The sequence below is a fragment of the Oryctolagus cuniculus genome, chromosome 6, assembly GCF_964237555.1.
Source record: "Oryctolagus cuniculus chromosome 6, mOryCun1.1, whole genome shotgun sequence".
Classification (NCBI taxonomy): domain Eukaryota; kingdom Metazoa; phylum Chordata; class Mammalia; order Lagomorpha; family Leporidae; genus Oryctolagus; species Oryctolagus cuniculus.
This window is the reverse complement of record NC_091437.1, coordinates 10,866,370-10,921,535: the sequence shown is the minus strand read 5'-3', so window position 1 is coordinate 10,921,535 and position 55,166 is coordinate 10,866,370. Positions and strand designations below refer to the sequence as shown.

The window sequence follows — 55,166 nt, the reverse complement described above, 5'->3', positions numbered from 1 at the left end:
TAGGAGTTGAGAATTTCACTGGGGTCTCACAGGTGGGTGGCAAGGACACAAGTACGTTAGCTGTCATCTGCCTTTCTGGAGTTCATATTAGAGAGAAGGTGGGTATGCCAGCTCCCTGCTGATGCACTCTGGAGAGCAGAAGGTGATGGCTCAAGTTCTTGTAGCCCTACCATCCATCCACATGGGAGACTCAGTTCGGGTTTCAGGCTCCTAGCTTCTGCCTGGCCCAACCAGATCCATTACCATCATTTGGGAAGTGAACCAGTAGATGAACAATCTCTCTCTCTCTCTCTTTCTCTTTCTCTCTCTCTCTCTCTCTCCTCCTCCTCCTCCTCCTTTCTCTTTCTCTTTCTTTCTCTTCCTCTTCCTCTTCCTCTTCCTCTTTCCCTCTCCCCCCCACACTGCTTTTCAAATAAATAAATAAACCTTAAAAAAAAAACTTAAGAAAGTGGATGTGAGGCAGAGTTAGGAATGGATCCCAGGCTCTCTGATATGGAATGTGGGTATCCCAAGCAGAGGTAGGACCTGCTTATCCCTGACATCATCCTTTGAGTATTTTATTTTACCCAGTGGAAAGTATATCATTAACTTAATTTTTAAAATAATGTATTTGATACCAAAACTAGAATTAGATGCCTTAGATTAAAAAGAAATTATGTGATGCATCTGGGGATACACTATTACTAAGTCTCCCCAGTGGTGAGGATATGGCAGTGCAAAAGAGGATAGGAAGGCAGGTGTTATGGCACAGCGGGATAAGCCAACACTGTGACACCAGCATCCCATGTCAGATTGCAAGTTCCAGACATGGCTATTCCACTTCTGGTCAAGCTTCCTGCTGATGCACCTGGGAAATCAGAGGGTGGTGGTCCAAATACTTGGATCCTTGAAACCCATGTGGGAGGCCTGGATGGAGTTCCTATGACTCTGTTATCTCAGTCCATAAAAAGTTTTTCATTGAATTATTTATGATACCAAGGAGATGGTATCATGGTATTTTAGGTTGTACTGGGTACAACCTAAAGAAGTCATTTCTAAGAATAGAGATCAAGCCCGTTGAAGTCTAGGCTTATGAGAAGCAACATCAGGAAGAACTGGAACTCAGGAATGACGCAGGAGATAGAAGAGAAAGAAGTAACCGCATGTGGTTCCTTGGATGGGCTAATGACCGGGTGCGTTATTAACTCAGTTCTCTAATTTTAGAAGAAGGGAAAATAGTCTTGCAGCAAAGTGACACTGATCCACGTTAGGGCTGGAAATAAGAGTAAGTGTTCTTGCTGTGCTTGTTTTCTGTCACTGCTATCGCAGTTGACCACAAACTTTGTGGCTTAAAAACCAATCTGAAGATACAGACGTGTTACAGATTTGGAGATAAGAAGTCCAATACAGGTGTGAAGGCCTGAGGTCAAGATGTGGCCAGGGCTGGTCCTGCCTGGTGGCTCTCGAGTAGAATCTGTGTTGGTCCATCCCAGATTCCAAAGGCTGCCTACAGAATCGGCTCCTGCTCAGTCGTCTCTGAAGGTGTCACTCCAGCATCCAGTATCCTTGCAACACCTTCACTCTGACTGGCACCATCTCTGCTGTCAGTCATGAAGGCCCCTGTGAGTACATTGTCCTCACCCAGACCACCTAGGGCAATCTTCCCAGTTCAAAATCTTTGAGTTAATCCCATCGCAGAAGTGTCTTTTGCCATATTTAATAACATGCTTGCAGGATTTGGGGGAGAAAAGTGCGTATTTTCATCCCACAAAATTTAAAAAAATTAGAGAATTGAATTATAGCAAAAGATAGTAATCTGAGAAAAGAAATCCGACATTAAACAAAAACAGTCGGAAAATGCATACAACCATATGAAAATATTAAAAAAGCAAATTAAATATTTTCAATTAAATGTAACCAGAGGATGGACTGGTGCTGTGACTCAGTAGGTTAATCCTCCGCCTGCAGCGCTGGCATCCCATATGGGCACCTGTTCATGTCCTGGCTCCTCTTCTCCCAATCCATCTCTCTGCTGTGACCTGGGAAAGCAGTGGAAGTTGGCTCAAGCACTTGGGCCCCTTCCCCCAAAGTGGGAGAGTTGGAAGAAGCTCCCGACTCCTAGCTCCAGATGGGCTCAGCTTTGGCCATTGTGGTCGTTTGGGGAGTGAACCAGTGGATGGAAGAACTTTGTCTCTGTCTCTCCCTCTCACTGTATATAACTCTACCTCTCAAATAAGTCAATAAAATCTGTTCAACAAAAATGTAACTAGAGGAATAGAATAAATAAACCAGAACTGTAGGATGATAAAAAAAATTGATTCAAAGAAATAATAGTGGAAAGTTTGGATGAGAAAAATAAAGGTTCTGTAAAAGTTAATAATATAATAAATAAGTTAATTAGAAGAAAATATAAGCATTAAATCTTAAAATACCTTGGCTTAAATATCTTAAATATGTATGACTTTGAGTATGTTTGGGCTTCCAGGACTTCAAGCACCAGTCTCCATCATTGTTCCCAGAGTGTTTCTTACTTATATGTCTTCCTGCATGCCCCAGGAGTCTCTAAATTTCTGTGGTAACACTACATGTTTCTCCTCTTTATTTGCTTTTGACACTAAAGGCACCATGCACACAAGAAAACTGCTGATACATTCGATTTCTTAAAAAATTCAGGCTCTTTGCTTAAGACTCTGTGATGAAGATGAACAATAAGCCACTAACTGGGGAGAAGTAACTGCATATTGCCTCTTTGAAAAATAAATCACATCCAGGACATATGAAGGACTCTAAGCAATAATAAAACTGGAACTTTATAATGAGCAAAACCTTTAAACAGCTCCTTCATAAAAGAAGATAGACAAGTGACAAGCAAATGGAAAGGTGTTGGTAAATGCAAATTAAAACCACCATGACATCCCATAGCATAGCTATTAAAACAGCTTAAAAAAAGTCAGTAAACACCTTTCTTATTAAATGCTAATGAAATGCAAGGAAACTGAATTTCTCATTCATTCATGGGAATACAATGCTTTGGCTCCTATGGAAGTCAGTCTGTGGTTTCTTTCCTTTTTAAAATTTTTTATTAATATAAAGAGAATAGATTTCATGTATTTCATATGTAAAATTCCAAAAAGATAACTGTACTTCCTTCCTTCCCTTTTTACCTCCCTCATTCCTCCTCTTTCCTTCTGTTCTTTTGTTCTTTAATTTTTGCAAAAACATGATTTAGTTCACTGTATAGTCACAGGCTTAATGCACCACTAACCATAATTTCAACAAGTAAAAAGTAGAAAAACACCAGTTAAACAGGATAAACAAAGGCTGAAAACAGCAATCAAATCACAAAATGACCACTGAGTTCCTCTATTTTTGTTTGTTTTCTACATTAACTGCCATGAGTCAGAGAAAATACATGGTATTTGTCTTTTGGGGACTGGCTGATCTCCCTAAGCAAAATGATGTTCATTTGCATCTATTTTGTTGCAAAGAAAGGATTCATTCATTTTCATGATATAGTAATATTCCATAGTATGTATATACCACATTTTTTTTTATCCAGTGATTGGCTGATGGACATCTGGATTGATTGCATATCTTAGCTGTTGTTAATTGACCTGCAGTAAACATAGGGGTATAGATAACCCTTTCATATACTGGTTACATTTTGTTTGGGCAGATTCCCAGGAGTGGGATGAATGGGTCATATGGTAGACCTATTTTAAGGTTTCTGAGGAATCTTTATACTGTCTTCCATATTATTTGTTCTAGTTTACATTTCCACCAACAGGGTATTAGGGTACCTTTTCCCCAACATCCTAACCAGCATTTGTTATAATTTTTATTTTAGGATGATAGCCATTCTAACTGGGGTGAGGTAAAACTTTATTGTGGCTTTTATTTTCATTTCCCTGATGGCTAGTAATCCTACATGTTTTTTCATGTGTCTATTGGCCATTTATATGTCATCCTTGAAAAATACCTGTTCAAGTCCTTTGCCTATTTCTTAACTGGATTGTTTGTTTTGTTGCTGTTGAGTTTCTTTAGCTATTTATAGATCTTGGGTATTAATTCTTTATCAGTTGCATAGTGTGCAGATATTTTCTCCCATTCTATTGGTGGCCTCTGCACCTCTGCATTGATAATGAACAGTAACTTAATGACCCAAATGACATGATCTGCCTTCAGTGTGTGACATCTTCGACTTTCTACAGAATGCAGTGGACTGCAGTTCAACAGTGAAAGAAATAAACTAGGAATATATGCAAGGGCTTGGATGTCACACCATGGCGTCATAATTAGTTGAAAAAGCCAATCTAAAAATGTTTTGCAGTTTACGATTTCATATATATAACTTTCTTAAAGTGAATAATTACATGCATGAAGAACAGATAAGAGGTTCCTTGGGGTTGTGGGAGGAGAGGGGGAGGATGACTATAAAAGGCAGCATGGGGACTGCTTTCCAGTCACAGAACATTTCTCTTTTTCCATTGCAATTAGGGAGTGTGCAAATTTATACATGAGGGAACAAAATTTATAATATTAAATATAAAGGCATACAAATGTGTGTGTTCCAGAAATAGAGAAAAGCAAGTAGTAATTATTTAGTTTGTCACAAAATTCTAATCAGTGCTTTGTTTTGATAATGTATTGTAATTATGATGGAGGAAGCTGAGATAATGTGTGCATTCAGTCTCTATGGTCTGTTTTAACAACTTTTTGTGAGTTTATATTTACCTAAACATTAAAGAAAGCAAACCATTTCTAAAAAGCTCAAGTGTCAAATGAGTAACTTAAAAAATGAAAGTCAAAACTTGACATACAATAATCAAACTGCTGAGAAAGGTAAAGAGAGAAATTTCAAATAATGGAAACATATCGAAAAAGCATTCAGGTCAAATACGATATTCTGTGCTTTTACCTGTGTTACTACTTCACTCATACCCACACACATGATGTCTATTTTATCTCCACAGCATATAAATATTGTAGCTAATACCATCACCTCCATTATCAAGATGAGAAAGCTGGTGCAGAAGGCAGTGCAGCTGATGGAGACTTAAGCCCAGCTCCAGTGCAGGACTTAAGCAGGGCTACCGTATAGAAGTCCAGTCGTTTGATGTAGATGTTCATACATTTTCAATGTAACTCCCTAATCAATCAGGGCTACAGAACATCTACTAAGATGAAGCAAATCACTTCCTATGGCAAAAATACAGTCTTGGGATTATGTTGTGCTACTCTCATCTGGAATATATTGTTTCAACTGTTAAAACGGATGAAATTCCCATGTTAAAGGTAACATGCATCTATTAAAGTACATTGGGGGAGCTGGCGCTGTGGCTCACTAGGCTAATCCTCCACCTGCGGCGCCAGCACACCGGGTTCTAGTCCCGGTCGGGGCGCCGGATTCTGTCCCGGTTGCCCCTCTTCCAGGCCAGCTCTCTGCTGTGGCCCGGGAGTGCAGTGGAGGATGGCCCAAGTGCTTGGGCCCTGCCCCCGCATGGGAGACCAGGAGGAAGCACCTGGCTCCTGGCTTCGGATCGGAGCAGCTCACTGGCCACAACAAGGTGGATTAAGCTGCATGACATAAAGTGCAGTATCTGATCTGGAACGTGAGACTGTGAACGCAGTGTTCAATGATGCAGTACCTAGAAGACAGAGACCAGAAGGTAGAGTAGACCTCGGAGTGGGAAGAGAACCACAATATGCTAAACCTTCATTCTGTCGAGAAATCTCCCTACATTCCTGCCAAGTTGTCTTCTGTCCTGATGGCTCTCGGTGTGTAACGTCTGCTTCTCCATGGCGCTAACACATCTCTCTACCTATTGTGTCCTCTCTGCACAAGGCAGCTGTAGAGATATTTTCAGGGTCTCCCGACCCCTGCGTGAGGAGTTGCGTGCAGCAGAGAAAGCCTTGCTCAGAGTGAAGTGATGCTGGTTTCCTTGAGATCCTCTCACCTGCGGATTTTTTCTTCAGAGCTGGCACCACATTTTCACCAGAGCCTATGGGGACTGCTGTAGAGGGTCTGCTCCATCTGTTGTCTGACCAGCCCTGGCTTAATGTGACGCTCAGAATGATTGCTGGGCTCTCAGTGGACTGTAAAGGTATGCAGGACAGCTTCATTTCAGGCCACTGACTGTGAACGGTGCTGTGAAGATGGAAACACAGATGAGTCTCCACTCCAGAAGGAAGGCAGGCTTTGTGGTGACCAGCACTCAACCGTTAGGATTTCACGCATGATTTATGAAACAGGACAGTTTCCAGTTTGCGTTCCATTATGACTTTGGGAGTATGGACGATGAGCCATTCATTTGTGCTGGACAAAGACAAACTCGGATTGATTGTGGCATGAACCTGGCTTTGCCAAGTGTTTGTGGTTTTATCTAAGTTTAACTCCTTTCTGCTGAACAAAATGATGCCGTAACAAAGAGAAAGAATAAGATGTACATGTGCCAGGAAGTAAGTCCCATTAAATGTATCTCACAACACTCCATAGCAAAAGGGCATGCTCTGTACCCCGGCACCAGCTCCCCATTATGCCTGACCTCTGTGAGGAAAGAACTTTCCCTCCCCTAGCATATACTATTGAAATTTTTCCGAGTAAAATGAAAGATACACCACTCATTGTCATGAAGCGGTTGAAGTTCCTTAATCGTCTCCTCCCAGGCATGAGGAAGGTTAAAACACAGAGATTCCGAGAAAAAGCTGTGCTACAGCTGGCTTGCACATCACACCACTGCAGGGACAGCGGCTGCCTCTGCCTTGTCCTGTAGATTTAGATCTGGGTGGCAGTGAGGTAGGGGTGTGGGTGCAAGCTTTCCCTGCTGTGCTGGACTGACACACAGGTTTCTGCTCATGTCCCTTCAGTGAGCGTGGACAGGGCACGCTCTCCTTGCTCTGACTCAGTCACGTGTTTCACCTCCGTGCCTGTGTCATTATGGAAGAAAGCCTTCACTACCATGCTGTGAGCCCTGGGCAGCACCTACGGTGACGGTTCCTGCTGCTGACCCCACCCCCCGAGAACCCTGGCTCCCAGTACTTCGGGGTGCTGTCCTAGCCACAGGCACTCACCTCTGCTGCACTCCACCCACAGCAATTCCACTTCCACTGAGTCTCCCTCTCCCCACTGTGGCGGTGGAGACGACACCCCGCCCTGCGTTGCTGGTTAGACTGTGAGGACACTTGGTTGTCCTTTGTGACAGTCTGCCTTCTTCCCCTTCATGCTGGTGAGGGCAGTGGGTCCCATCCAAGGGTTTGCAGTGACGCTGTAGGTCATGGAGGTGTCAGGTGTGTGTAAGCAAGGTGGGTGCTCTGGCCGTCAGAGAAGATGGGACTGCCTCAGTGGAGTGTGGCTGCTTCGCTGTCTCTTTTTCAGGTGTGCAAGCCATCTGTTTACTTGCGTGAGGGATTGCTCACATGGAAAACTTTTCTTTTTCTGCATCTAAATGTAGATTCTCTGCTTTTCTTTTCTTTCCTCCTCTTGGTTGTCTTTTTCATGTTCATTTTGCTCTTCAGCCAGGCCAAGGCAAGATGAAAAGCACGACAGCTAAAGCTCTCCTCAACCCCGTGCTGCACGTGCCTCTGCAGGACGGTCTGGCTGGGGAAGACTCGGCAGCAGCCCATACACTTGTAGCCACTCTCGGGGGTCACCAGCCACTCGGGCGTCCTGGCCCTGGGACGTCTCTGCAGAGCTAGAAGCCCTGCTGGGCTGTCAGGCTCCTCCTGCTTCTCCTCCACCCCCACCTTCTCTTGTTCTTCCACATCGCAGCCACACTCACTGTCGGTTAAGAGTTCCCATGTAGACACTAAGACAGGGTAGCTTCTGCAGGCATCTTCCCAGTAAAGGTCATTTCTTGTATCCTTTTCTCCCCTGTGGGTGGCTCCAATTCTCCCTCCATATCCCATAAGAGAGCCACTCCTCTTTTCCTTTGGACACGCATGTAGGAAACCTTCATGTCCCTTTGCTTTCTCCTATGTATTTCTGGTGTGCAGGGCTCATTGGCTAAATGGAAATGAGAACAGATATCTCGACAGGGGAAGCCAGTCTACAGTTGCTCCAGATACTGGGGTGGAGGCATCTCAGGTGATTGAAGACACGGAGCTTCTCTCGGGAATTGAGGGATTCCTAGCGGGAAAAAATCCTACATAGGAAAACCATATAAGTTTCTGTGAATTCTGAAGGAAGCAAAGTGACCCTGAGTATATTCCTGCATGTGAAGCAGTGGGATAGGTATGCGTGGGTATGTGATGTTCAGAGTTCTGTATGTGGTAGGTGTCGTGTGAGGTGTGTACTTAGCATCCCTTCTAAGTGGAGAGGGAGTGCTGGTGTGTGTCTGGTCAAGATTGATGTGTGTTTTGGTACATAAATAGTAATGCGTCTGGTTGATAAAAGGGATAGTGTGTGTGTGTGTTCTTTGGTGTGATAGTACATGTGAATGAGTATGGGACTGCTTCATGTTCTGTGTTAGTCTGTGAGATTGTAGGCACAGAGTGTTAGAAGATGTGCATGTGAGCTCTCAGGGCATGGTGCTGCCTCATGGGCTGAAGGCACTGTGGATGCGGTGATACAGGAGGGAGAGAGACTGCCTTTGAGAGTGAATCCTCTTCAGGCAAGAGAAGTTTCCTCTAGTGTGGTCCAGCACTAAAGAGTTAAAACAGGTTATCTGTGAAGATGACATTATTTAACGAGGGGAGAGCTGTACAAGGCTAGCCACAAATAAGAGTGTAAAGGTACACTATGTAGTGCTACTAGAGAACTGGAAACATGGATGGGGAATGATGGGACATGGATTGGAGAGTAAGTTAACTAAAGGAGAAGTTGGGCCATTCTTTGTATGAAGGGGTAAAATCTTGAATGGGTATAGTTACGAGTTTGTGCCAATCTGCATGAATGGTTCTGATCACATTTCCATACGTGTCAGTGTTGTGCATGGCCTCACCCCCGCTGTCCCAGTGCTGCCATGTGGTAACTTTGTGCTGAGGAACAGTGTCCTCTTCCTGGGGGCATGTTCCGTGTGACTTGTCCCTCTACAGGGGCCTCAGTCCTAGTCCATGTGCCCTGAAGTGCTTTTATTTAATTATTTGTGAAGGGAAAATGGGTAAGTTAGAGATTCTGTGGAATGGCTTATCTGCACCTCTTGCCCAAGTTTATTCATTCCCTTTGCATCTGCCTTATCATCTTCACCAAGAAGGTGCTTGCTTGGAGAGGAGACACAGAAGTAGTGTTAGGTAGAAGAACTGAGCCCCGCTGCCTGACTACAGGCTGACACTGCCACACAAGTCTCAGGAGCATCCCCTTGAGACTTCAAGGAATGAAATGACAAAAACCCATGTTGACATATGGCATCATCTGGGCTCCCCATCAATTCCAAAGAAGAGCATGTTGAGTGGATACTTTGTTTCTAGCCTTATGGTCACCCATGGGACTTGTTTTCACAGAAATGAGATGACTTCACAATTCAAAATTCCAAAATAAATGTTATTAAAATTATGTGTATGGTTGATGTTAGTAGGATGGAGCATCTTGTATGAGATATTTTTGGAGATTTGCAGAGAATACTAGGAACTGTCTACCTTACCTAAAATGCAAATGCAGTCATGAAGGCTGATAACTCAACTTTATTATAGAATTTGTTCAAATGAGAGGTTTAGGTAGAAGTGATTTTTAAGGAATTTATTAGTACATTAGATTCTCCGTGTCACAGCAAATGCATGGTAATTACTACAACAATTATGTTAATGTGTATATTATACAAAGAGAACATATTCAGTATATTTTATAGATACAGTTCTAAGAATGGAATGATACTTCCCTCTTCCAACTCTTCCTCCTTTCCTTGATCCACCTTTCCTTCTTTGGGGTACAAGTTTGATATTAATTATCATGTTTATCTACTTGTGTATATACTCATATGTGTACATGAGGGGAGATGGAAGATATATCAAAAGGTAGATGAATTTTGGATTCTTGATCTTCCTATTCACATCCTTTAGGAGCCTTTTACCCATGGTACCTTTCTGTCCATTCTGCTCTTGGGGCCGTTCTTGCCAGAGCTCTGTAGGACCCAAATCTTGTGAGAACTGATGAGTTCTGTGTTTGAGTAAGAGTTTCTGGTAGGACTCTGGAAATGGATTCTGGCTGCTTCTCCCAGCCAAGGTCACACTCCCTTCCTCTCTGGTTCTTGCTTGTTCTCACTGGCCTTGGTCACTGGTGTCACCTTTCTCAGTGTCCAGCATGTGCAAGACCTTGATAATGTTATCCACCTTTCCTCACCACATTCGTGGCATGTCTTGGAACTTTCCAGTTTATGAGTGCATTCTGAGTAGCTTTTTTTTCTTTACAATAGTTTTTGAATTTTACAAATAAACTTTATTCAATCATGGATATAAATATATAATGAAAATCTCATTATTTTTAAATTTCTCTTAATTTTTATTTCCACTGGTAATACCTCTGATTTCATAAATTTTCAAAGTAAAGTGACATTCTAGTTCCATAAAAAAAAAAACTTGTAAATTCATTAAGGCTCATTGTTTGTTTAAAAACCTCGAGTGTATAACCAGACTCAATATCGTCTCTGTCACCAATTTTTCATTCTTCAGCTCACTGGAGCACGTCTGGTGTGTTACTTTGATGTATAGGTAGCAAAATTTAGTTTGTGTTGTACATTTTTATTGAGTTTGTACACTGTGATTAATAAATACAGTCTGATATGTTTACATCTGTGTCTATCTGTCATGTTTTTTGGCCATTTTGTGTGGTGAGTACAAGGGTGAGACCACTATTATATGTGAAGGTACTTTGAGAGTAATGCGTTTGGGTGAAATTGAAGCATAGTTTTGTGCATCTACAAGATTCCATCTTGCATACATTTTGTGATAAGTATGTCATGTGATTTTAACATGTAAGCAGTTTTATAATAGCTGTTTGTTCGTATGAGAGACTGTGGATCTGAACAATGTTTTTGAGATCTTCAGAGAGAAATTTTATAGACTGGCCATGTGAAAGGTGGACAAGAGAATGATTATGTGAAGTCCTGGATTGTGGGATTATGTGAATGGACTAAAGAATTGGCAAGGGGTTACATGATTGTGATATTTTATGCAGAACATAACAGAGTTCTCCAAGAGTAGGATTTTTTTTGCATGAGTTAGGGCATGTGAAGTAATGAAGTTTAGAGAAAATGAGCTTGAGGACTTTGTATGCTGTGAAATGAGGGTGTGAAGATGTAAGGTGTTAGGTTATGAGTTGATGTGTCTGAGCACATAAGGAAGTGGGAAGAGTGATGAAGCACAGGGCTAAGTGTTGACAGAGAAGAACCTGAGAACACATGGTGCCTACTAATAGGGTAAGATGGGCTAGAAGTCACATGGATGTTTTTGAGACAAGGAGGTTGCTTGAGGCAGTCATTTGAGGATCAGTTGCCGGGCACAGGAGCTTTGCCCCCCTGGAGGGAGACATGGAACCATGGATGGTTCACCAGATGCTGCATCCATGCCTGCCTCGTCATCGGGGACCTACCTTTAACTGCACTCAGAGAATTCAACTTCTCAGTTGAGTCTTCCCTTGTATCTCTGACAAGTCTGTCATTTCATTTCTTCTCCATCTTTTTCTAGATAGCCCTGTTCCCGTGCCCTTGAACTTCTGGACACTTGCCCTTTTTAGATTTTCTTTGAATCTTAAGGCTTTTATTTACATACAAAATTCAAAGAATGTCTTCTCAAATTAGAAGTCCTTGTGTTCTTGCTGTATTCTTAGTATGGCCTATATCAGCCTTGTCTCCTATCAGCTGTAGAATGGTACCCAGGATCAGACCTCACAGCTGTGTTTACATCTCCTATGCTGACTTCATGCCCATACATCTAGTTTGGGCATCTCCGATTAAGAGTTTACATTTTGCTCAAAGGAGATGCAACTGAAAGACATTATGTTGAGTGAAATAAGCTGGAAACAAAGACAAATACCACATGTTATCTCAAGTATCTGAGAGCTAAAATTTTTTAAAAATAAAAAAAAAAAACAAAAAATAAATGCCTAAATGTTTCAGTTTTGTTATACATTAATTTTGTCCAGCTTTGTTTTATATCTTTGTCAAACCAATAGTTAAGAATGAAATACTAGGCCCAGCACTGTGGTACAGTAGGTTAATCCTCTGCCTGCGGTGCCGGCATCCCATATGGGCCCGGAAAAAGCTCCTGGCTCCTAGCTTCAGATTGGTGCAGCTCCAGCCATTGCTGCCATTTGGGGAGTGAACCAGTGGATGGAAGAACTTTCTCTCTGTCTTTCCCTCTCACTGTCTGTAACTCTACCTCTCAAATAAATAAATAAATTTTTTTTAAAAAAGATGAAATACTACTATAGTTTGAATACTCTGATTGTTTTGAAATTTACCACATGTGAGTGAAATGGACAGCCTTTCATTTGATTATTCTTTATAGCCTTGCCTATATTCCCACAGAACTATGATCTCTTTTCAAAAGATTTATTTATTTATTTGAAAGGCAGAGTTAGAGAGGTAGAGAAAGAGAGATGTCTTCCATCTGCTGGTTCACTCCCCAGATGGGCACAATGGCTGGAGCTGCGACATCTGAAGACAGGAGCTTCTCCTGGGTCTCCCACACGGGGGCAGGGGTCCCAGGACTTGGGCCATCTTTTACTGCTTCCCCGGGCCATAGCAGAGAGCTGGATCAGAAATGGAGCAGCCAGGACTCACACCGGCACCCATATTGGATGCCGGCACAGCAGGTGGCAGCTTTACCCACTGCGCCACAGTGCTGGCCCCAAGAACTTTGATCTTTTTACTTTTACTTGTTGAACTCTTTATTTAGTGGAGCATTAATCCCATGACTATAATGTAAATTAAAGATATATAATCGCAAAAATTGATAAAGATATAACATGGGAAGAATGGATGTATCATTATATTCTTAGAATTTATCTATGGACTGCATTGAATCTGTTTACTTTGTATGAATAATGCATTAATGTGAAAACTGTGTTGTATTAATTATCATAGACGTACTGTGACCCTGAGAATGTAATGTATTGGTAAATTCCTTTAAAAAATGAAGAAGTACTCCAGAAGCCTTGCCCTTCAATAGAGAATCTCTAAGTGAGATAGACTGTTTACCCTCTTAGAGGAGAGAGATCCTCAGATAAAAAAAAATACCTTTCTCTTCTTTGTAGGAAATATTACCAGGCATTTCTCATCTACTGTATCTTCAAGATTAATTTTGAATGGATGGTAAGCTAAAGATCTGTATCCTACCAGGAATCTGTTCCATGAATCTTGAGTGCTTAGTATGTGCCAGACACTCATGCAGCCCACCGTCTGTGTCCTGGCCAAAGCTCCAAAATATAGAGAAATAGCAATTTTGAGTTTTGTCCAGATGTTGATGGCTAAATGGGCACCATGTGCATATATTGTCTTTATGGAACTGTTGCGGTGTATGTGTGTGTGTGTGTGTGTGTGTGTGTGTGTCTTGAGAGAATACTGTCACATTCTGTTTATTTCATGGTTGTTGTGGGGAATTGAATAATGCTCCCCACCCAGAATTTTCACATCTTAAACCCTAAAGCCTATGAATGCTACCAACTAATGGCCAAGGGAGACAATGCAGATCTTACAATGAAGGGATTTGTGATGGGGAGATTTTCCTATGTTACAAAACTGGGTTCTAAGTGTAATTCTTAGGACACTTAGAAGAGGGAGCAAGAAAGTCACAGGCAGGAGAAGAGCTGTGACAGTGAAAGCAAGATCTTGGAGGTGGGAGACACAGGGGCTCTAAACCAAGCAGTGCAGGAAGCCACTGGAGGCAAGAATATCGTCCTATCGAGGCCTCCAGAAGAATCCAGCCCTCCCAAAACCTTGATTTTTAGCCCATAAGATATATTTTAAGCTTCTGACAACACCACAGAAGGGTAAGAGAGTAAAGACACATTGTTTTATTTTATTTATTTATTTATTTATTTATTTATTTATTTATTTTTTGACAGGCAGAGTGGACAGTGAGAGAGAGGGAGACAAAGAGAAAGGTCTTCTTTTTCCGTTGGTTTACCTCGCAATGGCTGCTGCGGCCAGCGCACCGCGCTGATCCGAAGGCAGGAGCCAGGTGCTTCTCCTGGTCTCCCATGGGGTGCAGGGTCCAAGCACTTGGGCCATCCTCCACTGCACTCCCGGGCCACAGCAGAGAGCTGGCCTGGAAGAGGGGAAACTGGGACAGAATCCGGCGCCCTGACCAGGACTAGAACCTGGTGTACCGGCGCCGCAAGGTGGAGGATTAGGCTAGTGAGCCATGGAACCGGCCAGCCCATAAGATGTATTTTAAGCTTCTGACAACACCACAGAAGGGTAAGAGAGTAAAGACACATTGTTTTATTTTATTTTGTTTATTTATTTTTTTGACGAGTGGACAGTGAGAGAGAGAGACAGAGAGACAGAGAGAAAGGTCTTCTTTTTCCGTTGGTTCACCCCACAATGGCTGCTGCGGCCAGCGCACCGCGCTGATCCGATGGCAGGAGCCAGGTTCTTCTCCTGGTCTCCCATGGGGTGCAGGGCCCAAGGACTTGGGCCGTCCTCTTCTGCACTCCTGGGCCACAGCAGAGAGCTGGACTGGAAGAGGAGCAACCGGGACAGAATCCGGCACCCCGACCGGGACTAGAACCCAGTGTGCCGGCGCCGCAGGCGGAGGATCAGCCTATTGAGCCGCGGCGCCAGCCAATGCACATTTTTTTAGACCACTAAGTTTGTATATTTGATATAGCAGTTAGCAGGAAGTCATTTGTTAGATTTGAATAAAGGCGCTTTGTATCTCATGGCCAGAGCCTACTTTCTTAATTGCCAGCTTTTCTGCGTTCAGAGTTGTGCGTTGCAGTGAACGGCTCCACCCTACTTTAGACAGTAGCAGGAGCTTCAGAAGCTTTAACTTCCAGGCACTGTCTTACATGGTATCGTCATCTAATGCTTTATTCAGTTATGCATTTTCAGCATAGAGTTATTCATTATCATGTTTTGCATTTAGGTCTTCAAACCATAGTTATATTGAATCACACGTTACCATATCTTAGCTCAGAATTTGTTACTAACTGTTACTTCCTCTCTGTATAGTTTAATTTTTCTGAATAATTGTATTTTTGTACATGATTTTCTATTTTATCTTAAATTTATTTATTTATTTTTAAATATTTATTTATTTAATTTGAATGTCAGAGTTATAGAGATAAAGGATGACACAGAGAGAGAGATCTTCCACTAACTTGTTCATCCCACAGATGACTGCTACAGCCAGGGCTGAGCCAGGCTGAAGCCGGGAGCCAGGGACTTCATCGGGGTCTCTTACGTGGGTGGCACTTGGGCCACCTTGCACTGCTTTCCCCAGACCATTAGCAGGGAGCTGGGTTGGAAATGGAGCATCCGGGACATGAACCTGGCACCCTTATAGAATACTGGCTTTGCAGTTACCAGCTTTACCAGCTACACTACAAAGCCAGCCCCATCTGAAATGTGCTCAACTATATTCTTACTGCTTGAAACTGCCCTTTGTCTTTAGCACACAATCCTATCTTTTGTTCATTAGATTGCTGTGTTGCTGTTGAACAGCTAGGTAGCCACAGGTGTGCTCACCCCACCACTGCACTGATCTGCCTAGCTTTGTCCTGCCTCCCCTTACCAGCAAGCATGGGCACGGTCAAGGTGGAATGGCAGGTGTAGTACTCAGAGGATAGCTCTTTAGTCTCATGGACCAGGGTCTTGTCTTCCAAAGAATACCTAGGTTGTGGAGCACATTTGTGTAAGGTTGAGATTCCTGGAAAATGGAACAGAGGTAATTGATTTACAGTTGGAGTTTAATTCATTTGATTTTCCCTCATATAATCTGAATATTGTGCTCTGAGCTCTGAGGACAGACATGTTCCAAAGCTCAGAGGATGTAAAGTCTTGAACTTGCTAGACTCTATGGCACGCCTTTCCACAGAGACATTTTTACTATCTTTGAATGTTGGAGTCTGGATCAGACTTTACCCGTTTGGACTGGATTGCATGCTACTCAATGGTGTCTGTTCTTGATAGTGTGTGAGTTCATGAGGAAACACAATTATCTACTTCCATTATTTTGCCAAAATTTTTCTTTCTAAAAGCTACTCACTTGGAGCCTTGCTGACCATACATTCCAGTTGTTTGTATGCAGGGCCCAGTTCCTTACACAGGGAAAACGGTGACCCTGAGGAATTGGTGAGTGTCCACACGCTGCTAACGGCTTGTGGAGGGAAGGGCTGCTTCCTTTCTGTCCCTCCCAGCACTCCTCCCACGAGCCCACGCGCTTGCCCCCACCACCCCCCACCACCCCCCACCACCCCAGGTTCTGGGGTTCTGAGGTTCTAAGCTGGGCAGGGAGCAGTGCATTTCAGTTCTGTGTGCTTCTCCCTGGATCCTGATTTGAGGCTCCTCATCCTCACCGCATTTCGCTAAGGCTTTTGCCTCAGTTTGCCTCCACTACATTTTTCACATTTCATTCTCTGTCACTTGAAGTCCAGAGCCTCACAGGAAACAACTGATGACATTTTTATTTTTAAGGAATCTAAATATTTATGGTTTTATCATGTCGCTGTTAAATGTCAACCTAGCTCATTACTCTATTTCATGGTTAAGGATTTCAAATCTCTCATAAATAGGCCTTGGCTGTGTATCATATACACATCACATTGAAATGATTTCTGGTTAATACAGGGTGCCTGGTGTCGCTCCCCCACTCACGCAGGAATGACACCGGGCACTGTTCTCTTTCCCCGGCCCTTCCCGGATTTGCTGCCACTCCCCCGCTTTCCCGGAGGAGCGGCACCTGCTAGCTCTCCAACCAACTCTCTCACGGGGGCACGGTTGCGCATGTTGTCTCTCTCCCCCTTTAAAGGGGTTGGGTCAGGAATCAGCTAATTAACGAAGCAGCTGTGTAAGATTTGTTTACTCTCTCTCAGCACCATATGATGGGAGATCAGATGCATAGAGTTAGTCTTAATAGTCTCAGTGGTCTAGTCTAGTCTCGATAGTCTCAGTACTTATTTCGCCATGTTGCGGGAGACAGGCCCTGCTCCCCACACCTGGTGTGTATAACTTAATACCATCTTGGTTCAAATTGAGTTAAGGTTTAATGTGTAATTCACTTGGTGGGTACAAATGTGCATATGGGGTGAGTTTTATTTGGGTGGGAATGGTATTATGATTCATGTCTGACATTTGTCAATGTGTGGCAATCACATGTCCTGTGATCATAGATTTGTGTGTGGTGTTTGTGTGCATTGTTTTGTAATGTGGCTTAGGTGCATAGTGTAACTAGTGGGACTATTCTGAGACTAAATGAATTAATTCATTTATGAGACCTAGGGACACAGAGATCATGAAGATGTGAAAATCAGAGTATATAAGAAAAGAACACATACTTTATCAATGAGGTGAGGTAATGAAGGTAAGGAAACAGAGAAGAGTGTCTAAGATGAATAAGACATGATTGTGTTAGAAAACAAGTATATTAGCATAACTGTTAAGAATCCTATCTCCCACATCAGATACAAAGCTCTGGCTGCTGTTACCAGCTTCCTGGTAATGCAGACCCAGGGAGGTACCTAACAGAACTGGGTTAAGTTCCTGAATCCTAGCTCTGGCCCTGTCAGGCATTGAGAGGGTGGACTAGCCAGTGGGAGTTGTCTGTCTCTGTCTGTGTCTCAGTCTCTTTCTGTCAAATAAATAACAGATAAACTTTAAATTGAAAAAAATAATTTTCTAAAAATTATAACTGTGAAAGATGGACTTCTGAAAGGGTTCAGACAGAAATAAACTCTTGCTTTCACCAAACACAAGTGCGTCAGTATTTCAGAATACACGCCCGAGGATGTTCAAAGAGCAGTTTCGTATGTATCTTCACAATTAAAGCAAGCCAAGTTCCCAGCAAGGTATAGTTAGCAAGGAACTTATTTACATCCCGGCAATGGAATATGCACAGTGATGAGACTGAACAAACTGTAGCCACGTGCAGGGTGGACGAAGTTCACACAGATGATGAGTGAAAGGAGTCAGACACAAAAGCGTGTATTGTGCACTTCTGTTAAAGTATACAGACAGTGAATCTAGAATCACTGAGAAGTCCGCGGGATCACTGCTTTTGTCTGGCAGGAACATGAGTGAACATAGAGATATGTCTGTGAAGATTTTAAAGAAGCGGTATGTGAACATAGGGAGTGGAGATGGGTCTTTATAGGAATATGGGAATTTTGGCACATAGATGAGATCTTGAACAGATATCTATGTACTGTGTTTGAAGTCCATCTCTTGAAAATCCCACTTCTTTTGGCCCATGTTAACCTGTTCGATGCTTTCATAACTTTCTCACAGTGGAATGTCCCCTGTCCCACCTCATGCTGAGTTACTGTTCCTGTTGCTACTACTATACTGGTGATGAAACTACTGTCCTCTTGTTTTTCCTCCTACTCAGTTGTCCACTTACCTCTTTCAGGCCAATTGAGTGCTCTTAGGTACTTTTCTTTTGCAATGTATGGCTTCCACTGCTGCTCACACTAGAGTATGGGAGAGAATTGCTTTGGTTTGGGTGGGGAGCAGCCCGGACTGGACTGAGTTACTGGAATTAAGACTTATTCTATGCATCTGCTCTCCCACAATATGGCGCTGGGAGAGAAGTGAACAGCTTCCGCACAGCTGCCTCCAGTTCAACCAATAAACTGTAGGACTTACTCCTGATTGGAGGAGAGCAGCGTACTCGGCGTGTGGGCAGCCGAGTTAGGATTGGCGGAGGAGGACTATAAAGGAGGAGAGAGACGGCATGCACCAGGAACATCTAAGGGGAACATCTAAGGGGAACATCTAAGGGGAACACCTGTGCAGCCCCCGAGAAGAGCCGGCCGGCGGTGTGCCGCTCCCCTGCGGAAGTGGGGAATGTGGCCAGGGGGAACTGCCCTTCCACGGAGGTGGAAGGGATAGTAGCCAACCCGGGAAGAACCAGCAGCAAACCCGGGGAGGGCTGAGCAGACGAAAGAACAGCGCAGGGTCCTGTGTCGTTCCTCCATGAAGAGGGGGAGCGACAGGTTTGGACCTTCTCTCCCAAAGCTCAGTGTGCTGAAATTTAGCTGCCATTATAAGGCATTAAGAGGATGGAAGCTTAATAGGAAGTACAGGGATGAGAGCCAAGAAAACAGTTAGAGATCATGAAGATGTGCTGGGCCCTTGAGAAGTGAATTTCAGTGCCTTGATAAGAGGGAGGCAGACACAGACACATGCATTTTTGTCAGTCTTTGCCACCTGATGCTCTGCGTCCTCGTGGTCATTGACTACAAAAATTTCTTCACCAGATGAGACCCCCAGTCTTTGCATCTCCAGAAGCATCAATCAGACAGACCTCTTTTCTTTAGAAAGTTTGGCTGCCTCTACAGTTTCATTACAGAAATAAAAAGTTGACTAATGCAAGTATTTTTAGTTTTTATTTTCTGGAATGGATAGACTTGTATGGACTGATAGAATTGTTTTCTCTGTGCTGTGCTTAGATCCTGGCTTCCTGCTGCATACTCTACAAGGATCTGTCTATACATGCACCAAAAAACTTGTATTTAGAGGGGACGCAGGAGAAGCAGTGTGGAGAGGAAGAAGCATCACCATGTCCATGCTGGTCTGAAGTTGGGGTGAGTGTCTTGTTTATGCTACAGAACATCTCTGTATGAATTCAAGTTTCCTGAGAAATTACCTAAAAACAAGAGGTAGAGTTCATATTTGAAATATATGTGTATTTATCCATCCTTAAACACTTTGCCATGCAATTTCATAGACCCCATGGATACACATAGGCTGTGTCCTCATGGGACTATAATCTGCTTCCTACAACTGAAAACTTTAAGTGTAGCATTGATTGATTGATTGAGTCAGTACATGCCATGGGTGACTAGATTTGCCCAGTGTGTGTCATCTGTAGGATGTGCACAGTCTGTTAGCAATTCCCTGTCCACACGTGCACACTACTATATTATATTCATCAACCTTCCTTATAGTTTGTTCTGTGTGATTAACCTAGTGGTAGACATAAACATACGAACTCCTGGCCTCTGCCATGCTTTTTTGTTTCCCAGTTTACAAGGATGTCCGTACTCTGGGGTCTCTTTGAATGCTGCCTGTAGCGAAGTTTTCATTGATCCCAGTGTTAATTATAGCATGGAGGAGACTTGCTGTATTGACCCGCCTTCCCTTCTTATCTAAGTAGGGAGTAGATTCATCAAGTATCACTTTAACAAGTGAAGTCAGGATATGATGTGTTTTTGAGAGGGAAATAATTTGAGCTGGTAGATAGTGTGTAGAACCATGTATTAGATGTTAAGGTTTATTTCTTCCTGGCTAATGCATCTGTTTTATTTTGTGTATGTGGGTGGGTGTGACTGTGTTTCCCATGTTTCATAGTTTATACTTGGTAACATCTTTGATTATGCACTGACTTTATTGAAGTTGAAATTAGGACAGCTTCCCTCTGCAGGCCTGTCTGCAAGGGGGACCATCAGAACATTCAGAGCTTCAATTTTGATTGGAATTTTTATATTCTACTCAAGAATATAAGGCACTGTTTGGATGTAGTTGGCTCTAGTGTGGCCCCTTAACTTCCCTGTGAAGCAGTCCTCTCTCATATGTGTTATTTGTTTATTGATGTAAAATTTATTTATATAAAGGGAATAAATTTTATGTATTTCATATATATGGTTTTAAGAACATAATTGTCCATCGACCCTAACCTTCCTCCCTCCCTCTCTGCCTGTTTACCGTTAAGTACCATAATAGTCATTCCTGTCTAGTTTGTCATTTTTTCCAGACAGATCTTCACCCCATCTCCTCAGTTATTTCTAAATGGTGCTGCATGTGTTTGTGTGTGCCCTGATTTATTTCTTAATTCACACAGGATTTCCACAATTATACCTCCATAACTGAAAACAAAACATTACATTTTTATGTCTCAGTAAATAAATTCTTGACACTTTTGTACTTTTCGCTTGCCAGACATTTTTGGAGTGTCCAGTCCCCTCCTCCTGCCCCTGCCAGTGTTCCTCTGATCTCCAGGCGCCTCCCTTTAATCTTCACTGAAGGGAACAGTGCTCATGGAGAACTTAATACATCATCATCTACTTCTCCAGCGCTTTCAGAAACAAAGGAAATGTTTCATTATTGAGAAACCACTCACTCACTACGTCTGCCACAGAGTAAACCAAAGTGATTTTATTCAGGTAGCTCATACCCGAAACCACACAGATAAGTACCTGGTCATCTACACATTCCTTGGTAATTTCTGTCTTCAGAAGGCCCACGTACACACAGCTTTCCCTGTCTCCCGCCACCTTTACCCCCCACCCTTCCCCTATCTTTATTCCCTTCTTCTGTAACAAGGGATCCTTTCCTCCATTTTTAGAAGGCAGTGAGTGATGATACTACCCCTGGAGGACATACCTCTCGACTTGTTTGCAGGTTGGAGGGAGCATGTGTGTTCCACATGTTTTGTCTTTTGTTTCTACTTCATGGTTCACCTCCTTGGAAAGTTTTTCACATCAGGTACCTTTCTCTCTGCACATCAGTTCCAGAGATTTAGTCAGTGGTGATAAACAGTGTAATTTAAACATTGAAGATCACTACATCACACAGGAGAGCTCTTTTCACCTACCCAATGCTCTAATGCTCAGTACAGCATCAGGTCCTCACTAAACCTCAGCAGCGTTCTCTAGCCTATCAATGATGTCAGTTCATTCTAGGGAGTCAGCAGTCACTCACAGAACAACAGAATTGGTATAGCCATCACCTATAGTGATTTGTTTTTTCAAATAAAAAAAACCATAATTAACTTGAATTTTTACTACTGGTGCTTGATACCAATACTAGAAGATAGAGGACTTCAGTTATACAGAGGAAGTTATTTTATGTGTCTGGATCTTCTATATTATCAAACCCCCTAGTGGTGAGGACATGGCAATGCAAAAGAGAATGAGACCTAGAACAATCTTGTCTCATGAAAAATAGTAAATATTATATCATATTAGTACTATTTAACTTAAATAAAAATATAAGTAAACTGTTTTAAGAGATGTTTATCCTGATTACACATGATAAAATGCATACCTGTAACAACTCATAATGCTCTATAAACACATGAAATTTTTTCTTAAACTTTTATATACAAAATATAACAATACATGGTGTTCTCTGCATATATTTGTTAAATTTTTATATTCAAAAACATTTTTAAATCAGAGATATATTTTAGCATGTAGGTATGATTTTAAGTATCCATACAACTCAAACATTTAGTGACTGTCCCTCGCTATAGAAAGAGTCCCGTGTGTCTTCACGACTTGTTTTCATTCCTCTTCATCACTTCCCACTGGTTTGAGAGAAGATATAACCCATGTCTTTACAATCTGCGGCCCGTGTCAAGAATCCTATGCTTGATATATTACAAAAAAAAGGTTTGCTTTTAACCTTAGCAATTACCATGACCTCGCAGCCTCAGTTTCCTTAGCCATAGTCGACCTCGCCTTTGGGCATTTCCTGACTAACCATGACCACTGATTTATGAGCATATGTATCAGGAAATTCTCACCCTTGTTACCGATCAGAAGAAGTAAAGTGAAAATAAAAATAAATACTTAATTGCATATATTCAATTGGTATAAATTAGATGGTCAGACTTTACCAAATAATTGCAAGGACAGGGATGAGAAGAGGAATCTTCATGTGCTACCATGTCGATTGACTATGTAGCCACATTGCAGAGCAATTGGAGAGCCTTTCTAAAGTGAAATACACATCATAATTGTGTCTCTGTAAGCTACGTCCACAAGGGAGAATTCAGAAGGACAGTATTCATTGCATTATCTATGCCATCAGGGAGCTGGTTCCTAACTCTAGAAGAATGCCTCAGAAAATTATAGTGGGCGTAACCTAGAGAAATCATTTCTAAGAATAGACATCAATCCCATGAAAATGTTTACGTGTGGGAAGGAACATCAGGAAAAACTGGAAATGAGGAATGAAACAGGAGATAGAATTGAAGGAAGTAATCACACATGGTTCCTTGAAAAGGTTAATGACTGAGGGCATTATTAACTCAATTCTCTAATTTTTACACAAGAAGAAAGGAAAATAATCTTGTAACAAAGCAAAACTGATCCACATTAGGACTGGGTTTAAGAGTAGGCATTGTGGGGCTGGCACTGTGGTGTAATGGGTTAACCACTGACCTGTGGCACCAGCATCCCATATGGGCACTGGTTCCAGTCCCAGCTGCTCCACTTCTGATACAGCTTCCTGCTGCTGATGGCCCAGGAAAGCAATAGAGGATGGCTCAAGTGCTTGGGCCCCTGTACCGGCATGGAAGACCTGGAAGAAACTCCTGGCTCCTGGGCCCAGCTGTGCCCATTGTGGCCATTTGGGAAGAAGTCCTCTCTTTCTGTCTCTCCCTCTCTCTATCTGTAACTCTGCCTCTCAAGTAAATAGATCTTTAAAAACAAACAAACATACACAGAGACACACAAGCATTGTTCTCACCCTGCTGGTTTCTTAACACTGTGGTTTGTTTTTGTGGCTTAAAAATAAATCCCAAGATACAAACTTGTTATCTTGTCGATTCAGAGTTTAGAAGTCCAATATGGGTGTGAAGGCCTGAGATCAAGATCCAGCCAGGGCTGGCTGATTCTGTCTGCAGACTCTAGAGAAGAGTCCATTCTTGGTCCTGCCAGCTTCCTGCAGACCTTGGCACCTGCTCACAGCCTTTATCTTGGAGGTTTTCACTGCAGCAGCCACTTCCCTTGCCACACCTTCACTCTGACTGCACCCTCTCTGCTCCCTCTCAGGAAGCCACAGTGGTTACATTGTCCTCACCCAGACCACGTAGGAGAATCCATTTTAGAATCCGTGTCTTACTTCTATCTGTAAAGTGTCTTTTGGCAATGTAGAGACATATTCATGGGTTGTAGAAATTACAAGGTTGACACTTTTGGGAGAAAGCTACATGTTTTTAGCCTACCACTCCCAGACAAGACATCAGAGAGACTTCAACTATACAAAATACAATAATCTGATAGTTGAAATCCCACATAGAGCCAAAGCAATTGGGTAAACAATGGCACACAACTACACAAACATAAACATTTTAAATATAACAAGAGGGATACAGTAGAATTCTTCATATTGTATGATTTAGGCAACTAGACTCAGTAAATCAGAACTACAGAACAATATAAAAATAAGTTTTAAGTAATAAAAACTGAAAATTTAGACTTGATTAAAATAACTTCTGTAAATGTTAATAACAGAACAAATAAGCAAATTAGGAGAGGAGAGAAACATATGAAAGCTTAAAATGTATTAATTGGTTTAAATATATTTGACAAGATAAATGTGAATGAAAGGGACAAAGATCCTGGTAATCATAGGATAATAGATTTTAAAAAGAAATACCAAGTGATGCATCAAATGTAATCATTAATCTTTCATGGTGAAGAAGTTAAAATATAAAGCAGACAATTGTTTAAGAAATAAAACAAAGGTACTGCAAAATGTTCACATAGTGTGGAATTAAAAAGTGTTTGTTTTCAAAAATTTTTGAAATCCATACACTAGTCTTTTCATAATAGACATTTTCCATGAACTTATATTCACAGATATCATAAATTGGGGGCACAAAGGAAGCTTATCTTTTTTAAATATCATTTTTCCCCTTTTAAAAATGTGCTAGCAGTCATGTAAAAAGCTTTCACATATGTGAGGTACAGTATGATATTTTGGATACATGTTTACATTGTGTGATGTCCAATCAGGATAAATACATCTGTATCCTCAAACATTTATCATGACTGTATTTTGGAACATTAAAAAATCCCACTTTATCATTTTCAGGTAGAAAAATATACAGTATAATAACATCTGTATTTATCCTAATATGGTTTTCCATGAACTTTTGAAGCACCTTAATTCCATAGCATGAGAGGAAAATTAAAGTCAAAAATGAAAGTAGTTTAGAGTTTGAGTTTGCAGGAATGAAATGAGGTAGAAACACCTATGGAAATTCATAACCTCCAGTGATATTTTTATTTCAGGGAATAAAATAAATTCTTTAGGCACCCAAGAAGAGGCAGCAAATGATTTTACAAAGCTAAACATGAAGTTGTCCTTTGGCTTCTCTAAAGCAATATCCATTGCTTGAAACTAATGGAATTGTGTCCACAGCTATTGAAAGAAAGAAAGGGTGTTTCTGGAATATTATTTGCAGTCAATTTGATCTTCAGGTATAAAGGCAACTGGCAGACATAGTCAGTTGTGCAACCAGAATTTTTCAGCATGGGGAGAGGAGCACTGTGGCTCAGAGGGATGAGCTGCTGCTTGCAAGTCCCAGTGTTTGAGGACTTAAGTTTAGGTCCCACCTCCACTTATCCAACTTTCTGCTAGTGTGCACCCTGGGAGGCAGAAGCTGATGACTCAAGTTTTTGGCTCCCTGCCACCCACATGGGACGCTGGAGTTTCTGACTCTTGTTCTTGGGCTGGCCTAGCGCTGCCTGTTGTGGGTGTAAAGGGAGTGCCCCAGAGGTGTAATATGTCCCATTTTTTCTCTCTCCCTCTGTTCAAATGAATAAAAATAAAGGTTAAAAAAAGTTTTTCAGGGAATGTTTGCCATAAAAATCTATTCAAAGAGTGACTTAACTCTATAATACAAGCAACTAAAAAGTGAATGGAAATGTCTTGAACAAAAGATGATTACAACCCTTAAAGCCAGAAATCAGTACAGCATTGACAACAAACAGAAGTGAGATAGGTGGGAATGGATTGATCCAGGGTACTATACTGCTTGGGCTTCCAGACATTCCAACACTGGTCTCTGGTGTCCATCATTGTTCCCGGACTCTCTCTTTTACTTATCTGTCTTCCCACACACCCCAGCAGTCTCTAAATTTCCGAGGTAGCTCTGCATGTTTCTCCTCTGTGTTTACTTTTGACATTAAAGGCACAATCCATACGAGGAAACGGCTGATATATTTGGCTTCATAAAAATTTCATTCACTTTGCCCAAGACTCTGTGAAGAGGATGAAGAAACATGCTACCAGTTGGGGAAAATAATTGCATATTACCTATTTGACACGTAATTCATATCTAGGACTTATGAAGGGCTCTCTGTGCAGTAAGGAAACAATGGAATTTAAAATGAGTGAAAACTGTAAATAAATCCTTTATGAAAGATAGACAAGTGAGAAACACAATGGAAAGGCACTGGGAAAATGCACATTAAATCTAAATGACATCACATTGCATAGCTATTAACATGGCTAAAAAAGTGAATAAACACCTCTTCTTTCAAAACTAATGAGAAGTAGGGAAACTGGATTTTTCATTCATTTGGGGGAATATAAAAATGATTTGGCTCCTATAGAAATCAGTCTGCGGTTTTCTTTTTCTTTTTTTTTTTTAAGAAATTAGATGTGCACTTAACATGAGCAGACATTAGAATTCTTAGGCATTCACAGTAGAGAAATGAGGTATATGTATACAAAAAATCCTGTACATTTGTGTCATAGAGTCATAATTTATAATTACCAATAACTTGAAGAAATGACCCACAGGACAGCCAGCCTCTGGGCAGAGACATCAGTCACGTGTTTGACCTTGACTGGGCAGCACCTCGGGTGACGGTTCCTGCTGCTGACCCCACCCCCCTGAGAATCCTGGCTCCCAGTACTTTGGGGTGCTGTCCTAGCCACGGGCACTCACCTCTGCTGCACTCCACCCACAGCAATTCCACTTCCACTGAGTCTCCCTCTCCCCACTGTGGCGGTGGAGACGACACCCTGCCCTGCATTGCTGGTTAGACTGTGAGGACACTTGGTTGTCCTTTGTGACAGTCTGCCTTCTTCCCCTTCATGCTGGCGAGGGCAGTGGGTCCCATCCAAGGGTTTGCAGTGACGCTGTAGGTCGTGGAGGTGTCAGGTGTGTGTAAGCAAGGTGGGTGCTCTGGCCGTCAGAGAAGATGGGACTGCCTCAGTGGAGTGTGGCTGCTTCGCTGTCTCTTTTTTAGGTGTGCAAGCCATCTGTTTACTTGCGTGAGGGATACCTTGTATCGGTACCTCTTCCCATTTTGCCTCCATATGTGATCTTCCTGATTTTATTTCCCCTCTTCTTGGTCTTCTCTTTCATGTTGCTTTTGCTGTTCAGCCAGGCCAAGGCAAGATGAAAAGCACGACAGCTAAAGCCCTCCTCAACCCCGTGCTGCACGTGCCTCTGCAGGACGGTCCGGCTGGGGAAGACTCGGCAGCAGCCCATACACTTGTAGCCACTCTCGGGGGTCACCAGCCACTCGGGTGTCCTGGCCCTGGGACCTCTCTGCAGAGCTAGAAGCCCTGCTGGGCTGTCAGGCTCCTCCTGCTTCTCCTCCACCCCCACCTTCTCTTGTTCTTCCACATCGCAGCCACACTCACTGTCGGTTAAGAGTTCCCATGCTGACATGGTGGGGAGGTTAGTTACGATAGGGATTTTCCCTGGAAAAGTCATTTCTTGTACTTCTTTCTTTCTTTGGAGAGGCACCAGTCCTTTCTGTGCATTTCGTAAGCCAGCCGTCTCTTTTTTGCTTTGAACACGCATGTAGTAAACTTTCATGTCCCTTTCCTTTCTCCGATGTATTTCTGGTGTACAGGGCTCATTGGCTAAATGGTAATGAAAACAGTTACGCTGATATGGGGTAAGAGTCTGCAGGGGCATCTCAGAAGATTGAACGCAATATTCTTGTTGGAGTTTTTGGATTCCTAGGAAAGAAAATTTCTTACATGAGAAAAGTGGCATAAGTTTTGTGAAGTTTGTAGGATTTAAGATGTCTTGAGTCTGTCCCTGTATGTGGGGCATGTAGGACAGAAGTGTATTGATAGGAGATGTTTCACAGTTTTGTGTGTGGTACATGTCATGTGTGGTGTGTACTTTGTATCCCTCATATATGGAGAGTGACTGTGGAGTGTCTGGTAGCAAAGGATGTGTTGTGGTACAAATATGGTGGTGTTTCTAGCTTTGGTAAAATGCTAGGGATGGTGGTGGTGGTAGTAGGGTGTGTGTGTGTGTGTGTATACATGTGTGTGCTGTTTGGTTTCCCAGTGCATGTGAATAAAAACAGTGACTCATGATCTGTGTTAGACTGGGAGACAGAACCGGTGGAGTGTTAGAGGAAGCTCTTGTGCAGCTCTCCGAAGAGCTGAAGGCACTATGGATGCAGTGACGTAGGAAGGAGAGAGTCTGTCTGTGAGAGCGAATTCACTTCAGCTCACAGGAGTTTTCTGAAGCTTGGTCTAGCACTACAGAGTTAGAATATGTTTGAAAGGATGGAAAGTATTCATAGGATTGGTTAGTAAAGGTGTAGTTCCCAAAGGTCGTGTGCAGGAGTGAGTGTGCAACTTTGTACCTGTATCATGCTACTTGAGAATGAGGAGGATGGGCGGGTAGTGAAGGGAGTGTGTGTATGTGTGTGTGTGTGTGTGTGTGTGGGTGGGAGGGAGGGAGAGAGGGAGGAAGAGAGGGAATGAGTTTGTGCCAGCCTATCTGGAAAGTTCTGAACAAGTTTCCATACACATGTCTGCACTGACTACGGCTTCATCCCCAGCCGTCTGAGCGCTCACAGGTGGCCCCTTAGTTCTAGGCTTGTGTCCTGTTCTTAGGGACACATTCCCTGTGTGTCCCTCCCGAAAGGCCTCAGTCCTAGTCCCTCTGCCTTGAAGTACTTTCTTGTTTTGTCGGGGAAAGTAAGTAAGCAGAGGCTGGGCAGAGCAGCTCAGCTGAACCTCTTCGCGTTCACGTTCATACGTTGCCTTTACTCCTGCCTTACCGTCTTCAGCAGCAGCAGGGTTCTTGTCTGGAGAGGAGACACAGGAGAAATACTCTGAAACAGAGGAGCGCTCTCCTGCTGCCTGACTACAGGCTGGGCGTGCTATACTTGTCTCAGGAGCATACACTTGAGACTTCTGGGATTCTGGGGAACCAAATGACAAAAAAAAAAAAAATTGAGATATAGCATCATCTGAGTTCTGTGTCCATTCAAAAGCAGAGCACGTAGAGGGGTGTTTATGAGACAAGGAGGTTGCTGGTGGCAGTCATTAGAGGACGCTTTCAACTCTCTGCTCTTCCTCACTTACCAGGCACAGGGGCTTTGCCCTCCTGTTACAGAAGCAGAAACCTCTGATGGCTCGTTACATGCTGCACTTCAGACCCGCAGAATGCATCCTCTTAGTGTCGGACTGAGTGAGTCTTCCCTACTTCTTTTTATTTTTAATTTTTTATTTAATGAATGCATTTTTTCATACATACAGCTTTAGGAATACAGTTGTTCTTTCCCCCATACTCACCCACCCCAAGTCCCATCCCACCTCCCTCTCCCTCTCCCATCTCCTTCTTCATTATGGTTCATTTTTAGTTTGACTTTATATAGAGGACCAAGTCCATGCTAAGCACAGACTTCAACAATTTGCACCCCCCCACACAACATATAGAGTACAGTTTGGGAACAAAATTTGCAGTCGATTCTCATAGTACAACTCATAAAGGACAGAGGTCCTGTATGGGGACTAAGTGCACAGTGACTTCTATTGTTCCTTTAACAATTAACTCCCTTACTGATGACGTCAGTGATCAGCCGAGGCGACCTACTTCTGATGGAACTCTCGCTTCCTTCATTCTCTGTGCTCTCCTTCCTAACCCTGTTCCCATGCCCTGTACTTCTGCTCACACCCTCTCATAGATTATCCTTGAATCACAACATTTTGATGTGTGGATTATATATGAAGATTGTCTCCCAGCACTCAAACACTGTGTATTTGTTCTATGTTCTGGGCATGGACTATTTATCAGCTTGATCTCCTCTTTGTCAGTCATGGACCAGAGCCCTGGATTGTGTCTCAGACACAGGCTAACATCTCGTATTTTCACTGTGCTCCCCTAAATCTTGTTTAGACATCCCAACCGTGAGTATTCATATACTTGTTGGAGATGCAAGAGAAATATCCTGAAATAAAGATCATTTTCTCTTCTTTACAGGGAACATCACCAGGCTGTGTTAACTGGTTTGCATCACCAGTTGATGTGACATTAAAGAGCTCTCCTACCTGTAATCTATTCACAGAATACTGAGTATTCACTATTTGCCAGACACTCATGCAAACCACAATCTTTGTCTTGGCCAAAACTATGAGCATTTAATAACTTCAGTTCTCTGCCTGTGTTGGTGATTGGTCTTTCTGGTGTCATAAAGACAGCAGTCCATTTAAGACATTTTTGTATTCATTTACCTGACTGTACATCTGTCAAGGTGTTCAGCATATTTTATGATGGTTGTGGAAGGCTGAGTAAGGCTCCCCACCCATGATGTTCCTATTTTAATCCCTACATCCTAGGAATGTTCCCTCAAAGGGAACAAAGGAAGACTTCAAAGATGCTAACACTTGAAGGATTTTGTGATGGGGAGCTCATCCTGTATCACCTATTGGGTCCTAAATGTAATTGCAAGGATACTTAGAAGAGGGAGGCAAAAAGATCAGATGCAGGGGAAGAGAGGTAACAGTGGAAGCAAAATGTTGCAGTTGAGAAACAGAGAGGCTGCAAATTGGAGTGCAAAAAGCCAGTCAAAGCAAGGAACTTTCTCTACTGGAGTCTCCAGAGGAGACAGCCCTACAAACGCCTGGGTTTTAGCCACATATTATATATTTTGAATTTCTGACTCCACAGGAATGTAAGGGAATAAATGCATGCTATTTTAGACCCTTAATTTGTGGGAATTTATAATAGCATCTAATAGGAAACAAATAAATATACTAAATTTGAATTCACATTATTTCTTTCTCATGGTTGGGTGCAACTTTTTAAATTCACCCTCTGAGTTCCGAGTTGGTTTGAGCAAAAGCTTAAGCATAGAATGCTTCAAATTTGCATTACCATCGTCCATGTTATAGTCATCTGATACCTTAATTACATCTATTTTATCAGTTCTGAATTATTGATTATTACTTTGGTATGTAAATCCTCCAAGCCTGTTTATATTCAGTCACATACTACTAATGTCTTAGACTTTGTTCTTGATTGTCATTCGGTTGCAGTTTAATGTTCTGAATATTCCGTTAGTGTTTTTCTATGTTCTTCTTTCCTATTTTTATACATTTATCTTAAATGTCTTTATTTAACCGTATTCTTGTTGATTCTGACTGCTCATTTGCTTTGCTGTGATCACGAGGTTTCTGGGATTGTTTTTGAACAGCTTAGTGGCTACAGGCCTGCTCAGCCTCCCCCTGCACTGATCTACCTGGCCTTGGCTGTCCTCCCTTCCCCTTACCAGCACAAGAATGCTTCTGCAAAGAGGACTGGCAGGTATATTCTGATTCCAAAGATGTCTCTTTTGCCTCGTGGGCCAGGATCTTCTCCTCTAAATATTTTGGAGTACATTTATGTAAGGTTGAGATTCCTGGAAAATGGAACAAAGGTCATTGATATACACTTGGAGTATAATTCGTTTGTTCATCTATCATATATTCTGAAGCTCTTGTTTTGAACTTGCGAACAGACATGGCCCACAAGCTCAGTGGAAGTAAAGGCTCCGTCCTGCTAAAATCCGTGACATGCACATGCCCAGATACACTTGTGTTATCTTTGGCTGTTGGAGTCTGCACTAGGCTTTGCCTGTTTGGACTGGACTGTGTGCTGTCCACTAATGCTGTGTTCCTGGTGGTGTCAGAATTCATGAGGGAACACAACTATCAGCCTCCGTTATTTTGTCAAACTTCTTTTTCTGCAGTCTGTTCACATGGATCCTTGAACGATCTCACTCCAGTTCTTTGTTTCCAGAGCCCAGTTCCATGCATGGCAGTCAACCCTGAGAAAACTGCAGATGTCCATGTAGGGACCTAAGCTTTCAGCCAAAAGATCTGCTTCCTTTCTACCTCGTCTCTGCACTCTCCCCCTGATCTCTCACACTCCCCGCCCCCATCCCCTCTAGATATTATATCTTAACAGTTCTTGTGTCGGCAGGGTGCTGGTACGTTTCAATTCTCTGTGCTTCTCTTTGGTTCCTGCCCTTGAGGCTAACTCATGCCCACCAGCCTTGCCTAAGACTTTTGCCTTGATTTTCCACCACTACATTTTTTGCTTTTACCCTGTGCATCTCACATCTAGACATGCACAACCTCAAATGAAATATTGATATATTTTCTTTCTTTAGAAAGTAAATACTTACGATTTAGTCATGTCAGTGTTTCTGGAAATGTCATGTATCAGTCAGTATTTAACTCTTAAGGTTATGAAGATCGCACATGAATATATCTGCCTTGCAAGCTATGCACACATCACAGTAAAGCAGTTTGTACTGAGTATAATGAGCTTGATGTTTGTAGGTTCATAATAAGTTTGTTCAAATTGCAGTTGAATGTGCAGTTGATTTGGTGGTTAGAAATGTGAATATGGGATGGGTCTTGTTTTGATCAGAATGAAGTTGGAGAATTTTGTCTAATAGTTTGAAATGTGTATGTGTGTTGATGGTATGTCCTATGATTATGGATTTGTGTCATTTGTGTTTTTCCTTATATGGTTTTGCTTGAATGGTGCAATTAGTGAGAGTATTCTTTCTAAAGAAATTGATGTGTTTCTGAAATCTGAGGGAAAAGTGAAAGAACAGTAAGATGCTGGAGAATGGAGATAGGTCTGAATTGAGTTAAGTAATATTACATTCATAGCGGGTATATCATGGGTATTGGCTATGAAATTATTCAGGTGAGCCCTTACACAGAGGTGTCTATTTCATGCCTTGAGGCTTCTGCTGCTTTAGGCCTGTAGTCAGTTGCTAGTATGTTCGTAGCTTCCTGACAGTGCAAATCACCTCTGCAGCCTCATGCTGAGTTACTGTTCCTGGGAGTCTCTGGTGACAGTGCTGTCCTCTCACTCTTTTAAGCTGAACCCGGTTGTGGTGATCTTTGCAGGCTCGCTTGAGTGCTCTTAGGCGCTTCTCCTTTGGTACGTATGACTTCCACTGCTACTTACACTACAAAGTATGGAAGAGAATTGCAATGGTTTGCACGTTGTTCTGTGTCTGTCACAGCTGAGTGGGTTAAACTTTAACTATCATTGTGAGGCAGTAAGCATATGAAATTTAATCCAGCTATGAGGTACAGAAGTGGAGCCTTGGGAAGTGAGGAAGGTTATGTAAAGTCTTTAGGGAGGAGCCCTCATGAATGAAATAGATGGGCTTTAGAGCCTCCTGGTAATGCGCCTGGGAAAGCAGCAAAGGTGGCCCAAGTCCTTGGCTCCTGCATCCACGTGGGAGACCCAGGAAAAGCTCTTGACTCCTGGCTTTGGATTGTCTCAGCTCTGGCCATTGCAGCCATTTGGGAAGTGAACCAGCAGGTGAAAGACCTCTCTCTCTTTCTCCATCTTTACCTCTGTCTGTAACTCTTTAAAGTAAATAGAATAAATCTTAAAAAAAAAGATTGGCTTTAGAAGAAGAGAGAAGTAGACACAGACACATACATCTTTTTGTGTCATTTGGCAACTGCTGCTCTGTTTCACCTTGGGACACTGCCCACAAAGAGGTCGTCACCAGATGTGGCCTTTGGACTTTGCATCTTTAAAAACATCAGTCAAAACAAACCTATTTTTCTTTATTAAGTTATATTCCCTCACAAATTTCATTGTAGTAATAAAGAGCAGACTTTATATAAGCGTTTTGAGTTTGTTTTTTTCCTGGACAAGGAAGATTTGTAGCAAGTGGTAGACAGAAATGTTCACTTTTCTCTGTGCCGTACCTAGATCCTGGCTTGATTTTGTACCCTCTGCCATCTCTCCATACCTGCACCAACAGTCTTGCCTTTAGATGAGACACAGAAACAGTGGGAGGAGGAATAAGATGCAACCCCTTTGTCATCTGAAGTTGGGGTCTGTGTGTTTTGTTTATGCTGTAGAACATCTGTATATAAATTCAGCATTCCTGAGAAATTATAAACAAAGAGATGGGTTTCATACTTCTTATTTGTGTAAATATGTATTTATGCATCCTTAAACAAGCATAATAGTCTGGTATGTGAAAAAGAAAGGCTCTGGTATGTTATGGGATCTGTGAGACACATGGACTCCATCCTCATAATCTGCTTCCTACAACTGAAACTTTTAAATGGAGAGCAATGTAGATATTTGAATCTGCATACATCATGGGTGACTGGATTTGCAGCATGTGTCATTTGCAAACAGTGCAAACACTCTTTGCCATCCCTTGTCCACCTGTGTGTAAACTGTGTTGTATTCATCAACCACCCTTAGAGTTAGTTCTGACCATGTGGTTAAGTCAACGGAAGGGTGACATGTATCCCTTCCAGATATAGACATTAAAACCTCTGTCCCCCACCATGTTTTTTTGTTTTCCAGCTGACTGAAATGTTGACTCTCTAGGGTCCCTTTTAATATTGCCTGTAATGATGACAAAGTTCTCATTAACCACAGCCTATTAATTTATAACAGGTAGGAGACTTGCTGTTTTGACCTGCACATAGGCTCTGATTGCTTCTATAAGAAATATATTCATATTGGACTACTGTTTACTGTGGCCTAATCTCTAACCAGTGAATTTCAGATTTAATATGTTTTTGAGGGATAATTAGAACTCATAGTATGTAGACCTATATATTATATGTAAATATTTGTCTCTCCTGGTTAAATTATCTGTTGTATATGTAGATATGTTTGACTCTGTGTTTTGCATGTCTCATAGTTTATAACCAATATCGTCTTTGAATAAGCACTAATTTATTGACGTTGAAGTAGGGACATCTTCCCTCCCCAGTCTTGTGTACAAGGGACCATCAGAACACAGCCTCATATTCTGCTGGACTTTTCAGATCCTGTTCAGGAATATGAGTCAGTATTTGGATTGTAGATGTTGGCTGCAGTTTGCCCCCCTCCCCTCTCTATGAAGCCATCCTACCTCCTATGAATTACTTTAGTGTTAAGCTGCGTGGCAGCCATCCCTGTCTACTTTTCCATTTTTCCTGAGTGCCTAACCCCATCCCCATCCATCACCATTGCTCCATGTGTTCCATGTTTGTGTCCCATTTTTATTTCTTGCATTCTAACAGAGGTCTCAGATTTATATATTTACAGTCCAAAACTAAACAAGTAGTTTTTATTCCAAAGTAATTAAGTCTCTATGACTTTGTACTTAGCCTTGCCCAACCATCTTTTAAGTGCTCCAACTTTTTCAGTGTTTCCTCTACTCAGTAGGAGTCATACATCCTTCTCCATTAGAAGGACAGAGTGTTAGTAGAAATCTTGTAACAACTTCAACGATTTCAGAAAGAAATAAAATCAAATAAAATGCTTTATTTCTATTAAAAATTAGTCTAGTCTAACCAACGACAATTTCAGCAACAGAGTAACCAGGAGTGACTTTGTGTAGACAGCACAGGCCCTAAGATACACAAACATCTGCGCCATCCAACACTTTATCTGCTCTCAGTGACCTGGAACCTTAGGAACACACACACATACATACACATAGCTCTTCTCTCCCACCCTCCTCTGCTCACAGCCCCTCTTCCTCTCTGCCTTTCTCTCCTCCTCTGCAGCTAGGAATTCTCCCTTCCTCCTGTGTAAGTCTGTTCCTGATCACTCTGCACCCAAGGATGCCCTCAGACATACCTCTTGATGGCTTCTCAGTTTGGGGGCTGCACGTGCTTTCCAGATGTTTCACTTTTTGTTTCCGCTTCATGGTCAACTCCGTGGAGAATCAGTCAAATCAGGTATCGTTTTTCCTGCACCTCTACTCCTCATGCAGTTAGATGTTGGTGATAAGGGATGAAAATAGAACATTTAAGAACAAATCACATTAGAGGCTAATCAGTGTCCTGCCTAGTGTTCAGTACAGCATCAAGACTGATGTGTAATAAGTTATCTTGTAAGACCTCTGCAGAATTTATGATCTATTGATGGTATCGTTCTGTACCTGGGACTGAGCAAGCACTTAAAGCACTGCAGGATTGCCTCAGCCCCATTGCCTGGAGCATTTGTTGAAAGTTTATTTATTTATTTATTTCACTAAAACGGCAGAGTATTAGAGGTAAGAGAGGTCTTCCATCTGATGGTCCAACCTCAAATACCTCCAAAATTCAGGTTGGGCGAGGCCAAGGATAAGAGACAGGAACTCTATTCATGTCACTGTCATGGGAGTCAGAGACAAATACTTGAGCTGTCACCTTCTGCCTTCCTGGGTTGCACATGGACAGAAAGCTGCATCTGAAGCAGTGACAGGAATTAAAGCCTAGCTACTCCAGTATGGGAGTAGCAGAAGCTAAACTGGCTGTGCCACAAAACCCACTCCTAGAGTGTATTATTTTATCTAGCAGAAACTCTATCATGAACTTGAATTTTTTGAATATTGCACTTGACACAAAATCTAGAAGATAGATGATGTGGATTAAATCAATGAGATTATGTGATGGATCTAGCAGTACTGTGTTACTGAATCTCCTCAGCGGTGAGCATGTGGCAGTGCAAAAGATGATGGTTAGAGCCATACTTGACTCACAGGAAAAGATAAATATTGTATTAGTCATACCCTTGACTTACATTCAAACCTAAGTAAATCATTTGAAGAGATAAATATGTTTACCCTGAAAGGATATTATAATGCATTTTTCAAAACATAATATATCAAAAATATGTATAATTTTTAGATGTATATATTTTTTTCTTTTTGAGATAACATTTTTAAACTTACATTATAGTCAAAAGCTTAATGCTGCATTAAGTAAAGGATCCAACAAGTAAAAGTAGAAAGACCATAGTTCCAGGGGAATATAGGCAAGGGCTATAAATAGAAATCAAAGGAAAAGATGTAGCTTGCACTCATATATAGTAAATTTTAAAATAATCATACATCATTGAAGCTATAATTATATATTATTCTTAATACTTTTTTTGAAAGATATAAAACAAAGTTTGACAAAGCTATATTTGCAGCAATACTATTATACACAGGCATTTATTTATTTTTAATTTTAGCTCCTACATATAAGGGAGAACATTTGGTATCTGCCTTTCTGTGTCCAGTTTATTTCACTCAACGTGACGTTCTCCAGTTGCAACCATTTTGATGCGAATGACAAAACGTCATTCTTTTTCAAAGTTGAGTAACATTCTACTGTGTATGTATAGCACATTTTCTTTATTCATCTGAAGATGGTCATTTTAGTTGATTCCATATATTAACTATGGTGAATGTTGCTGCTCTAAACAAGGTGGTGCAGGTATCTCTTTGACACATTGTGTTCAAGTCTTTTAGGTATATACCGGGTAGTGGGATTGCTGGGTCACATGGTAAGAGGATTTCTACGTTTTAAAGAAGTCGCCACGCTGTTTTCCTCAGTGGCTGCACTAATTTACATTCCCACCAAAAGCGTGTAAGTGTTCCCCTTTCTTCACATCCCTGCCAGCATCTGTTACTCTCTGTCTTCGGATAATAGTCATTCTGACAGGATGAGGTGCATTTCCCTGATGCCTGGTGATGTTGAGCATCTTTTCATGTGTTTGTTGGTCTTTTGTATTTCTTGTTTTGAGAACTGGTTTGAGGTCCTTTGCCCTATTCTTCACTGGATTGGCCTTTTTCATTGTTCAGTTTTGTGAGTTGCTGATATAGTTTGTATATTAATCCTTTGTTGAATAGGTAGCACACGGATACTTTTTCCCATTCTGTTAGATGTCTCTTGACTCTATTGATGAATAACTTCAGAGTTTGATTTAGTCCCATTTGTCTGGTTTACCTTCGTTGCCTGTGTCTTATCCAAATCATCATATACACCAGTATCTTGAAGTGTTTCACATACTTTTTTTTTTTTTATCAAATAAATAATTGTTTTCACTATTTTAAAAAGAATTATAAACTTAATTATAATTTGTATATTATCAGTATAAAGACACCTTTCATAGTATTTTTGTTTACCTAGAAAACTTTTATTTAAGGTATACAAACATCACGCTTTTCTTATATGTAGATTTAGGAACTTAGTGATTCTTCCCACCCTACCCTCCCTCTCACCAGCACTTCGACCCTTCTTCCTCCTAATTTTTATTTTTTTATTTATTACAAAGATCTAATTTCAGTTAACTTTATACTCATAACAGTAATCCTACACTAAGTAAAGAGTTCAACATAGTATGCAAAAAAAAAAAAAATACAGTTCCTCAACAGTCAAGACAGGGTGTGCTCAAAATCACAAGACCTCAAAGATAAGTTTTACTCTATAGGTTACCTTTTAGGCACTCTTATTAGTTACAACACAGCAGGGAGTACATGTGGTATTTGTCTTTTTGTGACTGGCTTATTTCACTAAGTATAATGGTTTCTAGTTGTATCCATTTTGTTGTTTATAGTAGGATTTTTTTTTTTTTTAGCTGCTGCTCCATAGTCTCAGGTCTTAAATTTTAGTCTCTGATTCATCTTGAGCTGATTTGTGTGTATGCTGAGAGGTAGGGATCTGATTTCATTCTTCTGCATATATACATCCAGTTTTACCAGCACCATTTATTGAAGAGATTATCCTTTCTCCAATGTATACGGTATATGAGTACTTTTGTTTTTTAAAAATCAGCTTGCTGTATGTATGTGGATTAATTTCTGGGCTCTCTGTTCTGTTCCACTGATCTCTGTGTTGTGGTGGTTGTGGTGGTGTTTTTGCCAAGTACCATGCTGTTGTAATTCCTATAGCTTTTGCAGTATGCATTGAAGTCAGCTGTTGTGGTGCCTCCAGCTTGATTTTTCTTGCTTGGGATCACTTTGGCTATTCTGAGTCTTGTGATTCAATATGAATTTTGGAATTGTTTCAAATGCTGTAAAGAATGTCACTGTTTTTTTTTTTATAGGGACTGCATTAAGTCTGTAGAATGCTATAAGTAGCATACACATTTTTAATGATGCTAATTCTTCCAATCCATGAGCAAGGAATATTTTTTCCATTTTTTTGTGTCCTTGATGATCTCTTTCATCAGTGTTTAATAAATTTTGTTGTAGAGATCTCTCACTTCTTTGAATGATTTTATTCTTATTTTTTAAATTTTATTTAAGTTATGTAAGTTTCATATATTTCATATATAGAAATTTTAGAATGTAGTGGCACTTTTCTACCCCTACTCTCCCTCCCGCCCATACTCCAACTCTTCCTCCTCCTCCTCTCACATTTCCACTCTGAATTTTTACAGCGATCTATTTTCAGTATATTTAATGATCGTAACATATTATGAAGAGAAACAAAACAAAGCAAATCAAAAAACACTGTTCCTCAACGGAAGAGACAACAGCTATAAACAGTCATTGATTCTCAAAATGTCTATTTCACTCCAATACATTACATTTCAGGTACTCCATTAGTTAGCTTGGATCAGGGAAAACATACGATATCTGTCTTTTTGGCACTGGCTTATTTCACAAAGTGTAATGGCTTTATAATTCAGTGAAGTAATATTTATATCTATATACAATGAGAGGAAAGCCACATAATTTTTATATTCTCTATATTAACATCTACACAGAAGAGAAAAAATATGATATTTGTCTTTCTGTGTCTGACTTATTTCCGTTAGCACAGTGATCTTCAGTTCCATCCATTTTGTTGCAAATTTCAAGATTTTGTTCTTTTTCATGTCTGAGTTATATTCCATCATATAAATATACCAAATTTTTTTCCAGTCATCAGTTGATGTGCATTTAGGTTGACTTCATATCTTTGCTATCATGAATTGAGCTAGTGTAAATATGGGAGTGCAGGTATCTCTTTTGTATGCTTATTTCACTTCCTTTTAATATATTCCCTGGTATAGAATGGCTGGGGTCGTATAGCAGATTTATTTTTAGTTTTCTGAGGCATCTCAACACTGTTTTCAATAATGGTTGTACCACTTTACATTCCTACAACAGTGTATTAGGATACCCTTTTCTGCACAGCCTCATCATTTATTTTTTGAATTTTGGATGGTAGCCATTCTAACTGGAGTTGGGTGTTACCTCATTGTGGTTTTTATTTGCATATCTCTAATGGCTAGAGATCTTGAGCATTTTTTCATGTGTCTGTTGTCCATTCGTATTTTTTCCTTTAAAAATGTCCATTCATATCCTTTGGCCATTTCTTAACTGGATTTTTGCTATTTTTATTGTTGTTGAGTTTCTTGAGCTCCTTATATATTCTGGGTATTAAGCACAACTGGATGATAATTTGTAAATATTTTCTTCAATTCTGATGGTTGCTTCTTCATTTTGTTAATTGTTTACTTTGCTATTCAGAAACTCCTTATCTTGATATAATCCCATTTGTCTACCTTTGTTTTTATTGCCTGTGCTTTTGGGATCTTACCCAGGAAGTCTTTTCTGTGCCATGTCTTTGAATATTTCCCCCTATGTTTTCCTCTAGTTGTTTGGTGGTTCCATGTCTTAAGTTTAGGTATTTGATCCATTTTCAGATGACTTTTCTTCAGGTGTAAGGTAGGACTCTGGTTTCAAATTTTTTGCATATGGGAATTCCCTCCATCATTTGTTGAAGAAACTGTCCTTTCTACAGGGAATGATTTTAGCTCATCTGTAAAAGACTGGTTGGTTGTAGATTCATGGATGAATTTCTGGGTTTCCTATTCTGTTCCATAAGTCTATGTGTGTATTTTTAGAGAATTTGCTTTTAAGAACAGACATAAAGTCAACTGAAAATATGTTTATGAGAGGGAGCATCAGAAAGAACTGGTGATCACAACTAAAAGAGAAACTAGAAGTTAAGGAAATAATCAAAAATGGTTTCTTGAGCAGGCTAATGACCGAGGATATTAATATTTCAACTATCTAATTTTTAAACAAGAAAAAACTAATCTTGCTGTAAAATAAACATGATGCACATCAGGTCTGGTTTCTTGTCACTACTGTAGCAAATCACCACAAACTTCTGGGCATAATATGAAGGCCCAAGATCAAGGTGTGGCTGGGCTGTTTTTTTTTTCTGGAAACTAGAGGAAAGTCCTTTCAAGCAGCCTTGTACGTTCACCTTCAAAGGTGTGATTCCAGCGTTCGCTTCTGTTGTCACACTTCACTCTACCTGCACCCTCTTTGCTGCCTCTCGTGAAGTGCCCTATGATTATACTGTCATCACCCAGACCATCCAGGATAATCTTCCCAGTTCAAAATCCATGACTTAATCCCATCTACAAAGTCTCTGGCCATTTATGGTAACACATTGCAGGATGGTGGGCATTAGGAGGTTGACTTTTGTCTGGGGAAGCAGTATCACGACTTTTCATCGTACCACCACAAGAAAAAAACCTGAAGACATTGAGAGGTTTACTTACAGCAAAATAGTCATCTGAGAATAGAAATCCAACAGTAAGCAAAAGTAAGCAGGACGAAAATGGCACACAACTATATAAATATATTGAATAAAGAATAAAACGAAGCAGAAGAATCAAAGAAATAATTAATGTAATAATTAAATGTAACCAGAAGAATAGAATAGAATAGAATACTTCGTACTGTAGAATTTAGGCAACTAAATTCAAAGGAACCACAAGTAGAGGACAATATGAAAAAAGTGATATAAAGAAATAAAAAAAAATTTAGACTTGAAAAGAGTTAGTAAGAAAATATGCTAACTGGAACAGGACAGAAACATAGTAAAGCTTGAAATGTATTAATTGTCGTAAATATTCGTAATGAAGGAAGTCTGAAGGAAAGGAAAATGATGCTGATGACTAGAACATAACGTATTTCAGAAAGAACTGACACAGCAAAGTTATAATAATGTTTCTGAAGAGTTTAACAGACAGACAGTTGTTTAAGACCCAATGCAAAATTACTTCAAATGGTCATGAAATATGGACATTAAAAGTTGTTTATTTTGCTGTCAAAAAATTTTAGATCCATTCATTGTCTTTTCATAATACACATTTTCCATGAACCTTTTGAAGGCAATGTGTATGCATGGATTTCAGAAATTTTTGGCACAGGGAGATCTACCATATTGTATTTTTGTTACTTTTTAGAATGTTTTATCAGTTATGTAAAAATGTTATTCATAGATGAGGTACCATGTGATACTTTGCATACATGTTTACATTGTGTAGTATCCAGTCAGTATAAATATATCTGTTCCCTCAAATATTTAACATTCCTGAATGTTGGAAAGATTGAAAATTCCATCACATTGTTTTTAAATACATGAAAATACACTAGACTCTTCCCTCTCTTACTCCCACTCTTATATTTAACAGCGATCACTTTTCATTTAAGTTTCAACACTTGAGAATAACTGTGTATTGATTACAGTATTCAACCAAAAGTATTAAGTAGAACAAATAAACAAAAAAATACTAAGAGGGATAACGTATTAAGTTGTTCATCAACAGTCAGGGCAAGGGCTGATCAAGTCACCATTTCTCATAGTGTTCATTTCACTTCAACAGATTTCCTCTTTGGTGCTCAGTTAGTTGTCACGGATCAGGGAGAACATACGGTATTTGTCCCTTTGGGACTGGCTTGTTTCACTCAACATAATGCTTTCCAGATTCCTAACAGGGATCACTTTTCAGTTAAAATTTAAACACCTAAGAATAATTTTATGTGTTAATTACAGAGTTCAACCAATAGTACTAGAACAACAAAAAAAACTAAAATGGATAAAGTATTACATTGTACATCAACAGTCAGGACAAGAGCTGATCAAGTCACCGTTTCTCACAGTGTCCATTTCATTTCAACAAGTTTCCCCTTTGGTGCTCAGTTAGTTGTCGCCAATCAGGGAGAACATATGATATTTGTCCCTTTGGGACTGGCTTAATTCACTCAGCATGATGTTTTCCAAATTCCTCCATCTTGTTGCAAATGACTGGGTTTCGTTGTTTTTGACTGCTGTATAGTATTCTATAGAGTACATGTCCCATAATTTCTTTATCCAGTCTACTGTTGGTGGCCATTTGGGTTGGTTCCAGGTCTTAGCTATTGTGAATTGAGCTGCAATAAACATTAGGGTGCCGACCACCTTTTTGTTTGCCAATTTAAACTCCTTTGGGTAAATTCCAAGGAGTGGGATGGCTGGGTCGAACGGTAGGGTTATCTTCAGGTTTCTGAGGAATCTCCAGACTGACTTCCATAGTGGCTTCACCAGTTTGCATTCCCACCAACAGTGGGTTAGTGTCCCTTTTTCCGCACATCCTATCCAGCATCTATTGTTGGTAGATTTCTGAATGTGAGCCATTCTAACCGGGGTGAAGTGAAACCTCATTGTGGTTTTGATTTGCATTTCCCTGATGGCTAGTGATCTTGAACATTTTTTCATGTGTCTGTTGGCCATTTGGATTTCCTCTTTTGAAAAATGTCTATTGAGGTCCTTGCCCATCTCTTAAGTGGGTTGTTTGTTTTGATTTTGTGGAGTTTGTTGATTTCTTTGTAGATTCTGGTTATCAGCCCTTTATCAGCTGCATAGTTTGCAAATATCTTTTCCCATTCTGTCGGTTGCCTCTTCACTCCCTGACTGTTTCTTTTGAAGTACAGAAACTTCTCAATTTGGTGCAATCCCAAAAGTTAATTTTGGTTTTGACTGCCTGTGCTTCTGGGGTATTTTCCAAGAAGTCACTGCTGGTACCTATATCTTCCAGGGTTTTTCCAATGCTCTCTAGTAATTTGATGGTGTCGGGTCATAGATTTAAGTCTTTAATCCATGTTGAGTGAATTTTTGTGTAAGGTGAAAGGTAGGGGTCTTGCTTCATGATTCTGCACGTGGAATCCAGTTTTCCCAGTACCATTTATTGAATAGACTGTCCTTACTCCAGGGATTGGTTTTGTATCCTTGATCAAATATGTGCAATTTGGGACATGCTCAAGCTGACTTACCTCAAATGGTAGAGTTAGAAACATACCAGGTGATTCCAATTCAATCCCATCAAGGTGGCATGTACCAATGCCATCTCACTAGTCCCGGTGATCAATTTCTGTTCACAATTGATCATAATGATAGGACTAAGAGCCAAAGGGATCACATAAACAAGACTAGTGTCTGCAAATACTAGCTGATAGAATAAAAAAAGGGAGAGAACAATCCAACATGGGAAGCGAGATACACAGCAGACCCATAGAATGGCAGATGTCCTAAACAGCACTCTGGCCTCAGAATCAGCCCTAAGGCACGCGGATCTGGCTGAAAAGCCCATGAGAGTATTATAGGCATGGAAAGCCAAAACACTCTTGCAAAAAAAAAAAAAAAAAAAAACAAAAAACAAAACTAAATGAAATATCTCCGCGAGTGAGATCCCAGTGAAAAGAACAGGTCATCAAAGAAGGAGGTACCTTTCTCTGAAGGGAGGAGAGAACTTCCACTTTGACTACAACCTTGTCTAAATATGATCAGAGTTGGTGAACTCAAAAGGCTTCCATAGCCTTGGCGACTCATGACAAGAGCCTAGGGTGATTATTGATGCCATAAACAAGAGTGTCAATTTGTTAAGTCAACAACAGGAGTCACTGTGCACTGTGCGCTGTGCTGTACATTGTGATTTAATGCTATAACGAGTACTCAAACAGTATTTTTCACTTTGTGTTTCTATGTGGGTGCAAACTGTTGAAATCTTTACTTAATATATACTAAACTGATCTGTATATAAAGAGAATTGAAAATGAATCTTGATGTGAATGGAAGGGGGGAGGGAGAGGGAAAGGGGAGGGTTGCGGGGGGAGGGAAGTTATGGGGGGGAAGCCATTGTAATCCATAAGCTGTACTTTGGAAATTTATATTCATTAAATAAATGTTAAAAAAAGCTTACATAGTATAAAATAAAGTAAGATTTACACAATAAAAAAAGAAAAAATACACTAGACTAACATTATATTTACTCTAACATGCTTTCCTATGAGTTTTTGAAGTACTCTGATTTTCATAGCATGAGGGAAGAATTGAAGTCAGAAATGAAAGTGATTCACTGTTTTGCAGGAATAAAATGATGGAGAAACTTAAAACCTCCAGTGATATTTTTATTTCATTTGATAAAACAAACACATTGTTTAGATACCCAAGGCGAAGAAGTGAATGACTTAAAGGAGCTAAACATGAAGCTGGCCTTAAGCTTCTATAAGGCACCTTCCATTGCTTGAAAATAATGGAATGGAGGAGGCAAAAGACTAAGGCAATCTGAAAAGAGATGAGATTTCCTTGTTATTTATCCCCAAAGTCATTCCACGTAAGAAATTGAAACAGCTCAAAATGCTTGCTATAGTATTTATAACCTTAATTAAACATTTATTTTAAATTACAAAAACAGTGAAAAAGTATTGACAGGTATTAAACGAAAGAAAGAGTGATTCTGGAATAGTATGTGCAGCCAGATTGTTCTTCAAGTATAAAAGAACCTGGCAGACATTGTCAAATGGTTGGCAAATTTTTCAGGGAGTATGTGTGCTAGAAAAGCCCTTCTTTAGCTAATCACTCTAACTATGGTACAACCAACTCAAAAATGAATGGAAACATCACAGTAAATGTGGTCGCAACACTTAATGCCAGAATACAGTAGACAACTGACAACAAGCATCTGAATGTAGAGAAAGGTGCAAGGGAGAAGAAGGGTGAGAGTTGTGTGATTCGAGTGCATTTTATGGTTTCCCATAAACAAGTTTGGCTTCTTGGCCTTCAGACACCCACCTCCATGGACCGTCCCAGCTCTTGCTTCTCCCAGCTCTGTCTCCCCATGGGTCCCAGACGTCTCAGTTTCCGCGGCAGCTCTGCATGCTTCCTCTCTGTGCTGTTGGCACTGAAGGCATTGGCCACAGGAGAAAACAACCGATATGTTTGGCTTCTTGAAAATAAAGAAGTTTCACTTTGCCCGAATTCAGTTAAGATGTTGTAAAAAGAAACAAAAAATTGAGTGAAAATAATTGCGTATTACCTATGAAGGACTCACTATAAAGTCAGGAAACAGTGGACTTTTAAAATGAACAAAATATTTAAACTGAGGCACCATTAGATTTAATACAAGCCTATTAAAATGAATTAAAAAGTAAATGAACATCAATATTAACAAATGCTAATGAGACTCCACAAAACTGGATTTCTCATTGCTTGGTGGAAATATAAAACTAATTTGGCTGCTATAGAGCTCATCTGTGATGCTTTTAAGAAATTAAATACACATCTGTGCATAACGAAGCAGTATCACTCAGACATTAATACTGGGAAACGATATGTTTACACAAAAACTTGTACAATAATGTCTTTAATTATCAATAACGTGAAAAAAATAAGCCAGCTTCCCTCAATTGTGGCACATGTTAAACTGTTCCACAGAATGCACTGGGATACAACTCAACAATAAATGAAATAAACTACTCTTAACAACAGTTTGAATGTATCTTCAAGTAGTTACGCTTAGTTGAAAAAACTAATCTCAAAAATTTATATAGTATATGATTCCATTTATATAACACCCTTAACATTAAGAATTCCTGAGATGAAAAGTAGGTAAATGGTCCCAAGAGTTACAGGAGAGGAAGGTGAGGCTGTCAGGGTTAACATAGGGTACTCCCTTGTGAGAACACAGCTCGTCTGTGTCTCCACTGCAGTGGGGGTATGCACATCTACACACAGGGCAAAACGTCACAGTGGTAAAAACAAAAACACCCATGAATGAGCATGTGCAACAAGTAGTAAAAGGCAAGTAAGGTCTGTGATTTGGTATTACATACTTCTAATCAATCCTTGCTTTGAGAAAATACTGTAATTATGTTGGAGGAAGCTGGATAGCAGGTGTATGCAGTTACTCTGGGCTGTTTTTGCACATGCTATTCTTCCATTGGAATCAAAATGTTTTTCTTCCTTTTAACTTTAAAATTGTGTTTTGTGTAAAAAAGGAAAAGTTTAGTTAATTATTTTCATCTTGTATACAAAGTTATAATTTTAATGCTTTTCAAATCCATGCTAAAAATTTGAAATTCGGTTAAAAGGAAAGGAACACAAATTTCCCTGAATGAATTTTTTATATTTATATATATATATATGCCATTTATACACACGCAAACACACACACATTCATGAGAAAGTTTCAAACACTTTCTCAATGATCACAAGTTAACAGAAAATAAAAGATTAGATTTACATGTATAGTGATCTCTATATCAGATACATACAGCAATGATGTAAAAATCTTATGCAGTTTACTTTGATCTCTGTTTTCGAAAGTTTTACCCACAGACATATGCTTTTCTTTTTTATAAATGACTGTGGCTTTATTTAAAATACAGAAGTCAGAGGGGGAAAAGAACCACTTTAATCACAGTATTTTTTTCCTTCCCAGTGTTAAAGATTCATTACCAAATACATAGTACCATAATACAAATATTGATGGAGAAGGTATGTACATCACACAAAATTAATAATAAAAACAAACACTGAAAACCCGTGTTAGTCTCCATAAAGTAAGATTTTGATAACAGCTTTAGTTGTCCTCATGCACAGCAATGAAAAGGTTAAAGGTTGTTTAAACTACTGAAGGTCCCCAAATAATCCTGGCTGAAAACAAAGACAGAGACAGAAAATGAAAAGAAGCCCCAGGTGGGCAGTACACTTTGAACTGTAAGAGAGAATGGGGCTGTGGGTTGTGCAGCTGGAGTTATGGCTAAGACAGAAATCTCTGCAGGAACCTAGTTTCTGTTCTGCAGCAGCGGGAGTTAGAGCCCGAACAATGAAGAGGCTGCAGATTGTGTAGAGACCATTGAAGTCCTTTCCAACCTCTAACTGCTGGTTAGGGATCAAGAGAACACTTCATGAATAGGTGGAAAACTTGAAAACACTTGAGACCTGGCTTTACTGTGGATTTGGAAGCTTGCATAAGCTGGCTGCAAATGAGCGTTTCACAGAACTAATTATCAGGACTGACTGGCCCCAAATTCTAATGCTCATGGTTTATTCAGGTCCCACAGAGGTTGAAAGCCCGATACTCATGGACTACACCACTCGTGGTGTAGTGGACTGTGCCCACATCATGGAATCAGAGTCCTGGGTTTAAATCACTAAGTCTGAGAATAAAACCTCCTTTTAGCCATGCTTTAGACCTCTTGCGGGCTTTAAGTTTATGAAAAGATTCTTCACCGTCAAAGATTTGGGAAGTAGGAGCACATCGCATATACAGTAGGTCCCTCTCAGCATGTGGTAATTTAACAGCTGAATGTACTTGTGTTTGACAAGGAGAATCAACCTGCATTGATATGATCTGCTCACATCAAGAATACTTTTTTGAAGAGCTCAGGAATTGTCAAATGAGACTAATTTTAAAAGGCTAACTTGCAGAATGAAAATCATACCCAGATACATCATAAACAAGCTGCTGAAAATCAAAGGTAAAGTAAAACAAATCTCAAAAATGAATGAAAAACAGAGGGATCTAAGATGGTTGAAGTGAGGTCCTACATTTGCCTCTGTTCCATAGAACCAGAAGAATAAATGAAGATTTAGTCCAGGACATTGATTAGAGAAAATCTTGTGCAAATAAGTGAAGAGAGCTCTGCACAGCCCAGCAACTCAGCCAGTGTAGAGAGAGGAACAAACTACACTCAACTCTCTACCTTGCCTCCCTTGCCAGGGGCATCGACTTGCCAGGAAAAGGTAATCCGAAATCTCAAGAATCTCCACCGAAGACTGGCATCATTGGAGCCTGGAGCCCTGGTTACAGGAGTTATGCACAACCCTCACTGGCTTTAATCCATTCCAGAAAGCTGTCTGGGGGTCCCAGTGACAGGAACTCACATTGCTTCTGCCTGTTCCAAAGTCCCAGACTGGAGCTGCTGCTGCTACACAGCCAGGATGACCTCTATTCCATCTTGGTTACAGCAGGCAGGCTGCTCAGCCCAAGAAGCCCCATGAGCCAGTGTGCTGGACAGGACAGAAAGCAGACCCCTCTGTTTCCATCAGCTCTGGGATTGGTGACCACAAGCTTCAGAGTCACAATTGCCTGCTATGTGTGGTCCAGGGAAGTCCCTCTCTGTTTCTTGGGGCTCAGTGCCAGTGGCAGCCCATACACAAATCCTGAGGACCAGACCTGAGTAAGTCCCCTTCTACATGTATTAGCAGAGTGTGATAGCTCGGGCGTAAACCCCAGCATCGCTCTCGCATGCCCCATGAGAACCGGGAGCAGTCCCTTCTGGGTACTACAGCTCTGGGTCTGTGGTTATTGGTGCTACAGTCCCTGGAGTAATGCTCATTTATGGGTAGTACCTAGGTGGTCCTATTTGCCTGTCCTTCAGGCTGGTGGCTGCCAGTCCGTAATTCTCAGCAGGTTCATCTTGGTTCCCAAGTGAGGCCTTTCTACAACCCACTGTTCCGGGCTTGTGACTGCTAGTGCACAGTCTCAAATGTAACTGGTTGTCTCCCTGTGGGGTCTAGATAAGTTCCCCTTCAATTCCTGCAGCTCATGGACTGAGGCTGTTTGAACTGTATCCGCTAGAGTCAGCTGAGTTCACCCTGTGGGACATGAAACATGGAACCTGGTTTTGCCTCTACTGCATCTAGCAGCTCTGGCACTGAAATGGTTGGCTCTGCAAGTCCCAGCGACATCTGCACTTGCCCTGTGGGGCCTGAGGAAGGCCCCATTTCCACTCCCTCATTATAAACCTACAGCTGCCAATGCACAGTCCCCACAATAACCTAACAATCTACCTTGGGAACTGGGCAAGTTACACTTCATGTACTGCAACTCTGAGTTGAGTGTTACTATTATATACCTCAGTCACCTGAATCCACACTGTGGAACCAAAGGAAGACTCTGTGTGCATTCCATTGCTCCACATGTGTGTCTGCCAGTGTGCAATCCTCAGCACAATGTATTTTCACCCCATGGGACCTAGCCGAAGGCTGTTCCCATCCCCCAGGCTGGGACTTGGCTTTTGGTACTTTGAGCACCAGAATCATCTACAGCCACCCAGTAGGAACTGGGGGAGATCCCCTCCACAACACACCATTCCAGGGCCAAAGCTATTGGTGCCACAAGCCATAACATCACTCAGGCATGCCTGATAGGACAAAGCAACAGCAGTACAAAATTCACTCACAACACAGATACCAAAAAGAAAGAAAAAGACATAGAGGATGAAACTGTATAATGACAGAGAATTGCCAGACCACAAAGATAGAGACAAAAGGAAACATATAAAATAAACAATAAATAATCTATCACAATTAACCATTAATGTAACTGGGTTAATGCCCCAATGAAAAGATGCATGTTGGCTGAATGGATTAAAAAAACAAAATTCAATTATATGCTGTCCATATGCTGTCCATAAGAAATGGACTTCAGGGGTCAAATACACATAGACTGAAAGGGAAAGTTGGAAAAAGACATGCAAATGGAAACCCAAAATGAGTAGAAACAAGAAGGAAAAAACATACTTTAAATCAAATATTGTAAAAAGTGATAAAGGAGGACATGGTTCAGTGATAAAAACATCAATTTGCAAGAAGATATAACAATTACAACACACAAGACTAGCAAATATATGAAGCAAATATTATTAGACCTGGGGCTGGCACCATGGGTCCCTTGGTTAATCCTCTGCCTGCAGTGCCTGCATCCCATATGGGCGCCGGGTTCTGGTCCTGTTTGCTCCTCTTCCAGTCCAGCTTTCAACTGTGGCCTGGGAAGGCAGTGGAGGATGGTCCAAGCACTTGGGCCCCTGCACCCGCATGGGAGACCGGGAGGAAGCGCCTGGCTCCTGGCTTCAGATCGGTGTAGACTTTTTTTTTATTTTACAGATGAGTTAGACAGTGAGAGAAAGAGACAGAAAGGTCTTCCTTCCGTTGGTTCACTCCCCAAATGGCCGCCATGGCCGGAGCTACGCTGATCCGAAGCCAGGAGCCAGGTGCTTCCTCCTGGTCTCCCAGGCCGGTGCAGGGGCCCAAGCACTTGGGCCATCCTTCACTGCCCTCCTGGGCCACAGCAGAGAGCTGGACTGGAAGAGGAGCAACCGGGACTGGAACCCAGTGCCCATATAGGATGCTGGTGCCACAGGCAGAGGATTAACCAAGAGAGCCATGGCGCCGGCCTGCTCTCACTGTCTGTAATTCTACCTGTCAAATAAATAAATAAAATCTTTTAAAATATATTATTAGACCTAAAGAAAGAGATAGTTTCCAATACAATACATGGGGGGCTTCAAACCCCACTTTGATCAATGGAGAGATCATCCAGACAGAATATCAGCAAGGATACATCAGAATTGAACCATCCTGTAGAGCAAATGGACCCAGCAGATGTTTACAAAACATTTCATTCAACAGCTATGGAAAACACATTCTTGTTATTAACACATGGAATATTTCCAAGAATAGACCCTATATCAAGGAATAATAAAACCTCAATTAGTTTTATAAGTTGAGGTCATCTCATATCTTCACAAATGCAATGGAATAAAACTAGAAGTCAACAACAAACAGCACAGTAGAAGTTTTTACAAATACGTGGAAATTAAGCAACATGCTTCTGAATTACCAATGGATCTTTAAAGAACTTTTGAAATAAGCAAACATAGAAATCCTGAAGCCAAGGAAAATAAAAACACAACATGTCAAAATCTGTAGGACATAGTAAAAGTTGTATTGAAGGAAGTTTATAGCAATATGTGCATACATTAAGACAGATTTCTAATAAACAGTGCATCTTAAGGACTTAGGAAAGCAGGAACACATCAAAGGTAAAATTAGCAGGAAGTAAGAAATAATAAAGATCAGAGCAGAAATAAATAAAATATAAACTAATTTAAAAATTTTGTTGAAAAAATAAAATAGACAAATATAGTCATAGTAAGAAAGAGAAAAAAAACTTGAATAAATAAAGTGGGAGAAAAAAACATTACAACTGATAGCAATAGAATCACAAAGGATCATAAGAAACTGCTATGAAAAATTGTATAGTACCAATATGAAAAGCCATGAGGAAATGGATAAATTCCCAGGCACATGAGACTTACCAAATTCAGATGATGAAGAAAATTAAGATGATGAATTAAGATGATGAAGAAATTAAGATTATGAAGAAAATCTACACAGACCAATGGCAAGTAATGAGATTGAAACAATAATTAAAAGCTTCCTATCAAAGAAAAGTTTCTTTACAACTGAATTCCACAAAACATATAAAGAGGAACTAACTCCAGACCTTATCACAGTATCACAAAATATTGAAAAGAATGGAAAAACTGTTTTGAGGAAGCCAGCATTACTCTGATTCCAAAACCAAACACAGGCACAATATATAAATGAAACCACAGACCAACATCCTTTATGAACACAGATTCAAGAATTGTCAACAAAACATTAGCAAACTAGATCCAGCATTGATCAGACATTATGTTCAAACTGCATTCAATGCGGGAATACAAGGATGGCTCAATATTGACAAATCAATAAATGCCATCAATCCCATCAGTGGAATGAAGAACTCAAACCATATGATCATCTTAATAATGCTGAAAAAGCATTTGATAAGGTTCAACACCCCTTCATGATGGAAAATAATTTACAACAAATTTAGAAGGATCCTGCATACAAATAATAAAAACGGTATATGACAGACCCAAAGCCACTTTCATACAGAATGGGGAAAAGCTTAAAGGACTTCTCCTAAGATCTGGAGCAGGATAAAGGTGCCATCTATCAATACTCTTATTCAGTACTGTATTGGAATATAATAAGCAATTATGGAAGAGAAAGAAAAAAGAAAGTATGAATGTGCACACTTGGAAATGACATGATTCTGTGCAAAAAAATACCTAAAAATTCCTCTTAGACTAATAAACCAATTAAGTAATGCTTCATGATACAAATCAACATTTTATTTTATTTTATTTTATTTATTTATTTTTTTGCAGGCAGAGTGGACAGGGAGAGAGACAGAGAGAAAGGTCTTCCTTTGCCATTGGTTCACCCTCCAATGGCCACCGCGGCTGGCGTTCTGCGGCCGGCGCACGGCACTGATCTGATGGCAGGAGCCAGGTACTTCTCCTGGTCTCCCATGGGGTGCAGGGCCCAAGCACTTGGGCCATCCTCCACTGCCTTCCCGGGCCACAGCAGAGAGCTGGCCTGGAAGAGGGGCAACCAGGACAGAATCTGGTGCCCCGACTGGTTCTAGAACCCGGTGTGCCGGCGCCGCAAGGCGGAGGATTAGCCTAGTGAGCCGCGGCTCCGGCCACAGATCAACATTTTAAAAACAGTTGCCATTTTATATGATCCGGCTGAAAGGAAAATTGCTGAAAGGAAAATGGAGAAATTCCATTCACAGTAATTGCAAACATTAAATATTAAAGAACAAGCTTAACCAAGGAGGTGAAAGATGTCTACAATGAAAATTATAAAACAAGGGCTGGCATTGTGGGGCAGTAGGTTGAGTCATTGCCTGCAACAGTGGCATCCCATATCAGATTGCTGGCTCTAGTCCTGGCTGCTCCACTTCCCATCCAGTTTCCTGGTAATACCCCTGGGAAGGCAACAGAGTTGACCCAATTACCTGGGTCCCTGCCATCCATGTGGGTGACCATGATGGAGTTCCTGGCTCCTGGCTTTGGCCTAGTGCAGACCTGGCTACTGTAGCCATTTGGCAGGTTAGCCAACAGATGGAAGATCTCTCTCCTATCTCTCTCTCTGATTCTCCCTATCCCTCTATTTCTCTTTCATGTAAATAAATAAGCCTTTAAAGATATCAAGCAGATTCTTTCTGTCACTCTGCATTTTAAATTAGTATATAATAAATATTTTTAAAATGCCACTGGTAGAAACCAAATACATAAATAAAAAATTAAATTAAACCCCTTATCTTTCACTGTATTAAAAACTCAAGATGGATCAAGACCTAAGTATAAGATCTGATAATATGGAATTGCAAGAAGAAACCATAGGGGAAACACTTCAAGACTTGGGTATGAGAAATGGTTTTTTGATAAGAATCCCAACACACAGGCAAGAAAAACGAAACTAGACATAGGAGATCATATCGAATTTGGAAGTTTCTGTATAGAAAAGTAAACAATCAACAGAGTGAGGCAGCATTCAGCAGAAGGGGACAAAATACTTGTTACTTATCTTATAAAGGAAAAAATCCAGAATATTTAAGAAATTCAAGAACAGCAACAGCCACAAAAACCCAGTTAAGATGGGGCAAACGTCCTGAATACACATTTCTCAAAAGATATACATATGACCAACAAGTACATGAAAAAAATGTGCAATATCAATAGCTATGTGAGAAATGGAAATCAAAACTGCGTTACCTCATGCCTGTTAGAATGACCATTAGCAAAAAGATAAAGTAAGAAATGATGGAGAGGATGTAGAGAAAAAAACATTTAAGGTTTCTTTATTTATTTGAAAGGCAGAGTTAGAGAGAGGAAGACACTGGTTCATTCCCCAAAAGGACACAGCCACCAGGGCTGGGCCAGGCTAAAGCCAGGAGCTGGTGGCTTCCTTTGGTTCTCCCACTTGTGTGCAGGAGCCCAAGCACCCAGACCATCCTCTGCTGCTTTTGCAAATGCATTATCAGGGAAGCTGGATCCAGGACTTATACCAGCACCATTTGGGATGCTGGTGTCACAGCCAGAAGTTCAAACTCCTATGCCACAATGCTGGCTCCTAGAGAAACCTTTACACTCTGTTGGGATGGGAGAGTAAAAATTAGCACAGTCACTATGGAAGCTAGTATGGGAATTCCTTTAAATACTAGAAATAGAACTGCCATGTGATCCAGCAATCCCACTGCTGGGTATATACCCAAAAAACATAGAACTCATCATATCAAAGGGATGCCTCCTTGCTATGTTTATTACTGCACTATACATAATAACCAACATATGGAATCAACACATGTGGCCATAATCAGATGAATGGATAAGGAAAATATAGCATATGTAGCAGAAGAGTATTACTCTGGCAAAAAAAAATGAAATTCTTCATTTCTAGCAAAAAGTATGGAACTGGAGGACATCATGTTAAGTTAAATAAGCCATACACATAAAGACAGATACTACATGTTCTTCCTCATATGGAAGCTAAAAAACTCCAGTCTCTACACAGATGGTGATCACTGTAGCCTGTGAGTGGTGGAGGTGAAGGAGGAAGTGTAGATAATGG

At 40.8% G+C, this 55,166-nt stretch overlaps 1 long non-coding RNA gene across 5 annotated transcripts; it reads right to left on the bottom strand.

The window, feature by feature from the left end:
* Window positions 1-25,055: 25,055 nt before the first annotated feature.
* LOC103347850 (protein FAM170A) lies at window positions 25,056-49,219 on the bottom strand. 5 transcript variants are annotated; one of them, XR_011389413.1, is made up of 8 exons: window positions 48,798-49,219; window positions 45,702-45,876; window positions 35,689-35,809; window positions 33,848-33,985; window positions 31,346-31,474; window positions 28,853-28,996; window positions 26,761-27,788; window positions 25,056-26,068 (listed from the first exon to the last, which is right to left on the bottom strand). It is a non-coding gene; the product is annotated as a protein FAM170A (long non-coding RNA). The 5 variants fall into 5 exon arrangements; XR_011389414.1 differs by having other exon boundaries at window positions 45,702-45,855; XR_011389412.1 differs by having other exon boundaries at window positions 45,702-45,810.
* Window positions 49,220-55,166: the final 5,947 nt, after the last annotated feature.